General features: G+C 43.5%; 3 protein-coding genes across 7 annotated transcripts in view; 1 reads left to right on the forward strand and 2 right to left on the reverse strand.

Annotated features, from left to right (window-relative positions):
* ZDHHC20 (zinc finger DHHC-type palmitoyltransferase 20) overlaps positions 1-4,373 on the reverse strand; it is a 319,226-nt gene extending 314,853 nt beyond the window's left edge. For 2 of the 3 annotated variants that reach the window (XR_011092861.1, XM_068671343.1), the window contains exon 1: positions 4,234-4,373. The gene's annotated coding sequence lies outside the window, so the exon portion shown is untranslated. The remainder of the gene's footprint in view (positions 1-4,233) is intronic. The other variant, XM_068671299.1, reaches the window with a different exon arrangement.
* Positions 1-4,471, reverse strand: part of MICU2 (mitochondrial calcium uptake 2) — a 150,036-nt gene extending 145,565 nt beyond the window's left edge. Inside the window, exon 1 of the mRNA XM_068671430.1 lies at positions 4,234-4,471. Within this exon, the coding sequence (XP_068527531.1) occupies positions 4,234-4,470 (237 nt within the window). The 5' untranslated portion in view covers position 4,471. The remainder of the gene's footprint in view (positions 1-4,233) is intronic.
* A 23,713-nt stretch (positions 4,472-28,184) lies between these two features.
* Positions 28,185-57,915, forward strand: FGF9 (fibroblast growth factor 9). Of its 3 annotated transcripts, none has more exons than XM_068671510.1 (4): positions 28,185-29,070; positions 29,814-30,077; positions 36,360-36,463; positions 41,460-41,723. In XM_068671510.1, exons 1-4 carry the CDS (start codon positions 28,929-28,931, stop codon positions 41,583-41,585), a joined length of 636 nt encoding a protein of 211 aa, XP_068527611.1. In that variant the 5' UTR covers positions 28,185-28,928; the 3' UTR covers positions 41,586-41,723. The 3 variants fall into 3 exon arrangements, with proteins under 3 accessions (XP_068527611.1, XP_068527601.1, XP_068527620.1); XM_068671500.1 differs by lacking the exon at positions 41,460-41,723 and adding an exon at positions 55,036-57,915 and having other exon boundaries at positions 28,705-29,070; XM_068671519.1 differs by lacking the exon at positions 41,460-41,723 and adding an exon at positions 55,036-57,915 and having other exon boundaries at positions 28,933-30,077.
* The last annotated feature ends 13,377 nt before the right edge of the window (positions 57,916-71,292 follow it).

Here is a 71,292-nt window from a genome sequence, read left to right on the forward strand (position 1 = left end):
CGGTTTTCATGAAATGATCACACAGTCACCACTCCTGTGTGTGCCTATCTTTGGCTCTGTTAAGAATTGCTAACATTAGAAAACTGGAAAAGGGTGAAACACTCCACACAGTTTAACACAGTCCAAAAAGAGATTCCTCAGACTTCTTCCCCACCCTTCCACTTTCAAACACAAAAAGGCTATTTTCTCCTTCAAAAAACAAACAAACAAAACACATTTTAAAATAAAATAAATATTTAATTAATATCAGACACTAAAAAAGCACAAGTGGTTTGTTATCCATTGTGAAAGAGTAGAATTATCTTAACTGAAAATGTTAAGATCAAATGCACGATCAAATACAATTTATGCATTTAAGACCTCTAGAATGGGAACTGAGTTTCTTCTTATCTGGAAGAATCATAGCACATTGCTGATATGACACAAAAAAACAAAAACAAAAAAAAAAAAACAGAAGAAAGGGGAAGATGAAGAGAACTAGGCTATAATCATGTAACAGAGACCAGCAGCAAGAACTGGCATTAAGTTCGCAGAATGGTTGAGGTTGGAAGGGACCTCTGGAGGTCAAGTTGTGTTTTCCACTTAGCGCAGGGAAGCTGGATCAAAAATGTAACTGTCAAGTAATGCTCCCCTGGTCCTTGGAAAAGAATGCTGCAACAATATCACCTTTATCAGTACCAAACAGACAGGACTTCCACATGTTGTTATTATATATATACACACCAGTAACAACTTTGCTCAGTCTCATTTGGAAAGAGCGACTCAGACTCAGCACAAAATGCAACACTCTACAGCGGGTGGATCAAGATCAAATTGTATTCTTCTTTCCGAAACCGGTGACTAAACACATTGGTAAAAAACTCAGCAGGGGTAGGAGACGCTGCCTGTGGCAGCTTGGTGCTTCTCAGAGCTCTCTTATCGTCTGCAACAAGTGTGTGCATGAGGTTGAAGCTACGGTCCCTTGGCAAGTTCCCAGGCTTGATGGTACAGTTTCCTGATGTGTGCTATCCCAAATCCACTTGCATGCCCTGTGGCAATCCTGTACTTGATTCTCGACCCTGATAAGGACAACCTGAGCGACTGCAAACTGACTTGCAATGAACAGTGTGTTTTAAGCAAAGGATTCCAGCAGCTGTAGGACGTGTAATGCCACCTTACTATTGGAAATTGCAAGATTTGGGACGACATTGCAAGTCTGATCAGGGTTCCCAATTACTCATCATTCTGGAATTACTGAAAACCAACTTATGACGTATCACCGCAGTGCACAGTGTAGTGTGCACATTTCTGACCCAGGCATGTTGTTTAGAAGAAACACGTTCGGTGAACTTCAGTATAATCACCATTTTCAGTCACACTGGCAGAATGAAGACACCCTTCATTTGGAAAAGCTGATCTAGATTATCCCAGCACCGGCCGTATCTGTTCTAGGACACGCAATGGAGCTTCACTGGTAAATAACAAGGATAGAGAGAACTAGAGCCTGGTATCTATAAAAACTGGGGGGAGGAGGGAGGAAGAGATTATGTTAATTTTGCTCTAAAATTTTTGTACAGTAGTGATTTACTCTCATTTATAAGGACTTATTCCAATACATTCCCTGTACCTTTCTAAATAACAGATCAACGAACATTGAGAATGAAAATAACTACATGAATCACACATAAAGCTGAAAAACTTCTAAGTAATTTGATGGAAACTAGTTTGATTGACACTAAAGGAAAACCTAAATAGCTATAAATTTCAATTACATAAACTAAACAAATTATTTAGTTTTTACAGTGAAGACTGACTGCAATAAAGCTATTAACGGTTGTTACATCTCACTGTCAGGACAAGAACACAAACTCAAACGGTGGCTCAAATTATGCTGAAATAGTGCCACTTTGTCAACTTCACTCTGTCAGGCATCTTAAATAATTACCACCCATTTTGCAGTGATTTATTCTTATGATTCAACAGTAAAGACTGTATTACTAAGAAAAACAGGGAAGCATCATAGCTTAAAGGACTCAGCAGTCTCAAGAGCAAATGCTACGCCTGGTACTTGAGAGGGAAATACAAACATTTCCACTGCATATACTTTTATTACCACAGTGCTCATGAAAATTGTGCTGCTTAATTTCAAATACTTGCCTTAATCTATAACATTTCCAGTATTTATCCTGCACACAATTCCCCTACATAACCTACAGCAACATTAACAATACATAATTGTCTGCAAGTCTAATCTCAATCAAAGCTTGAGATCTCAAGCCAAGCTGCTTGAGATCCACTACAGTGAAAAGGGATAATATAAAGTCAGGTCATCCACTGGTAGAATGTGAAATGTATCTCAATTTAAGCAAAATATATTACCAGAAACAAAGAGTGCTCCAAGACATAAAAATAAAGGTGACACATGTTTCAACACTTTGCGGTGCTTTTGATTGTTTCTTATTTCTGTCTGTAAGAAGCCACCGGTAGCATCCAAACCCCTTAAAAGAAACGCAGCATGCTGCTTTGGTTCTATTAACCTGTCCTCGCGGATTTTACAGGCCACTTCTGCTTTCAATTTACTGCCCTTAGTGCCATGTGCTGCATGGCCAGTTCTGAAGTACTTTTTGAAGTGTCACTACATTAATTGCAGCAACACAGAGCTCAAGATGTACGGAGAATTTCTGTCTGCAACTACGATGGGATGTCCAACACCCTTTTATCAGGAAACAAAAAAGTTTAAATTGAATAAACTCCTTAACATTTGCAGTGTCCAGCAGCTTATTGTCACCAATAATGAATCGATTCAAGAAGCTGTAGATTTTCAGTGCCCCCACAGAGTTATAAAGTGTACTTGTAGGACTGTCCGTGCATTAGCTGGAAGCTAGTCCAAGAACACATGAGCACCAAAGCTATATCCCTTCAACCCAGCAGTCTTTAAAAGCAATTACTTCCTGCATTAACACATTTTATATATACCCACATACAGTGTGCTTATGCAAGAGTCCCATACATATAGGTAATAGGCCGCAAGGACAGGATTTTTTTTTAAACATAATGCAACGCTGCTAAAAAATGTCATAGTTAATATAAATATAAATAAATATAACATCTTATTCTGCTGGCTGTTTACAGCAGATGATACATTTCCAGTAGGAATTCTAGTGCAATAATGTTTGCCTTTCTTGCTGGGAGCACGTACAGAAAACCAAAGTTTTAAGATGCGCTGTCCAAGAAGTCAGGACTGACACTTAACCTATTTCAGAAGCATTCTTATTTAAAAAGTGGAGTTTCCTCCAGTGCGACACCTAAGACTGCAGTATCAAAAATAATAAAAAAACACACTCCTTGTTCTTGATTTGAGAATAAATAAGATCACTATTTACCTGCCTGCAGTTCAACCTGTTCAATAGTTGCTAAGAGATAGGATCTCAGAGCATACAAACCATGGAATTCTTCCAAAATTTCCTCGGTAGAAGCAGCTGAATGGCAATGCAATCATACACTGACCTCCTAACCCCATCCCATGCTAACCTGCTGGCCCAGATCGCTTCGAGGGCTTCCCATCTTGGAAGCCTCACTAGTTTTAATCGACAGCCATCTGAAGGAAGAATGGGAAAAAGTTCACTCCACAAAATGAGTAACAGCGGGAAGCGTGACTGTGTTTTGGAACTTGTGGTGATTGTTTTGTAAATAACGAGCATCTGTTCTTGACCTTCTGCGCGAGTACTGATGCTCCAAGGCATCATGATGTTCATCGCCCAGATTCTGAACGTACCCACTGGTATCACCCCAACTGCTGTGTGCATTTCAGGTGGAAAACAGAAGTAGTATTTTGGGGAAACGTCCTTTGTTAAGGGGGGGAGCGTGCTAATGCCTCAGAGCACCTGAAGCTCAGGTTGGGCATCGCAGACCCGAAGCCAAGCCCTGGAAGCTGCCACCAGACGGGCAGCTCAGCACGGGCCACATCCCCACGACCCCCACGACCACCACACGAACCCCTCGGGGCTGTCAGCCCCCCCTGCTTGCTTCCACCGCAGAAAACACCCAAATTATTGAGACGCACGCGAAGCAGGAGCACCTCTGCCCAAACACAGCTGCCGGGGGGCCCCTCCTGACCCCTCCACGGCAGCGGCTCCCCCAGCCCCGCCGGCGCTCGGCTCCCGCAGGCCGCTCCCCACACACCCCCCCCGGCCTCCCCTCGTCCCCCGGGGCGAGCGGCGAGGGCTGCCCGCGGCGGGGCTGCCGGCGCCTTACCTGAGCCAGGACGGTGAGGAAGGCGCCCGCCCCCGGCCGCCCCCGCCAGCCGCCGTAACACGCCACCACGGAGCCTCCCCCGAGCAGGACGGCGGCGGTGGCGGCCCCTCTCCAGCCGGCCGGGCGCCGCTGGCTCCGGGCGGGCCGCAGCCCGGCGAGGCGCCCCCGGAGCGGAGCGCGGGCGGCCGCCGCCAGCGCCGCTCTCCACGCCGCCATCTTCCAGCCGGCCGCCGACATGGACGCGGCCGCTCCGCCGCCGCGGGGGCGCATGCGCGGCGGCCGGGCTGAGGCCGAGGGATGGAGGGGGAAGGCTCCGGGCACCCCCCCGGCGCAGCGAGCCCGGCTGGGGGGTGGTGGAGGGGAAACGTGGAGTCACAGGGATGTTATGGTTGGGAAAGACCTCCAAGGTCATCTGCTCCAACCATCCCCTACCACCAATGTCACCACCAAACCATGTCCCCAAGCACCACGTCCAACCTCTCCTTGAACGCCCCCAGGGACGGTGACTCCACCACCTCCCTGGGCAACCCTTCCCAGTGCCTGACTGCTCTTTCTGAGCAGAAATGTCTCCTCATTGCCAACCTGAACCTCCCCTGGCACAGCTTGAGGCCATTCCCTCTGGTCCTATCACTGGTTATCTGTGAGCAGAGGCCGACCCCCAGCTCCCCACCCCTTCCTTTCAGGCAGTTGCAGAGAGCAATGAGGTCTCCCCTGAGCCTCCTCTTCCCCAGACCAAACCCCCCCAGCTCCCTCAGCTGCTCCTCACAGGACTTGTGCTACAGACCCTTCACCAGCTTCGTAGCCCTGCTCTGGGCACGCTCCAGCACCTCCATGTCCTTCTTGTAGTGAGCAACTGAAAACTGAACACAGTTTATTCCAGAACAAGTAACAACAGAAACATGAATAAGTCTAAAACATCCTTTTCAAGGGTAGAGTTTCTTACGAATGAGACGACAAAAGATGTTGCTTACACAAACTGTCATGGCAGAGGTGCTAACTGAAAAGCATGACAGATTGAATTGACCAGCTGTAATCACTTACGTCAGAGACAACTAGTTACCTCAAATGCTTCAAATTTATTTATTTATTTATTTATTTATTTATTTATTTATTTAGGGGGGTGGGGTCCACTACCATTGTTCTACTGAAGCTCTCTAGGCTTTGGTTAGGTTGAGATTGATGAGTCACATTCAAACATTGGGCTGTCTGGGAATTGATGATATATGGTCACATGAAGTAAAGCTGAGAGGAAGTTAACTGCTGTTTTTAGGTTGGCAGTACTGGGATTCGTGTTTTTGCAGAAGTTCACCTGAAGTTCACCTGGTGAATTTGGAAAAAGACTGGAGAGGGAACTGCTTCAGGCAATTCTAGACTTAAGGCATCTGGCAGAGAAAGTGCGATTTCCCGTTGCTTAGGTTAAAGGCCTTCAGAAAGTACTCAGTTCATCTTAGCAAGCTGTACCTTTCACCTCTTTCTGTTACAACAGCAAGTACTGTATTGTCAGCATTACAGGCGCTGTGACATCTGAAACACGGCTCTGAAACATGGAAATGCCTTTTTTCCCCTCTCACCATTAATGTGTGGTGATATACATCTATGCCACTAAAGTACTTTTAGTTCACTGTCCTTTCCTGATCTGGATTCAGAGCCATGAATTTGATTTTGTACGTGTTAATTTCAGTCATTTAACTAATGGCATCTCAGAATTTATCCAGTCTTCCATTAGCATGTGTTGTCCGTTGAATGTCATTCAGTGAAGTGTTTGAGACATCTTCAGGCATGTGTCACCTGAATCCTTAGCCCGATACAAACTCTTCAAAAACACCTCTGGGAAACACAAATGACTGCTCATTGCAAAATCACCCAAGAGTGCAACATGCAGGGTGAGTGGTTTCCATCCTCACAGGCTGTAATGTACATTGCAAAATCTTTCCCTATCCCCAGAGACCTAGAAAGTAAGTCATACAAGAAAATCCTTTCTAATCCTCAGATACAATAAAACATAGCAGCAAAATCCCTCTGTCATGCACAAACGCATACTGAAAAATCCAATTTCTCTTACAGAGATGTAAAACTTACAGTAAATTCCTCTCCCCTATTCCTGCTTTCCGCCAGACAGACAAAGTATTGTCTGTCCCAGCCTTACAGTTTGACACTGAGTATTTGCACAAACACCTTAAGAATACTTCCCTTTCTGTGTAAGCCAATAACAAGCACTTTGTGGATGCTGGCAATGTCCCAGAAGCATTGTAGAGGATGGCTGAGGGATTTGCATTCTGAATGCCAGATCCCACAGTTTTGAACATGTGACTGCAACATAGGTAAGCATGTTTAGTTCAGCACCTTGCTAGGCATTTTCAGTTTTTCTTTGAGTAAGAACAAATAAGTAGGTCATTTGCCTTTCCTTGGATGACATTCCTGACTGAAACAGATATAGCTGCAATGTGAAAGGACAACTACTCTCCTATGACTGCAAGCACGCAATGCTGATGGGGAGGTGAGCTGTCCTTAGCCAACCTCTTTCGCTCTCCCTGCAGTAAATTCACCCCCACGTGTAGTGTCCCAGAGGAGCACAACACTACCACTGTGCAAATGAGGCTCTCTTTCCCATCCTGTACAGTTTGCTCTTCCTTGGCTTTCATAAGCAGAAATCATTACATTTAGCAAGCCGACGTACCTGCTTTTGTAACATGTGCTTTCTACATGTTGACTTCAGACTTCCTTGTAGAGGTGGTTGTGTTGCTGAAAATCTGCAAAAGCAAATTAAAAGCCTGATAAAAGATTTTCTTAAATGTTTAAGGATGTGATTTTCCTGTGAGATTCAATTCTCCACTGAATCATTATATAATAAAACTTAAATGCTGTTACTTCTTGTTAGGCATAATGAGCATAATGTGAAATCACATCCACAAATGAAAACCTACTACCGTGAAACAAAGCCCATGGAACTCCTTTGATATTTAGGAAATGATGTCTGACATAAACTTCATTTTCTTCCATGTTTTTGTTATAAAGTAAAAAGTAAAGGGTAAAAATATCAAGTAAATCTACAGCTTCACATGCCTGAATATCCAATTCTGCATCCCCGTGTCTTTTAAGAGTGTTAGGCCAAGTTCCAGCGCGGATTCAGTCTCTGCTGGGACTCCAATCCCCTCAAGAGCATTAGGCTTAGTGCCAGCATTCATTTACTGTTGTAACGGCTTAAATTAACTCCTGTTACATTCAATCTAAACCCTTTCTTACTATTTTAGACAGAATAAGATTTGAGAGGTGGATTCAGTCATCCAGTGTGAGGGCCACCCATCTTGCTAGTCGGTCTCTGGGGACTTCAAATGCTGCGTAAACAGGGTCAGGGAAGGGAACAACAAGCCGGTAGTGAATTGAGGGAAGGGGTGGCAAGCCCCCTTTTATATATGTGGTCTTATTTCAGGACAAGTAATGTGGGGCTAGTCTGGTTTATTTACTGTGTACTATTTGACAGCTAGCTCCAATTAAACGTAAGATTTTAGTAGGCTAGGCACTGCGCTAACAATATTTGGAGTACTTCTTTCCTGAAGGAGCTGACCAGACAAGCTAATAGAAAGACATCAAATATCAGTGTTTTATTTCATAGGTGAAGAACTGGAGGTTAAATTCTGCCCAAAGTCAGGCAGAAGACTTGAAACAGAAGAAGATCTCACAAGCCCAGGCCTTCTTTGGCTTCTTCAAGATATCATAGGTCCTCTTAAAAATATCACTTGTATTTTGTTTTAACAGAGGTGAGAGCAATCTGCCTGCCTATGATGACAAGGAGAATGCTCCAAAGCCCATAAGGATATAAGCACAACCAAGACAAGCTTTGTTAAAAGTAATATAACTAAATAATCCTTGTACACCTTGAAAACTAGAAAGTGATTGGATAAAACTGGACTATCTTTAAAGTTCGCCAGCTGATATCTTAATATTTACCTAGAGTCTCAAAGTTTTCTTAACAAGGTTGTTTATTGTGAAGGTTGGGAGAATACTTCAGGAATTTCCAAAGCTGCTTTTTTCACTAGAAAGACTTATTCCATAATTCCTAGCAATCCCTTCTCCAAAGAAAAATAAAGAAATTGTGAGATCAGTTTCAAGGAAGCTGAAATATCCTCCTGTGATGAAGCAGCCTTAAAATGACTCTGTGCTGTTAGTTTACAGAAAGTCCAGTTATTTTACAGGACATGCAAATCATGGATATTGACCTCATTACTAGACAGTCGACATTCATCCTCCAGTAAGACCAAAAATAAATGTGCACATTTTGTGGCCAGATAGCACCATTCAGCTCATAAATAGGAGTTCACAGCAATCATTGCTTTAGGAGCTGGGCCATAAATATATCCTATCTTCAAATATTTTCAACTTGCTGAAGTTACTTGAGAAATTACCATGATAGAGTCCATTTGAAAGGGAAAGAATTAAAATATATCTAAGATATGTGTCCCCAAATACCCCTCATAACATTAATTTATATTGACCTTTCTAACACACTGACTGTCTTCCCACACTGTTCTGATGTTGTTCCCTGAAAAACACCTTGTATATAACAAGTCCCTTCAGAATTTTGAACTATTTTTGAAGTCAAGTTAAAAAATCAGAGAAAAGAGTAAAAAAAAATAATTTAATATTAAAAAAATGACATTTGAAGATATTAGTAACATATTTGGAAAGATTTTAAAATATAGTTTCTAAGTTGGCAGTTACCTTTTTGTGATAAATATTTGATTCATAAAAGAAATGGTATGTAGACTATTGAAATAATGCTTTCATGTGGATAAAAAAAGGCAGGTCAAAACTAATACTCTGTTATAAAGGAATGTGCACTTCTTGGAATACGATAAGTATATTCACTATGGCTCTGCAGCTTAGGCTGTAGATCTCGGTTCTGTGAAGAGATATATGCCTAACATTACGTGTTTTGAAAAGTTCTGTGATCTGAAGTAAGACTACTCCTACCGCATAAAATTGTATACATAAATCCTTGAAGATTAGGGACTTTCTCACTGTTAGATGAGAACTGTGGTTTAACTGCTGTTTTATCTTTCAGTGATAAGATCCCATGGCACTTTTGCAACAATAATAGAGGTCCCATGGTCCTCTGAAAACATTTTAAGTAATGGAATTACATTATGTACTTTAGTGGTTAATATTTTCCTCATGGTTCCAGCTGAAGAAGTTATACTTCATTTTTTTTTTCCCTTCTAAACATTTTTCTGTAGTGTTCCCAGCACTGATTAAAAAGATAAATCTGTATCCAATTGAAATTGTCTTATTTGGACATTTTACATGTATCTCTAATTTCATGTTTATATCGATATATATACATATTTGTATATGTATTTTGCGTATAAGATATTAGTAAGAAGATTTCCCAAAATGTTATTACCAGTACTTCCCATGTAAATACACATTTTTGTTTTGGAGATGTTGCTGTATTTCAGGGAGCATTTCTTTTCTCTTCTGTCATTCCCTAAAATCAGTGTGAGCTTTGCCATCAATTTTAATTATACCAGTATTTCACCCTAAGTTTTATATGAAGAGTTGGCAGCAATAACTATAGTTAAGGTTGCTTAACACTTGCCATTGTATAGATTCCATACTTAAAAAGAAAGAGAGATGGCACAATAAAACAAGTCAAGATTAGCAAAGTTAATTTTATCTGTGTTGCTTCATAAACCAGAAAGATTTATTGGGGACTCAGACTCATATTTTTAAGTGCGATGCGACTGATATAATTGTAAATAATTATTGTTATGTAGTTCAAAAAGATGGTAAAGAATATTTCACAGTATTACTAAAAAAACAAATGCAGAATTATCAGTATTTTAACCTGTAAATACTTTAAAAATACATGTTTTCTGAAAATAAAGAAGCATCATAAACCTCCTTCATTGCTTTCTTTCCTAGACCACTGCCTACAGCTACTATTAACAACAGTTTGCACTGCTCCTGTGATTTATTAATGAAAGTTATTTTAAATTATAACATCTTTAATACTGCTGAAGATGGTGAGGTATATATAATTATTTCTTTGAAAAAGAAAGGAGTTATAGAACTTTAAATTACTGTTTTCTGTAATGTATTCCATTATTTTAAGTAGCGTTTACTTCTTTTGCTCAGAATACCATTTATGATCTTTGATTATACCTATTTTTGTATAAGGGGAAGGAATGATTATTTTCCAAGTGTGTGTGTTTGGTAGTGTAGTAACTAAAATTAGTATAGGGTCTGATCTAAGCTAATAGCACTGGTACATGTGTGTGGTAGACACATACCTTCACTATAAAAGGTTCTGCAATCCTTTCATAAAAATTTGAAAGTCCTAATACAAAGTTCCTTGTGGTTGGCAGAGTCTTTCTGTTTCCATTGATGTCTGTGTTTGGCTCTTAGGGAGTTGAAAAGTAGCCATACTATTTGTATAAATATTGTGAGCAGTCTTTGTGTATTTGCTAGTGAAGGTTTCCTTACTCTGTAGCTACATCAAAAGAGACTGCTGGGGCCACTTGTGAAAGCATAATAATCGTGGTTCTGATACAAATCCCTGCAGAAACAATGGATGAAGCTGCTCTTTGGAGAATGGTCCCCACCTGGCTCCATTTAGGCAGGAACTGTTGGCTGTGTCAGGAGTACACCTGAGTACACCCAGTGCGGACTTCTAGTCCACTGTCAGACCCCATCGGGAAAGGGGAAGAGTTTTGAGGGACTTGAGGGAGTCAGTACATGCTGGGATCTGAACTGTGGATGTCCAAGGAGACATAAGCTATACAGATAGGAGGATACCAAGACCCACAGGCTGGCTCATGTTCATAAGTTGGGGTGGTCTCGTGTGCACATGGCATTCACAGTGTTTATGGATCTTACGTTCATATAGCTTAGTCTGTAATAGAGAGATTTTGTTGGAACAGGCCAGAGCACAGGTAGGACACCTGTATGATGCTGGTTCTTCTCCTTGAGCGCAGGCCCTGCCTCATGTTTATGCAACACAAAAGGGGTACCCATACAGCATTGGTGAGGATCCACAACAAATCAGCTGTAATGCATAGGCAGATAATCCAGTGTTGCAGAGACTGCCTGCCTGCTTGCCTGGGGAAGATGAAGATATTTAGGAGGGTACTTACCATGCTGGGCTGCTCCTAAGCTTAGATGAGTAGGGCCCTGTGGGTAGAGAGAAGGGGTCTAATGAAAGCAAACTTGTAGTCCACAGCAGCAAGAGAGACTGCTATTTTGACTCAGAGGACCTGAGGTCATCCTGGAGCATCCCATTTCATAAGCACCAAGAAGCTCCAGGAAGCTGTGCCAGCAGTGGAGGAGCGAGGACCAGCAGAGCCTATAGGCCACCTGCTGGAAACCAGGGAGTGTCCATGGTGTGATATTACCCCACATATCCTCAGGACACCTGTCCATGACACTTGATGACATCCTGGCACCCAAAAGAGCCCACTTCTCTTACCAGACCTGGATGGAGGAAGTAGAAGGCCAGTCTGAAGGGTAAGTATTGCATTATTGTATTGAACAAACTGTGGGTTAACTGTTGTTACATATGAACTAGCAGTTAATTACTTCATGCCCATGCAATCTATGTCTGTTTTCCTTTCCTCCTCTTGGTTCCTCTGCTCCTTAATCTCTTTTTATATAGTCTCTGTTTTGCTGTAAGTCATGTTAAATGCATTCAGGCTGGGTATCAGGAAGAGGTTCTTCACTGAGAGGATCGTTGCGCACTGGAACAGGCTCCCAGGGATATAGTCACAGCACCAAGTCTGTTGGAGTTTAAGAAGCATTTGGACTGTGCACTTAGTCATGTGGTCTGAATTTCTGGGTAGACCTGTGTGGTGCCAGGAGCTGGACTTGATGATCCTCATGGGTCCCTTATACTCAGGATATTCTATGATTCTATGATTCTATGTATTCAGAAACTAGATTGCTGATGACCAGACGCTCAACTACCACCGGTAGTTGGGGATGTACCAGACTTCCTGCAGAGAGAGCAACAGGGGACTCCACTACTCTGAAGGACTGGGGTACCTCAACAAGTATGAAGTATTATAGCATCTGTGGAGGGTTGCTAGGGGCTGATTGCATTATTGTGGGAGTATGAAGCACAGTAGGCTGAAGTGACTTGTCTATGATATTGAAGCAAGGCAGAGATAGAACTGGAAATAATCTTCAAAGACAAAAGCTATTTGTAAATCTTTTTGCAAATATTATCACATTACTGGAATATTTTCTAGTTGATTATTAAGGACTTAAAAAAAAAATAAAATTTCAGCACTTTGGATCTCTTGGAGTCTACATCTGATTTTAAATCCAAGGATGTCTGTGTCTGTCTTATGCTCCTGCTCATCTATTAGCTGATCTTCAACTTACCTTCTGTTTTTAAATTTTCCTAGCTATAACTATTTTAAATTGTTGTAGCTTACATTCTGAAGAGAGAGAAGAGTCTATAGCCTTTTAAGAAAGAGACAGAAGATAGTTAGGTAAAAGATACAGTCACACTTTCTGCATCTGCCTCCTGAAGTGATTCAGGAACTAGCCCACGTAAGCTCTGAACCATTTCCAGATGTTTCTGATATCTTTGAAAACTCATGGAGAATTGAAACGACACGGGAAACCTAACAACTCTTTTAGAGGAAAAAAAAAAAAAAAAAGAGAGAGAGATTGAAGAGAAACCAAATAAATTATAATTAAGTAGCCTAAATAACTTCCTGCATTCTAGAAGAAAAAAAAAAAAAAAAAGCAGTTTCTGAATGCCTAGAACATGATAAGGTGATAAAAACTTGCTGACATGACTTTGTCAGGAACAGGTCATGTTAAACCGATGTCCTTCTTCTATCTATTGCCTACTAGATACAGATGAAGCAGTAAATGGAAAATAGAGGAGGGAAGTACTGGCATCTTTTAGCACACAAAACACACGCAAAAACCCATCCATTTATAAGGATAGTGATCAATTGTTCTTCACTGTCCACTTAGGAAAATGCAAGTGGAATCAGTTTAATTTCTAGGTTTGAAAAATCCTTTTCACTATGAGTATAGGGAAGCAGTGGAAAAAGCTATGTAGAAGGGCTGCAAAATACCCCTCACAGGAATATTTTTTCTGGACAAATCTATTGAGACTGTTTTATACATACTTCATTTGCCCCAGTGAAGTGGTTTGAGAAAGTGATCTCTTGAGATCCCTTCAGCCCTGAATTTCTGTGATTCTATGCAATCTGTAGATAGGTATACAAATGATACAAAATAAATCTGTAAAGATTCCTTCCCCTATGAAAATGGAGTGGGAAGATTCTGGGTCAGTAGCCCATAGTTTGATTTTTTTTTAATTAAATCTTGGAGTAGGAAGATTATAATACAAATTTTTTGGTTGCAAGATGCAGCTGATTTTTTTTTTTTTAATCTCAAGCTTTCTATCTAAATGGCATAAATAAAATGTTGCTTCCCCTAGATGTGCTGTAATTCTAGGTCATCTATAAACAGAAGTGACGCAGTTTGGTTCAGGTGATTAAGTCCTGGGTCAAAGGACAAGAGTGCCACTATTTGTACTTCAGGTTCCCACTCATTTCTCTCTGAGTCCTTTACCTTTACCATCAAAGTCCTCTGCCCTGCCTTCACCTATGAATCTTGGAGTTGTAACATTGACCCTGTAAAATATAAAACCCTATTTTCTGACTGGTAATAGTACTATGTGTTAGGCCTATGAATACAAAGTGTTTATTTTAAACTACATCCTTCAGTCTAGCAAATGGCAAAAATTGCAAGATGTTTACTCACAAAAGTTGTTTTGCCTAGTTTCTCCATGTTTGATATTAATCTGCCCTTGACAACTATTAAAGTAGAAATTACTGCCATTGTTTTACACAAAAACAGATTCTGCAAGTGTAAATTGAATGTAGTTTGGAACACTTTATAGTCTTCAGAGTCATCCCCATTTTCCATACCACCCAAATTATTTTAAACTGTAAGTTAAGTTTTGCAAAGCTGTAAGCATTATTTTCTCAGCTCACCCAAGCTGTTTTTACAAGACATGCTATCTATGATGAGTCACAACACCTTTTATTAAAATAGTTATAAGCACATTAGAACTGTCAGGTATAATTTGCAGCTTTTTCTCTTTTAGATTCAGCACTCTCTCTGAAAAAAAAAAAAAAAAAAACACCAAAAAAAAACACAGAACTACCCCACACCCTAGTAGCTAGGGAATCTAAGTTACAATCAAATTTATTATATTTACCAGACTTGAATTTCAGATAGGATACCATTATGATGTATTTGAAGAAGAAAGAACAGAACTGTCAGTGGGCGTTGCATGAGCAATGTCTAATGTCTAATGAAAAAGGTCTAATAATGCTGTGATCGAGAGTTTTATAGTGATGAGAGAAAGAGGATCTTTTTTTGTCTTTAACTTCTACATGTTGTACAAGCTGAAATGAAGGCTAGAACCTCATTCCAAAGCTCCAGTTGAGGGGAAAGTGTCTTCTTTTTAGACTTGTCTCTAACATATACCATTGTAACTTAGCACTGCAGTTCTGCCTAGAATTATAAATTACTTCTAGAGAAGCAGATGCTGCTGTGTGTATGTATGCTGCAAGTATGCTGTGCACCTGTAACCACACAAGTTCTGCATCCACAGGATTTCTGCAGAATTCCAGCTGAGGTCTGTGCCTGGAAGGCTTCCTGGTCAAGGTTCTCACATCAGAAAAACCTCAATAAAAGTTCTGTTCAAAACTAACCAACCAGGCAACTAACAACAACAAAACAAAACAAATAGCACTCTTTTCTTGTTGCTGACATTAGTCTTCTCTGAGTCTTGGTCTGTGAAACGTCTCTCCTATTACTTAGCCAAGTCTGTGGCACAGATCATATTTAATTTACAGATGCTAATGTGGCTGTAGCTTTGTGTTCACCTTAATTGCATTTGTGCTGTGGAAATTTTTTAATTCCAAAAGTTGCTGCCAGTTTTTGTGTACACAATTTAAGCTTATGCAGAATTTTTGCTCTTCTTGGAGACCTCTGCTGACTTTCACATATTTAAAATCTGTAGTCGTGGATCCCTTTGATTCATCTTCTGTTAAAGAATGTTGGCTCTACTAAAACTGGCAAAGGAGTTAAGCAAGATGAAAAAAGTGGTATTCCAGAGAACCGGAATATGGCACACTCCTTCTTTCCTGAAGGTACGTTGCCACCTAGCAAACGCTGAGAATAATGTTCACACAAAGACAAAAAAAAGAGAACCCCAGAGATCTATGAAGTGTTGCTTGATTTTGAAAAGCTTAATTGAAGAAAGAGCTTGAGGTGTGAGCATTCCTACTGAGCTCGTTGCACAAAGGGCTTGTCTCTGAGTGGATGTGGTGGACCATCTGCAGGACAGAGTAAGTCAACCATCCATTCACCTGGCTCTGTTTGCTCTAGTTCTGCAGAGCTTGCAATATTCACACCAGGAAGGGGAGGAGGAGGAGGAGAAAGAGGATGGTATATTAACTCTCTCTGACATTTCAGAAGATGTGTGTGCTAAAATGCAAAGCCCTTGGTGCTGAAGGTATCTCTGAGAGAGTTATGGCATGGGCTGTAGTTGGAATGATGATACAGGGTCTCACTCTGTTCTTTTAGTCTCTGTTTTACACACGTGGAGAAATCTCATAGGTTGAGGATGACAAATTTGAGAAGCAAAATGGAAGAGGATCGGATTGTTACATGAGAAGAACTAAGTGAGCTCTTAGTAGAGGAGTAGGAACAAAATTAAACTTTGTAATCACCAGTGCAAGGTCACTTGATATTATTATTAAGAGCAAAAATAGCAGAATTTCTGCTCTAAGTGCTCAGTGATTAACAGCTTGAGGTCTCATGAATGAGTAGTTCTTGCTCCAGTCATGGAGCAGCCACATTAAAGAATAACTAAAATGAAATGCAAGGCTGTGGTGGAGTGTGGAGCTGGTGAGATAGCTCCATAGTAGGAATGGAGTTGGAGGTGAAATCAAAGATAAATGACTTCAGCTGGTTGCACCTTCTTCAGAAGGTAAGGAAGCAGAGAAGGGTAAGAACCTTTCAATGACTAAGAAAACAGAGGGAGAACAAACCAAGACCAAATCCCAAAGACATGACCTGAAAAACAACTCACATGACACTGCAGTCTTATCAGTTATGCTGTCAGCAAAAAGATGGCCTTAGTTTCTGCAGACTCAACAATAACGGCCATGCAGCAGCAGTTAGTACTCCGTGTAATGATGGAAGGGATGGGAACCAACTAGAGCAGTGAGTGGAAGCCGAAGTCCTCAGAAGAGCATCAGCCAGCATTCTGCAATGTGAGGAAAATCCTTTTCCATCCGTCTAAACTGATGGTTTGTTTTGTGGACCGGGAAATATATCTCTCATCATGTAGGATTTCCCCCCCCCCCCTTTTTTTTTTTTTTTTTCAATAAATATCCAGATTGGTCCCCAGAGAAGCTTGAACAGACTTTTTTTTTTTTTTTTTTTTTTTTTTTTTAATATATCCTAATTGATATTCCTTTTCTGCTGTTACTTATATTCTAAATGTCAGTGTTAGGACTAGCAGAAATGCCTGCATGTGTGAATGTCCTTGAGAAAGGGTACAATGTCAGGAGTAATTCCTTTCCAGCTCAGTGTGACTTCGTGTTTTCTTGTGACCTACACATAACTGATGCTGAGTTGAGCTGTTCATATTCCCAATCAGATTAAGACTGGAAATGAGGTAAACTCATGCAGTTCTGTACTGTCAACTGGTTGCAACCAAAGCCACTTGTGTGAAGCTTACCACCAAGAGGTTTGAGTTTGCTGCCCAAAACTTGCCCAGTGCATAGAAGTAGGTTATGAATTTACAGCCTGCCAAAGGTAAAGTACCAAGGGTCAAAGCTCTTGCATTCAGCCCCATCAGAAAGACTCCCCAGGCATGAAATAGCCCAGAGTTATATGCCCATGCTGCCCACCTGAAGTGAGGGAGAAGGAGGTGGACTGCTCTGCATCTGTAAGGGAGAGGGGGAGAAACTGTGATCTTCACGTGCTTAAATGCTGGTCAAAAGATGAAAAATTAAGAACCAACAGCCCCACCTCCCTACCATTTTACAACCTTCTGCTCAGAAGTAGCTTATCTAGGGAGCAGTCTCAAAAGCAGTAGCTTGCCAGGTCAAGCTGGAAGGCCAGGTGCAGGCAGAATTTGGTATGAAACGAATGTTCTTTTTCTTGTGGTGTACGTTGCATACAGGCTTGGTGCTGTCTTGTTGCTTGCACTGGCTGTTCTTCTCAGTTTACTTAAGAAGTAAAATGTGAATAAAAAGGTACTATGAATAAAAAAGTACCATGCTTATCTGCCTTCTTGGCAGCTCATGTCTGTTCTCCATAACCTGGCAGGACTAACCCCAGTGACTACCCCAACTACTCTAATGCAAACATCGTAGCTGTATATCCTATGAAATAGGAAACCTTTAGTGATTTAGACTTGGTTGACATAATTTTCTGAAGTGCTAAGGAGGTATGAAGTGATGTAAAGAGAGTATTTGAAATTTTCACATGTAAAAAAAATGCCACAGATTAATGAAAGAGTAATCTCACTACAGAAGGATGAGGGCAGGAATTTAAAACAACGGGAGCTTAAAATCAGGCACTGCAATCCTCAGCATTACTTAGGGTATAAGTAAGTGAATAATTAAAGATACTGAAGAGATCTTAATGGATCTAATTTTCTATATGCACTTTCTGAAGTTCACTTACATAGCAATCACATGAGGCATCTGCAGAATTTTTAAACTTAATTGCCAAAAAAGAGACACCAAAGAGCTGCTTTGAACATCTTAGCCTTTCAGACTTAATTTAGACCCTGTCTTTTGAATATTTGTCCTTGGCCTTATAAAACACAAAATTTCAAATCATTTCAGTAATGGAAACTATTTGATTCTGTGTTCCTGAACAGAGACACTCTACTTGTAAAATATCCTTATAAATGAGCAACTCTTTTCAAGCACATTACCAGAATGCTGTTATTTCTCAAGCATGGCATTTGTGTGTGCCTTATAGATTTATTTGTACCTTTCAAAAATGCTGAGAAATAAGCTTAATTCCCACTGTTAGATTAATAGACATCTCTAATAAAAGCTTCAACTTTCTAATAGCTTTGGAATGCAATAACTTTGAAGTATTAGATAGACTGCATTATATAGACATTGCTAACACCCAAGGGAAATTGCAAATATAATAATAGCTACAAGATTCGCCATTGTTGTCTGAGTACTATACAGAGATGTTTAAAATGACTAGACAAAAAATTATGGAAGCAGCATGTGACTCAAATTATAAATAAAATATGGGCACTACTGGACCAAAGTCTATATGTGGGAAAAACTTAGTGACAATGAAATCTTCAGAAAGGAATAAATATTCAGGAACATTTACAAAGGACTCAGTCCTCACACTTCTACAGCTGAGCACTGTTTTCTGTAATTATGGACACTGTGGCCAAGAATGATTCTGAGATTCTGAGGGTTTACAATGATGAACTGTAAGAGGGTTTTTTACTTAGGGAAATAAAGGACCCAAATGTGCTTCTATTCTTTTCATATCATTTGTAAGAGCTCCAGCAATGTCATGGTGCTCTGGCAATTTATCACAGCAGAGAATCTGCTCCAGAGTTTTTTGGAGGAATGGGGTTTGCAGCGCGACCATTAACCCACTGGGAGACACAACCAGAAAAGACGCACTCTGAGCAAGGGAGCAAGCTTACAAGCTCTGTGTTTCTGAGTAGCTCAGCCCTCGGCAGAGCAGCAGCACCACGTTCCCAGATACAGAGCTGGAACAATCAGATGATTACAAGAATATGAGGTATGAATTCCAGAAAGTTCAAGCAAATTCCTTTTGCTTGTTCATATCAAGATTTATATGAATAGCATAACTTGAGGCTTGGCAAGATAATTTTCCTTCAGTTTTGCCATGTGTTTCTTTAGAAGCCTGGCCCACACTAAAAAAAGTAGGATACCTAATACTAGAGGTCTGTCTGATGTCTCAACATTTACATGTGTAGTTCTGTTGGCTGCAGCGCTACTGCAGTAAGGGCAAGGTAGTCTGAGCCAATTTGTCCATATCTGCAAAAGTGAGCTCTCAGTGCTTTGGTGTGCTATAAATTCAGTCCCTGAGAATCCTTAATGGTCATTGTAATCCTCTTCCTCAAACCTAGATCAATGTTTAAAGCGGAGGGAGCACAGGAACCTCCTGAATGGTTTCTTCCTCAATTGCCTGTCAGGGTTTTCACTGCAATGCCTAGAGAAAGCAAAGCTGTTCAGACGGCATCTATTTCTGGTGTGAATTTCCAGTGCTGCTATGTTTTTCAGACCCTCTGATGAATTTCTAAGCTCTCTTAGAATAACAGCTGCAGGGAGAGGACTGGAATCCCAATGGTGGATTTCAGGTTCGCAGACTGACAAACTCTCTAAACAACAACAGGGTGGGAAAGCTGTTTTTTATCAAGGGCAGCTATGAAGGCAGAGAAGCAAACTCTTGTGAGCTAAGAGCTTTTCATCTCCTTGTCCCATTTTTCAGAGCAATGGACAGGATGTGGAAATGTAGTTCGAATGTTGAGGTCTGGGGGCAGAGGTGCAGAGACTTTTTCTGTTCAGCTCCTCCATAGGGAGGTACAACCTCTGGGGAGAAACAGCCAGTCTAACATGCAGACGTGTCTTGGTGACCCTGATAAAACGTGTGTTGACAGCCAGAGAGAGGGAGGGGAAAATCACATTTAGGCTTTCAGAACATTCAGTTCTTTTCCTGAAAGCCCATTTTGCACACATTTTAAACCTAGAAGAGACCATTATTACCATTGGTTAACTCCCTGAGTAACATCAGACATGGGTTGCAGCTGTGCATGCTAAAGGTCTAGAGGAGAAAAGCTCTGTATCTGAATCACTGGGGTAGTCACTGTTGTTTCCAACTCTTCACCAGCACCTGGAATAATACATAAAGTACTTCTGGTGGCACACAGTGGCATGTGAATAGCTTACATGGATGGCAATTTGCACAGTTCTCTCTCCCTTTACCTTGTCTGTGTATACCATCAATATAACACCATAATACAGTGAATACCATCAAACATAAAAAGTCTACCCAATGTCATTTAATTGCCTCTGATGTTGCTGTTGTCTGAGGATCAGCACTCCCCCCTGTTAATGTCTTTCTGCCAGGGTCAAACTTAAAAATTTGTACTTGCACACAGCATTAGCATAGTTAGCCAAGCAATCAACACTTGAGGTAATCTTTTATATGGTTTCCATGGTTAAAACTGTGTTCACCAGAGCTATATAACGGTCAACACCTGGGTACTTCTTTAGTACTCTACAAGATACATGATGTGAAAAGTCCACTGCTTTCTCTGTGATGATAGTCACATTGCATGAATTGTTAAGGAATTTAGCATTGATTGGTTCCACAAAACATTTGACATACTATATACATGACCAGTGCTTGGCAAACTTACCTGACAGTGAGCAAACAAAAGCATGTCCCTGGGATTCTCGTGGTTGAAATAATTTTGATAATTTGCCTTGTAAGCTGCACCTAACATGTCATATGAACCTGCTTATTGTCCTATCTTCTATCATCCCTTAGTTTTGCTTGACATTACCTAAGTTTCCAGTAATCTTTATAATGTTTATTGTCTCCTCAAGGGAAAGTAAGACCCTTGAGCCTCCTGGGTGCCTGATGAGAGGCTCCGTAGAGTGTGACTCTTCAGTTTGGAGAGGAGAAGTCTAAGGGCAAAGAGTAAGGTTTACAAAATCATGAAGGGAATGGGGGGGCATAACTGTTACTCTGCTGTTGTAACACAAGGATTAGGAGTCATTCAATTAAACTAGTAAGAGATTGGTTTGAAATCAATACAAGAAAGTTCTTTTTTTACAAAGACGATAGTGAAATTCTGGATTTTATTGTCATAAGAGACGACGTATGGAGGCAGGATCAAACTGGGATTGTGCAAATTCAGGAACAGCCTGTCTATAAGCAAATACTAGAGAGAGTGTGCAGGGATGTACCTTCTGATGTCCCTAACCCAGTGGTAATGGTTGCTGGTGGAGAACAAGGAGAACAAACTGTACAAGGTGGCCAAGAACACATGTACTCAACTGGTGTTTCCTACTGCCACTGTCACAAAGAAGGCAGTGGCATAGATGTACCTCAGACTCTTATAACTATGTTATTTCTTGAATTGGGCTATCAAATATGTCAGATGTTCTCTCAAACCCAAAATATGGAATGCATTTTCCATGACCTCCCACCCTCTCCAAAATGTAAAGCATTTATTCTCATACTTTTGCCCAGTTCCTTTATAAACTTCTTCAGATTGGGCAAACAGAAATAACTCAAACAGAAGATGGCAGTCCTCCATGGGGAATGGTTTAGTAATCATACAGTCCCTCAGCTACCCAGGGCTGCTGCCTTTACTTGAGCAGCCTCTTCCCTTCCTGTAAAGGGAAGGGTCTCTTGTCTTGCTGTAAAAGCAGAAGTTCAGGAGTACCAAGTTGAGGTAACACCAAGCCCAGATAGTAGTCAGAGATGTTTTTGCCTTGGCCAGTCAAAAGGAAAACATTAGTACATATCCACAGTAACTATTTGAAGAAAATAGTTATATTATTTTCTGTCTCTTCCCATCACCAAATCAGAGTGCAGTTTGCATACTGCTGAGTGAAATAGTGGCAGAATGATTAAGGAAATCAACAGGCAAAAACATGCAAAATATGTTAGTTATCAACAAAGTAATTGGATAGTGTTTAAGCAAATGAAACAGACACAGGCATGCAAAATATTACAAAGGATTATAATACTGTAGCAGAGAGTGGAGGTTTCTAAGTGATTACATTCCAAGTGACCTGACTACGCTCACTACCAGCAAACAGAGGGCTTTCTCGTCAGTGCTCAGCTTCAAGGAGCCATGACGAGAGGGGAAAGGCATCCCACAGGTATCAGGGTTTCCCAAAGAGTGAGAAATTCAAAAAAAAAAAAAAAGGGGGGGGGGATAAAAACTATCTATTTCATAAAAAAGGGTAACTTTTTCTGATAGCCTATAGTAGTTCAGTGATTACAACAGCAGAGCAAAAATGCAATATATAATATTGATAATTTGAAAAATGGGGAGAGTGCAAAAATAAAGTGATCTACCAAACGGGGAAAACAGGGATATAAAATAAAGCTGAAGGCTATAGGAAGAAAATCAATCACAAGCATTTTTAAAAAGAAAAGCAAATTTTTGAAAGCATACTTGCAATGGAAGAATTCTTAGAGAAGCTAGAAGATCTTCTGTTAGATGCACGTAGTACATATAAAATAATGTAGGAAAAGCCAAAGTTTTCACTAATTTGTATCTGTGAAGGAAGAAAACAATGGGGATGATGATACCGAAATATTTTGTAATTCATCAACAAAAAAAAGGACTTTTTTTTTTTTTTTTTTTGTATAAAAAGGCTAAACTACTTGAAGAACCTGCCTTCCATGGTACACCAGTAGGTCCCACACGACTGTGGACATTCTCCCTTTCCCAAGCGCAGCCCATCTTGAGTCCCACTCAGCCATGAGCTCACTGCAGAGTTGCCCCCATCTCCTCCAGGGGCAGGACCATGCCTGGAACACCCTTGTCCCCAGCTTCTGCTCTTTTCTTCAGTGGCAGCAGCGGGCACCTGATGTCTGCCCAGCAGTGGGGGCACTGAGCCCCGTGCTTCCCTTGGGGCTCATCCATCACTTGGCCCAAGCAATAGGGAGGTGGTTGGCAACCACGACCAGTTGGAGGGACCACCACAGATGGATGGAGCCTCTGCTACCCAGACACATAGCCACTGATGCCACAGACTCGTTCATTTGCTCTCTGGGGCCATAGCACTTGGTCCCTGTCCCTGTTGACCCCAGGAGCCCACACACGGGGTGCTGAGGGGGGGACCCCACAGCTTGTCCCTGGTACGGGGCGGGGGCGGGGGGGGTGCTGAGGTGGGCCCCACACTCCGATGTCCCACAGGGAGCCCTGCCCAGGGAAGGGAGGAGGAAGCCGAGGAAGAGGAGGAGGCCGCAGGGGGCACTGCGGGGCCGCCCCGCTGGCTTTGCCCGCTAGAGGGCAAGAGAGGCCCGCACAAGCGCGGCGGGGCGGCTGCCCCTGCCCGGCAGCCCTGGCGCCCTCCCCCGGCCCTCGCTGCCCTCCTGCTCTGGCTGGACATGCCTGGGGGACGTGGGGGGCTGCTGGGGCGAGCAGCCGCCTGCAGCCCGTCGGGGAGGCGTCCTCCTGCCTCGGGGAGGTGTCCTCAGGAGGAGGGAGGGCTATGGGATGTGCAGGATGCATGCCCTGGGTGGCCACCTTACCACCCATGGAGGTGCAGTCCTGCCCGTCGAGGTGTTCGGCCATCCCAGAAGGTGGGCATGGGTTCGGCGTAGTCCATGTCCTCCACAGGGATGAAGGGGTGCCAGGCTGCTGTCCTGGCCGTGGTGGTGAGCTGGGGCACTCATCCAGCCCCCAAGGGCTGGCATCCTCTCTCCTGGCCCCAAGGGCGGTGGCGATGAGCTGCTCAAGGCAGGTTGCCGGCGGCGTGGTCGGTCCAGCACTGGGAGGTATGGTTCAGCGGGTGGTTTTGATCGGTGCTTTGGCTGGTGTACGAATGCCACCCCATCGCTCAGACAGCAAACGGGCTGAGCACGAAGCACAGCTGGCTAAGAAAGAACTTCAGGGACACCCTAGAGGCTGCTCCGACTGACTGCAGCCTGCTGCCAAACTCTTCCGAGCTCGCAAATGAGCAGCAACAACACGTGAGCATGAAGAAGGCAGAAATCTCCGTACACAAACAAGAGTGAACCTGGGCAGGAGATAAGCAAACCGGGACGGGTGATAGCAGACCAGTTCTGACACTGAGCTGTGCCACAAGCACTGCTTGCCATGAGAAGGCCTCTCCGGGCAGATGCATGAGCAGCAAATGTGATTTCTTCCTCTTTTCTCCTTGCAGTCAATGCCACTTTCACTCTTGAGCTGGAGGGACTTACAACATCAGTTAATTCTGTGTTAAAAGCAGCAGGTATGAGCCCTGTACAAGTACATACATCAGAGAAGTTTTAAACATATTTGGTGGTTTTAACACTTTCATCACTTAACTGCTTTCAAGTATTGCCTACAAATACATTCCAGGAGGCTGCATTAGTATCTGTGTCAATGCACTGGACTGAATCTGACTAATAATGACATTATTTTTTTTTTTTACTTAAATCAAAATACCTTTAAATATGTAATCTTATAGCTTACTTCCTAGGACAGCCCCAAAGATCATATTCTGCCATGCTTATTTAATGTAGGCTCACTGATTCCCATATGCAGCAAAATACCATAATGGCATAAGAAGTCCGTGTCATATACCCTGCTGAGGCTGTGTGCATGCTGTCACTGATGCTGATGTTTTAAACTGCATTATATTCTAAACTGCATTATGTTTTACGGTCCTCTGATATGAAAATTTGGTGAACTGAGTGTACCCCATATGAAATAGACCTTTCCATGTTTCTTTCTGGGATTCCAAGATTCCAAATTCTTTTTTTTTTTTTTTTAATGTGTACTCTTACTTTTTTCCTACCAATTCTGAAGTGAAAAAGCAAGAACATTCTTCTACATCATTGTTCCTAAGCCTATGGGCACTTGTTATGTTAATCCAATCAACCTGAATTGCATGGCTAATAGGTTTTCACGAATATTTTATTTATTTCCAGGTAACCCAATGTTTTGTAATTATGTGTTTCAGTAACTTTTCCTTGCTGGGATGACAAGAGTTTTCCTTGGAGAATTAATCTGTGCAGCTGTATTAATAGTTTAATGCCCTCACCATCCTTTCTGGGGAAATGCTGAATCACATGTATAGCACAGCAGGTGGGATCCATCCAGTCCTATCTAGACCTCTGTCATGGAGAAGTCTCTATCTAATATAGGTTCCCTTCATACACTGGAAAGAATTAAGCATCTCTAGTGCATGAGTCATGTCATCCTAAAGTAGACGCCTAGAATAGGTCAGATGATTTGTGCCCTAAAATTGCTCCTATTTCTCTGCATTAAAGAACAAGTAATCTAGATCTAGTTGTCTCCACTGTAGCAGCCTGATGTGAGGTGAGATAAATTACACTCTTGTCATCTTCGGGTTTATATCATGCTCCCGAAGTATCCTGAGAATTCCTGTTTGTAAAAAAAAAAAAAATGAAAGTAATGTTACATTCTGTACTATTTTCTATATATCAAAAGGCAGCTTTTTAAAGTTTGCTGACTCAAGGCTTTTTAGTAAAATTGGCAAATGCCATGTGTTTCACTGGAAAGTTGTAGAACCTCTTTTTTAATAGTATAAATCTTCCAAGTCTTCATCTGCAGGGCTTGGAAATAAACAAATTAGTTATATTGTAGGTCTAAAAAAAGGATTCTGTACTTTGGGTGAAATTATGCAATCTGAAGGAAAGAAAAAACAAACAAACGTTTTACAGCAGGCTGATTTTTTTAAAAATGACACTCAACATTTGATATATGAAGAGCTCTTGTTAAGTTCAATGGGTTGGCAGAGTACAGGTAAGACAGTAAAAAAAAAAAAAATCATGACTGTAAAGCTTGCCAGAGGTGTCGCATCAGTGTGGTGCATGTGAGGAGAATGTGTGCCAGGAACTACTTAAGAAATGCAGGGTTCTTCTGACCAGCTCTGCTAGCAGGAGTTAAAATCCTGCATAAAGCTGATGAGTAAGCTCTTGATGACTCACTGTGGCAGATGCAGTCTTTAATTCCAGGAGGGTATAAGGGAAGTGGGTGTGAATCTCTAGTTGAGGGGAGCTAGGGATGTTCCTGCCTCCGTGTCTTGGGGATAAAAGTGTAGGTTTTTAATACAGCCTGAGCTATCAGTAAAGCCATACTTCTGTAAGGGGTAAGCTTGACATTACACATCACACATAGATTTTATGTGAAGCAGGGTTGGAACACCACCTACTCACAGATGGGTATAATTTTGGGGATGTCCTGCATAATTCATGTGTGGCTTTGATACTTATGAGTAATTCAGACATCAAAGCCTCAACTTAGATAACACTTTTATAACACTAAACTTCCTAGAGCCAATAATATGTGGGCTTTCGTTTGAGTTCCTTAAAAAAAAAAAAGCAAACAACAACAAATAAAACCAACTCTACCAATACTTCCTCCTTACCTTCAGATATTTCTCATAAGGTATGCTGATCTGAAGTGCAAGACAGAAAATTATGAATCTTGGGCTACAGAGGCTACAGAAAAAAAAAATCCTTATTGTACTTTTCACTGGGACTACAACTGTAAATTTTAAGGCACTGAGAAGGAGCGAGGCTGTTTCCAGAATGAGCAGCACCAGACAGCAGATAGCAGGCCCCTTGGTTGCTCTGCGGTAAGCTCCTTTTGCTTTGCCAGTGGCGCAAGCCTTCACTTCTCAGCAGCCCAATTTCCTAACAAGCAATTTTATGTTCCCTTCCAAGTTACACATTATGCATGGAAAAAGCTTCCCATTAATAACCATAAAGCTCCTTTATTGTTCTCCTTCAAATCTCCTTAAAACTTCCTTCTGCCACAAAACACTTGTCATTGGCCAGGCCTGTTGCTTTTTATTCTCAACGCTGCTTTCCCCTTATCCTTCCCCCATGTGTCTGGGGTATACACCTGTTGTCTTTCATCATGGGTTAAGATCATAAGCTCTTTGGGCATAGACCATCTCTCTGATTACATGTGTCTACAGTATCCAGCACAATGGGACTGTGATCCCCGAGCGGGGGCCTCTGGGTACTGCCGTGATCAAGTTGATAAAGAATAATGATTTTTGACATGGCGAGTTCTGCAGTTTTTCCCAAGTCATTCTGCAGTTGTTCACACTGATACATCCATTGTGTGTGTGAGAGCAGTGTCCTTAAACCTGATATATAGGGAACATGACTGGGGAGCGCTGAGTCCCTCCTGACGTCCTGGGTCTGGGGGTGGGGGTGCTGGCCTGGTCTTACACGTCAAAATGCATGGACTGACGTGCAGCAACTGTTTCTTCTGTGGGTTTGTGTGGGGCTAGCGGGATGGGACCCTGCTCTGATGCTGCTGAAACCCATCTTTCAAATAGTAATAGTGACCGATGGAGGGGAATGAAGGGCAGGTGGCTCGTGTGCCACTGGCGTGGGGTTTGCCTGTTCCTTGCACACCCCTGGGGATTGAGGACACAGCCTGTCCCTGCTGCGGTTCCCCCATGGACATGGCAACTGGAAGTCTCCATCCCTCCTCTTAAGTGTTAAGTCACGGTGAGGAGTGGAGGGCTTCCGAAAGGCTGGGAGCTGGGCTGCTGGCTTTTGTGGTGGGGAAGGCCAGGAGAGCCTCTCCCTCTGCCGCATGCCCATCCCGCAGGAAGACATGTGGAGAGTCGAGTATTTTTAATTAACCTCCTTGCAAAGCCCTCCTTTTCCCGAGCTGCGTTTCCAGCCTCCACCGGGTGACCTTCCTGGGCCCCGCCACCTCCGAGACGTGCAGCATCATTCCCACCGTGCAGTCTCTCCCCCCAGCTCCCATGATATTATGTTTCTTCCCTTTCTCTCCCTCTCTCCCCCTGCAAAAAAAAAAAAAAAAAAAAAAAAAGAAAAAAGCCTGACTTCAGGTTTTGCATTGAATTCCGGGGGGCTGCGGGAGCCGTCCTCTCCCTCGGTGCAGCCCCTGCATTGTGCCCAGTCCTTGAGCTCTGCTCGAGCAATCCTTCTGGAAAGGCAGGAGACCCTTCTGTCGCTTTGCTAATGAATGCAGCTATATTGGAGAGCGGCAAAACAACAATAACATCAATCATCGGCATCACGAGAAGAAACATAAATCCTCTTCTCTCCCTCCCCCCCCCTCTAATGCCCCCCACCGGCTCTCTCCTGGCGGTTTTAAATAACTTCTGCTTGCGGGAGGAGAACACTTTACTTACGTCTCGGCGCCGTGGGGATGATTTTTCCTCCCTGCCTCCCCCCGATCCTCTTCTCCTTCCCCTTCACCCTGCTCGGAAGGACTTGTGCCCGCAGCGCTTGGGGTTCCCCGCGGCCACAAGGGGCATCCCCCAAAAACTCCCCCCCGAGCCCCGGTGCGGGGGCACAGCGGGGCTGCAGGACCAGGGGGGCTTCAGGATCCCGGGGGAAAGGGGCTTTAGGATCCCGGGGACAGGGGCTTTAGGATCTGGGGGAGAGGGGTTTCAGGATCCCGGGGACAGGGGCTTTAGGATTGCGGGGACAAGGGGAGCAGGAGGGGAGAGGAAAACCGCGCAGCGTGATCCATGACCATGCTTCCCCCCTAAAGAAAAAAATTAAAAATTAAGAAAACCCCCCTCCCAAACTTCCCGGTGACCACGCCGGTTTGACTTCGCACCCCTCTTGGTGCAGGGGCTCAACGGGGGGCTGCAGCCCCCAGGGGATGGATGGAGGGGAGGGGGGCCGGGGGCGGGCGCTGCCGAGGGCACCCCCGGGAGCTGATCCCGCAGCGGGGTGACCCCGGGGCACGTAGCATCCCCCCTCCCCTTCCTCCCCCCAGCTTTCATGATTTCTTCCCGAGCCCCTGCGCTGCCGCAGAGCAGTAAGTGCCCGGCGCCGGGAGCGCGTCTGTATTGCAGCAGGTAGGGCTGAGCGCTAGGACCTCGGAGAATCCTTCCAGCAGCAATCAGGACTACCTTAAACCCAGCCCAATGCCTCTTCCTGCGCCACTCTGCGTGCTGGATGGAGATCCACAGTCAAGAGCTGCAGCTCAGTGCTGGAGTACAACATTTCACAGGGAGCCCTGCAGAAGCAACACCTGTTTCGAGCCAGCCAAGAAAGGCACAAGCACTTGTATGTTGCTGCTTTGCTTGTGGATCGGCAATAACCCTAAACCAGTGGACATCTGCTGAGCCTCCTGAGAATTCTGGATAATAGATTTGGACGTCAAAAGTTTTATATTTTTAATTTTTTTGTGCCTTTTGCCTTTTTTTCCTTTCCATTTTTTTTTTTTTTCGGATTTATCTCAGCCAACAACGTGAGATTTCCCCCCTCCCCCTTTGCAGGATTCATGCTGATGTATGCAGTCTGTTATAGAGTAAAAACAGCGCATGCCTTTCTGGAGTCAGAATCCATAAATCCTGACGTAGCCTGTGCATCTTAAAAAAAAAAAATCCCTATAACGCCTAGGTATTTAAGTTGCTATGGTCATTCTTATCTTAAACCAAATGGAGAAACTACGGATTTTTTTCTTTATTACAGTTGGATGGGCTGAAGACCTTATTGCTTGCTAAGAGCTGGGGATATATGCATTTATATAGATATACACATCTATATGTTTATAAATATGTCAGTGTGTGAGTATAAAGTGGTGGTTTCTTAGACTAACTGGTTTGACCTTGAACCTGTACCAGTCAAAACAGAATATTACTTTTATTTATGCATTTAATGGATTGAAGAAAGAACATTTTCTCTGTAACTGCGCTAGGGAGGGGAGAGGAGTGGAATATACCTAATCTTATATCTCCTGGGTTTGGCACCATCATTATTGTTTATTCTTATTCTCTAAAAGCAGAATCTTCTGATGGCTCCCTTAGGTGAAGTTGGGAACTATTTCGGTGTGCAGGATGCAGTACCCTTTGGGAGTGTGCCCGTTTTGCCGGTGGATAGTCCGGTTTTGTTAAGTGACCACCTGGGTCAGTCTGAGGCAGGTGGGCTACCCAGGGGGCCTGCGGTCACGGACTTGGACCATTTAAAGGGGATCCTCAGGCGGAGGCAGCTATACTGCAGGACTGGATTTCATTTAGAAATCTTCCCCAATGGTACTATCCAGGGAACCAGGCAAGACCACAGCAGATTTGGTAGGTATTATCCTTAACCCTTTAGGGGTCATGCGATGAAATTATGTGCTCCAACTCCGGGCGGGGGGACGGCGGGGGGGAAAGGGGGTGTCAAGCGGGAAGAGAGGGGGTTTGCGACGGGGTCTGAGCAGCCGAGGGGGAAAAAATGGATGGGGCCGGGGCCGGGGCCGTAGCCAGGCGGCACCGCCGCAGCGGAGCAGGAGCCCTCGCCAAAGTCGCCGGGCGCTCGGTAGCGGTGGTCGGGGGGCTCCGGGGTTCGCTTCGGGGCCGGGAGGGGGGGGTGGTGGCGGTGGTGGTGGTGTGGGGGGATTTTTTTTTTTTTTTTTTTTTTTGCTCAGGAAGCAGCAGAAATTTTCTACGGAACGCTTGCATTTGGCGAGTTTAAAGGGGTTTTTAATCATTAACCACGCCGATTTCAAACGCCCCGAGTTTCCTGAAGGGAGTGGCTGTCGCCCTGTACGCAAATGAACGAGGGCTTTCCTTTCGGTTTCTCTCCCCATCACCACCTGCCCCGGTGGCAGATCCGGCCCCTGCCCGGGCTCCCTGCGAGCAGCCCCCGGCGGCGGGCGGCCACCGGCCGGCCTCGGGGCTCGCAGCCCCGCCGCAAAACGCTCCCTGCCCGCTGCGAGCCGCCGGGGGACCGGGCAGGGTGGCTTTTTCTATTTCTGTGACTCAGCAGCCGGGGTTGGAGGGCTCCCGGCTCCGCGCCGCTTCATTCCCGCAGCCTGGCTGCTCGGGAGCGCACGGGCACGCACCCACGGGCACGCACCCGCGAGTCCGGGGGGGGACTCCCCCACCCAGCCCCGGCAGCTTGCAAGTTCCCTAAAGCAGCCCGCAGGAGCCGATTCTTTTTTTGGGGTTTTAAGGAGGGGTGAGGCGAATGCACCAGGTTAGCTAAGCCGCGCTCCCAGCTGTTGGAAGGAGTTAACTTGGGAGCGAAGCAACCTGACAGCGCTTACACTCGGTCGTAAAAACAAAGTCCCGTGGTGCTTTTTATTTTTATTTATTTATTTCCCCCCCCCCCCCCCTCCTTCGCCTTTTAATGCCAGATGTTGAACCCTATCTAAACCGTGTTTTATTGCTCGGTGAAGCTGTTTAGATAATGCCGGTGTTGCAGGGGGATGATCGCGAAAGGGCGCAGAAAGGAAGAGGCGTGGGGGGGGGGGGGGGGGGGAAGGGAAAGACAGGGAAGGGGAGAGGAGAGGAGAGGGCTGGGGCTCGCATGGTGGCAGGTTCGTCCTCCATCCCCCGCTCCCTGCCACCCTCAGGTCGGCTCCAGGCTCTGCCTCCCTCCCCCGGGCGTGCTGGGGGGAGCGGAGGGCACAGAAAGTGCGGAAAGTGCCGGGCGGAAGGGAAAAGGCGGTGGCGTAGCGTGGGGACCGGAGCGATTCGGCATCAAGGCTTATTATTTTATTTATTTTATTATTATTGTATTTTTTTTTTCCGAGACGCTGCGAATAGCCGCAGGCACAGGTTTCCCCCTGCTCGCTGCGGGCTCGGAGCAGGCTCTGGGGAAGGGGGGGTCCGGGGGCTGCTGCGGGGGGGTCCGGGGGTGTGGGGGGGCCGCCGGCAGCAGGTGTAGGGCGGCGAGCACCGGCAGCGGGGGCTGCTTGGGGCCGGCACCCCCGGGGCCCCGCCGCCGTCCCCTGTCCCCCCCCCTCGGGAGGAGGCCGCCAGCTGCTGCCCCCCTCCGCAGTGACCGCGTTATTCGAGGCGTCCGTGGTTAAAAATGGCTCGCCAGCCGCAGTTGTAGGGAGCTGAGGATGCCGAGGGGCAGCTCCCTCAGCCCTGCAGCGCTTGGGCTTTAAATAGATTTCTTTTTCCCCAATCCTTTTACCCCCCACCCCCAAATCCCCTCATATGGGAGCACCCCGGCGCTAACTCCTCGCCCAGGGGGATGCTCGCCGAAGCCGTGGGATGCGACGGGGCTCCGGAGCTTCTTCGGGAGCGGGGAGGGCTTTTTGTAGCGTTGTGTTTGTCGGGAGGTCACCGGTTAGCAGCTGCTATTTGGGTTTCGGTGATGGCAAAGCCTCGCGATTCCCCTGGGAAGCTCCCGCATCCATCCCAACGCCGGAGCTGCCCGGGGGAGAGGGAGACAACTTGGTCGCCTCCGAGCTTGCGAGGGGAAACCTGCGGGGGGGGGGAAGAGGCTAGAGGGAAGTTTTCCTCCGGGAAAATAAGGAGGACAAAGAGAAGCCCGGGGGGGCTGCAAGGAAACTCTGCTCGGGGCTCTGCCCGGTGGGAATCCCCCTCCCCGCACACACACGCACACACCTCTGGAGAGACATCAGATAAGAGTAATTCTTTTGTGATGCTATGTTGGATGCGTGCCGATTGCATACAATAAACCGAGCCATATTGTGTGTCTATACTCGCCCGGCTCTGGGAGCCCTGGCATTTCGCAATTCCTGCAGCAGCAGCAAGATGTCCATCTCGGAGGGAAAAGCTCCCCGGGGGAGCGCAGCCTGGTGTCCCCCCCCCCCCGCCCCTCCATGGAAAGCGGTCGTAGGTGATCAAAGCCTTATCTCTGCTAGGTGACAAAAGAAAATTCTATTTATTTATTTATTTATTTATTTGATGCAGTCTCCTTTCGTCTAAGGGCATTTGCCACACAGTGGAGTCATTGTAAATTCAGGAACTCTGTAACAGCGGAGAGGCGTGCCTCTGTGCGTCAGCACAAGTACTGCATGCACAGCATTAAAAAAAAAAATAGGAGCATGCAGGGAGGAGAAAAAAAAAAAAAAAGAGCTTGTCAGCAGGTGACCTCCGCTCCCCGGGACCTGCTGCTGCAAGGACCCGATGCGTTCATCAGCTGCAGGAGCCGAGCAGCCGCCCGTCCTCCTGCCTCCCCCATTGCCCTGCATGGCTCTGGGGGGGCTTCAGCCCCCCTTCTGCCCCCCAGTCCACTGCTGGATATGGGAGGAGGGGCTGCTTCTGCCCCCCAACACCCCCAAGCTTTTAGGCTGTTGGGAGATACGAGGGGCAGGTTGTAGGGAGGCAGTTTTTTGGGGTGGGAGAGAAGTGCCCTTCACTCAGCCTCTGGTGGGGGTGCAGTGGCAGCAGTAAGCAGAGGCTGTGGTGCCCCCTAAAAAGGGGTGCGCTGGGGTTGGGGGCTCACTGTGACAGCCTAAATGTGAAACAGGGCCCTGCTGCCCCTGGGGGAGCTGTGACCCTCTGTGTGCAGCCTGGCCTCCCCATGGACATCCCGTGTGGCAGTGGTGACAGCAGTGATAGGCAGGAGGAATCACAGCTGGGGGCTCTGCTCCAGCTGAGCACCCAAATTGGGATCTGGGGGGGCCAGGGAAACCCCAACTCTGCTCCCAGCTTCACTCGGTATCACCCTGGCCCCATTTGTATTTTGCTGGACTGAGGGCAGCACGGCCCTGCCTCTGCGGCCTCCCTTCCCTGCGCTGGGCACCTTGCTGCTGCCTCTGAGAACCCTGCAGAGGCTGGCAGAGGTCCTTGCTTGCCGTACTCCTTGTCATAACTGGGGCTTGGGATGCTGAGTGGAAGCTACGCTGCTTCAATCCGGCAGCACAAAAAGGGCCTATATATAGCAAGAGACAAAAATGTGCAAAGGGCGGAACAAACCACAAAGGTCCATCGTTGGGAAGATGCTCATTGCTTAGAGCTGAGGCAAATGTGTCCTGTAGCTCTGTGTGATGCCAGAGCTCAGTGGGACAAAAGTGACAATTTCATGTGCTGTAAGTGACCCGTGGCAGGACTGGCCCTACATGGTCAGAGGGTGGTGTCCCGCTGGTGTCCAGCCAGGTCCTGAGCTGGGGCATGCAGCAGAAGAGGCTGATGGGGATATGCAAGGAATAATTTTCCCTCAAACTTTCTTCCTAACCTCTTTGTGGAGCAGCGGGTCTTTGCCTTTAAGTGGTTTCATTAAAGAAATTGTCCAGTGCCTGACAAGACAGTACTCAGGATCCATGTACTGAGATGCATTTCCTCCCTCTTTCTCTTTTCTCCCACATTTTTAGCTATAAATAGGGACCTAGCTTTTAAAGTTTGGGGCTGTCCTGATTTTCATCTGGTCCAGCCTCATTTTGAAAGGTATATCTATTTTAATATCTGGTTCAGATCCCATGCACTGTCACTGTATTACAGAAATGATAAAGCGAAAAAATTCACAGGAGTGCTGGGCCAAATCATGCAATCCTTAAACTGTCAAAACTTTTGCATGACTGCATGGTTGTCCTCAGATATTCTCATGAAGACTTAGCAGCACGGCATGTAAAACTTGCTGTGAATAGTCTGACGAATGTTTTAAATGAACAAGTCCCTATTCTGATCTCAAATGTGTGGATGCTCTTTGCCAAGGACCTTAAATTTGTCTTGTGCACTTACAATGGGATGTGACAGTGCTTTTTTTGTTCTTTTGACACACTAAGCAGCATGCACACAAATATTTGAAACAAGGACAGCAATTAAAGTCTACATTGATATTGATGTGAAAGATGCCAGACTCACTGACTTAGCTGCAGTGTGGTATAATACACACTTCACATAAGACTTAACTTCAGTTAAAATTGCTTGGTAATATGTATCAAGTAATATGATAGTTTGGTAAAAGCTTTACAGAAAAGGCCTTAGTAAGAAATCTGGATGTATTGCATGTCCGGATATAATGGGAATGATTAAATTGTTTCAATGGATCGATTGTATCTGAGATACTACACATACCAGATAAACAGCACACTGCCACTTTTTATTACTTCAAAAAAAAATCCATAATTACTAGATATTTCCTCCCTGTATTTTAGGATTAGTGCATATGTAGAGAATAATTTAAGATGCCCAGGCCTTAAAACAGGGTTATCAAAACAATAAGACTATGGTGTTTGTAGTACTGAATAATATATAAGGTAATGATCAATAGTCCCTTACAGGGAATACATTTCATCTTTACATTAGCTTGGCTATAAATTTTCCCTATTGGCTTCAACTTGTGCTTTGTTAGATTTATGTGATCCATGCCTGTTATTGATTACTGCCCAACTATTTTGTGGGAGATGCCAAATTAATTGTTCAAAAAATCCATGAAAGTGCTTTTTTATTGGCCATGTGAGGCTCAACACATACTATACTGTTATTTTATTGTTTCATGCAAATACAATTCCCAATAAGCTTTTAAAATAGCTACGTGGTGTGGTTAGACATGAACATTCACAAAATATATGGAAAATGCTACTCTGTGCCTTATTTTGTGGCACAGAAAGTAGCATTGTGCAGTAGTGTGCTTCTGAATATTGCTGGATAACTCCTGCGAGATCTCTACATGAAAACTCCAGAATAGGAAGCAATTTCCACATGTTCCACAAGAAATCTAGCTTTTTGTGAGGTTTGGCTGGTAGCATCCTCACCGAGAAGGCAAGCAGCTTTCAGGGAAGGCTGCCAACAAAACCCCAGACCTCAGAAGCAGAGGAGCTGGTGTTTGAGTTGGTGCTCACTCCACTGTGCACAGGGATGCTCAACCTGGGAGCTTTGCAGGAGTGCTTCCCTGCAAAATATTCTAACCTGCAGAAAGCTTGCTATTGAGTGTAAAGGAAGATGTAATCAATTGTGTGCTATCAATTAGCTCTAGAATATTTTAAGTTTCAATTTAGAGATAAGTAAAAAAGTAATATAGTGGATGTTTAATATCTAGACAAATCAGTGTGAGCCTCTGAACTGTATTACAGATTTCCATTTCTCAAGCCTCTGGAAGATGACAATGTGAGTAAATCTTTCCATGTATTCCTGATTCATTGATGCCCAGAAAGTAGATATTTTGGTTCCATGTGTAACTTTATTTTCATCTCACAATACTGGTTCAAGCGTGTTCTTTTTTTTTTTTTTCTTCCTTTTTTTTTTCTAAGTTACTTTGCAAGACAGATTTCATAGGTTCTTTAATAATAGTAATTTTGGTTATCTGAAAACGTGACTTTTTTCTCTTTGAATGCATGAGTGTTGTACAAATTGGAATACTGACAAGTGCAATATGGCTGAGCTTCAGGTTTGTTTAGAAACGGTGAGAAAAATTGAGAATAATCTTTAATTTGATACCTTAATGCTGTCTGCAGTGCATCACTCTAGCAGAGACTTAAAGGACCTAACCATTCAAAGATCGTGTTTTAAGGTGTGTTCATTTGTTCCTCATCTTCCTCCAAACAACTCTGAAAATGGAAAGCACACCTCTGACACCAGCTGTTTGCCACTCAGGGATCAGTCACATCTGGGAAAGATCTTCCAGTGCAAACAACATCTACACTGTTTGCTTTTTCCTGTATTTTCTAGGTATACTGGAGTTTATCAGTATAGCAGTGGGCCTGGTCAGCATTCGAGGAGTAGACAGTGGACTCTACCTTGGAATGAATGAGAAAGGGGAGCTCTACGGCTCGGTAAGTCCTTGGTTGTGCTGGGCAGTTTAAATGCTTATGTTTCTTGGTAAAAATACTTGGTAGCTCCTGCAAGGCTCTGTTGTGTACAAGCACAGCTTCTGCTTGAGATATCTTGCAGTTTAATGAGAAACAAGACTCTGCAGGTGGTGTGCAAGTGAGGGAGAGGAAAAGGTGACAAAATCTGGAAGGCGTGATAATGTGGGCAGATGACAACGTAGGTATGAACAGTGGAGACTGCTGGCCACTGCAGACTGAAGGATGTACTATAGGATTTGCAAAACTGTTGTTTCAGTCAAGGCTTAAATGAGACAAAGTTGTTGCTTTTTGTGTGTAGGCAGAGATCGTGCTAGGAATTGACAAAAGCAAGTCGAGGGGGAGGCACAGGGTGGCATGTGTGGATGAGAAAATGAGAAATAAGAGTGGGTAAAAGTTATAAAGAGTAAAGGAATGAGGGCAAGAGGCTTGGTGGTCTTGTTCTGAAAGTTCAGCTGGTGTTCCCTGCAGGGTGGTAGCAGGAATGAGTATCTGGCTTGGGAAGGAGTAAAACTTGGTGTTTCTTGGAGTTAGAATGGCCACTGAGCCTACCTGGAGCTATTGGGTGATAATCCTTGGCAGCATGGGCTGTTTTGCTGCAGAGGAGTTTGTGTGTGTTTGTGTACACATGTGCATGTGTGTGAAATGTCTGTTCCTTGGAGCGATTCAGACATCTGGCATACACAGGGGCTCACATGTGGGGTAGATCACAGGCAGGAGGCAGCTGAAGTTGAGTAGGTAACTCCTCAAAGAGTAGAAAGCAACCATTTCTAGAAGTCAAGTGTCAAGCTCCACAACTGATGAGGAGTAGAGGAGCAGTTGTATCAGGGGAAGAGGGTGTCAGGTCTGGAGGGAAGGCGAATGTGTGAAGCAGAAGGAGGCTGTGTATGCACAGGGGTTCTTCAGATCCATCAAGGAGAGGATGGTCAAACGGCCATTGGGCAAGGCCTGATGGCATAAACATTGCATGGAGAGACACTCAGAAAGGAGTTAAATAATAGTGTGGCCTTGGGTGTAGCTGAAGACCCCTGTGCCACAGGAGGGTAATGGTAACTGGGAAAAGGGCGAACTGAATGGGACAATGGTGAGAGTGGGAGGAACATGAGATGAGGAGATGGTGATGAGCAGATGGATGGAAACAGGAATGAGAGTGCAGCTTCCCGATATACAATGCACAGAGGAGTGTGAGGAAGAAAGACCATGAAGGTCCAGCAGAAGTGTTTTCACAAGAGTATCCAGGTTGATTGATCCCTTTCTGGTAATACCTTGTGTGAGAGATGGGAGGTGACTATCTTCTGAGCAAAGAGTAAGTCAGAGGAGGAAGCCACTCCATATCACGACAATGTATGTGGGAGGCAGAAAAAGAGGTGGTAGAATGAGGGGCAAGTTTGGGATGGAGAGCATGTGGACAAGGAGGAAAAGGAGACATGCAGACATGGTGGGAACCAGCGAGTGGAAAAGGCAAAAGGAAAAGGATTTGTAATAAATGGCAGTATGGGAGAGGAAAAGGTTGCAAGCACTGAAGGGAGGAGAGAAAAGGAATGGATGAAAAGACAGATGTAAACACATTGCTGGGGAAGAGTGAATAAGTTGGTATAAATCACAGGTCCTGTGCAGCTCATCCATGGCATAAAGGAGTAGGCAAGTCGTGAGTGCTTGCATGGTTCAGGTAGGCAGCAGAAAGGCGGAAGAGCAACAGTAATATGAACCAGTAAATGTTGAAAATCAATGATAAGAGTAATTATTTAAGCAGATAAACTTAGTCAGTGAATCATGTAAGTTACTCTACACTTCAGATATCCAGAAAAAGAAGGAAATTTGGAAATGACTCAGGTTATTGATAGAGTTTAAATGCATAGACTTTGGAAAGCAAACATTACATTGCTTTTCAGTGTAATTCATGTTTCGTGTTTGCAGTATGTTTGACTGCTGGAGTGAATTACTCAAAACTTTTTTTTTTCTTTTCTCCTTAAGGACTATGCACAAGAAATTCTTTGTAAATTACTAAGCTCATTGTGTTAATGAAATAGTTGTTCCATGAACAGCAGTGTTCATGGAGCCTGCTTTCCGCAGTGTTTGGGTCTCACAGTCCCAAACATGAGTCTCCTTTATCTTTTCTCCCTGCACTAACACAAATTCTCAAGCCTTTTGTGTGTCTTGCACTTAGAAAGAGATGGTGTCAGCTGTCCATGCTCACTGGATGGTCGGTTTGAAAAGATTGCATAGCTCACCACTCCCAGGTGGGACGTGCAAATGATTTCTCTTCTTTACCCAGTCCCTGATTAGTTGCAAAACTGATAGGGACTTAATTTTCTTGGAGATCTTTGCCTCTTAATTGAAACTGGTTGAAAAAGCTGAGGAAGGACTGACAGGCAGGCAGACGGATGGACAGTGTAATTGGATAACCTCTTTTCCCTAATAAATGAGGCTAAAAATATGAAGCCATTTATAAAGGAGAACTGGCAATCTATAGGGCCAGAATGCAAAGTTCAGGTTAAAATCTGATGGATGATATGGCTCATTGTCAGCCTCCAGAGATGGCACATGCTGAAGAGTGATGGTAATTGAATTACATTACTTCCAATGAAATATAACCTCTAATGGCTACTCAGTGTGATGATGCTTTAAAGCCTTGTCAACACTAGCAATCCTAGTGCCTATATTTCAGCAACTGTCAGCTCTGGTAGAAACACTGAGATAAGCAGGCCTCTGAGCAGTTTTTCGTGTAGAAATGGCTGGACATTTTTAAGTGACAGCATTTTGCTTTTGGTTTTGGTCAAAAAAAAAAGGTTGGGGGGGGCAATTAACTGAAAATGAAGTTCTCTGGCGGGAATTAAATGCCGCAGTTTGAGCCAGAAGCAAGTAACGTCCAAGACAGGACTTGCTTTCCTGTGGTAGAGAAGATCAGTTCTGCTGATATGAGCCTCTGATATGTGAGACTGTGGTTCAAAGTTTTCACCCAGATTATTCCGGGGGGTCACCCAAGCTGGACTGCTCTGTAGTACCAGCAAGTTCTCCATGTGCTGCCTGTGCCGGGTGGTGGGTGCTTTTCTCTTGTTTTTTTTTTTTCACCAAAGGCCACGAATAGCATCAGGTTTGTCATGGAGCAGGCACAGCTGTGAGGCTGTGAACGTGTTTTGTAAGGTGGGAAAACTGTTTCCCTCATACAACTGAATAGCAAGATAAGAAATTCCTGGTCTTGCTCTACATCAGCATTGTGGATCTACACAGGTGTGTTTCTGCAGGGATTCAGCACCACTGAACTTGGTAGTGCTGGAATAGGTGCCCTGTGTCTGTGGCAGTATTGAATTTATATTCAGATTTCCTTTTTAAAAAGAATGTATATATATATATCAGGTGTGAATCAAATTAGCTCCCTGAAAGACATGTCCTTCTATATATGTGTTTGAAACATTTGGCACAGGAGGATTTTTCCCAGCATATTTGTGGTGCCGCTAGAGATGGGACATATGGTGAAGCAGAGCAGCCAGGATGGGTGATTGCTGCCAATTTTCATGAAAGGCAACAGTAAAGGCAGCTTCAGCATATCTTGATCCAGACATGATGCTCTTGTCTTTCTGAAAGTGCTGCTTTCCCCGTAAATCTGAATTAGCTACGCAACGAATGCTCTTCCCAACTTGCCACCTTTACAGGGGGCACTTCTCTTGCATCTTCTGTTTCAAAAAAGTTCACTGACTGTTGTGCTGCTCTCAGGACCATGCACACAGGGTGCCTGTTCCCAAGGTCCTCCCCACCCCACGGACTGAGCTAGGCAAAGCTGAAGGTACATGTGTGTGGTACAATGAGGAAGCTGGTGGTGGCTATGTAGTGATGACTTGGAACTGGTTAGTGACAGCAGCTTTCCCTTCTCTGTCTAGCTCTTTTCCTGCTCTCCATTTACCTTGCCTTCCCCTTGCAGCCTGCAGTCATGACTCATCATGTTTCACAACAGCTTCCATGTTCCTCATTGGAGAGCAGGAAAAATCCAAACTTCAGATAGGATCCAGAGGGTGTTAAGATGAGACATGAAGACCTTTTTCCTTCCTGAGCATCAAAAAGGTCTTGCCAAGGTCTCTGGCAAGAGTGTCAACAAATGTGTTGTAGTTGTGCTCCTTGGTGCCGTGTGGTGAGGATCTTCCTGCTCAGACCCATGATGTTTGTGTCTTCATGGGCTGTCCCCAAGCTCACACTGCCTCACACCTCTTCCCCTGCGAGTTGGTGCCCCCATGACAGGCAGTGATGAGCACCCATGGCATGGGGTGCCCATCATTCCCACACCAGACTGTCCTCTCCTGGCAGGACCATGGGACACCCTCACCCCCAATGTCTTCTTCTCTCTCCTGGGCTCTCCTGCAGTAGAAAACCGTGCTGCATCTCACTGCTGGCATCCATGCCCCATCCGTCCCCTGTGGTCACAGAGCTGCCCCTCTCCTTTTCTCCACAAATACTGGTGTCTCCATTGCTCCACGTGTCCTTGGAAAGTGGCAAGAGGCAGCGCAGGCTGGATGGTCCAGAGAAGTGGGAATGGGAAGATCTGGAGCAGCTAGTTACATGTAGGGCAGCTGTGCAATGGGGAGGAGGAAGAAAGAAAGAAGGAAGTGAGATTGTTAGAGAGGGCTGGGAGCATTTGGGAGGAGAGGGAAGGGTAGAGAGAGACTTCAAGCAACTGGGACAGAGCTGAGGAGCCCACATTTGGGGCTGGGGAGTGAGGTCTCAGATTCAGCCTTACAGGTTGCATGTGGCACAGTGAGACTTAGGACTGCTTATACCAGGGTAACGCATTGCTGTCCTTCAGAACTGAAATCTTGTTTGTCCTGATGTTTTCAGGACACTGAACCTGCCTTTTGCTCCTAAAACTATTAGGAAGAAGGTGGAGGAGGGGAGAGAGAGTGCTGTCCTTGAAGAAACATGTTTTCCTAGTAAGTGTGCAGGGAGGTGACGATACGCCTCTTTATTGTCCCAGCAGCTGCACCTGCAGGGCTTTGTGCCCTTGTTTGGGTCCCTACAGAGCTGGAAGGACTCTGCAGCTACAGAGATGGGCGAGCAGAAGCTTTTGAGGAAAAAGGGACACATTTTTGTAGTTTACTGAAAATGACTTGGTGTAGGTGTTGCTGCACTCTAAAAATACCTTTTATGTTCCCATGCAAACAAGGGAAGGGAATTGTTCAGCCCTTCAAATGACAGGGCAAGGTGCACGGAAACAACACGAAGAAATAAACAAGTTGCAGGTGCATGTTGGGAGCAGCTGTACGTGGTCAGTGCAGGTATCTAAGAATAAGATAGATAATAAAATTACTTTGCAGAGTCGTTCACACTTTCCTGTTAATGTTAAACACCTCTCACCTAAAGGGATTCCATAGACTTCCGATTTATTTATTTATTCTTTTTATAACCTGGATTATCTGCCCATCAGAGTGCATGCAGGCACCTGGGCCTGAAGTGAGCCTGGGAGGGAGAATAAAATGCAGGTTCCCTGAGTGAAGGCGCAGACTTCCAGGTTAAGAGTGGACAAAGCCCAGCAGGGATAATTGCTCCGACAATCTCTTGAACACCCTTCTGTCTGTGTGTAAAATAAAGTGCCTTCTGCTGTGTGATACAGATATTGGAGGCAAAGGGCAGCTCCTGGGACAGCAGAACTGAGCAGAATTGCTCAGGGAGACATAGCAGCCCGTGATGAGATACCTGGTGGTGTTGGTTAGCAGCAACAGTGACTTGCGTTTTCCTGAGTACATCTGCTTTAAGCAGGAGAGTTGTTAGAAGAAGGTCTATACATGATCTGAAAGGGGAGACTTTGAGATTTGAAGAGGATGGGTTCGTAAAGGTGTTTATGGGCCTGGATGGGAAGGAAACTCTAAACTTGCCAAAAATTCTGCAGAAACAGTGTCCCAGCAAGGATAAAGCCGCAGGGAGGGATCTGTGGTCTAATAGGGCTTGAGCAGAGGGTCTGCAAGGAATAGAAGAAAGGTGAGCTGCAGAAAAACTTGGAGAAAGGCTTGGAGAGAGGCTCAGGGACAGAAACTGCTGCGATGAAGCTGAGTGAAGTTGAAATAGTGTTAGGCAAAAAGTTTTTAAGCTATATAAATGAAATGGGAACAGGAGCCTTTACGAACCCTGTATATAACACATATATATGTATATAATACATAATGTATAACATATAGAGTATCTAATATAACAATAATACGCAGCCTGTGTGCTCAGGGTGAAGTGCAGAAGCAATCTAGGCTGGCTGCTGCCATGCAATGCAGTGCTTGGGCTAGCAAATGTCTCTGATAGATGCCTTGGGTTGGTAACACAGGGCTGGAGGATTCACTGTTGCTTGATGATCCAACAAAGTGGGGGCAGCAGACACCACTGCTGAAAGAAGAGACTTTTTCCCCCTGAACTACTCCTTCCCTCCCTTTTGCTGGAGTGAACCTTTCTGTTGCCACGTGGTGAATTGAAGCAGGGAATTGGAAATCAGGCTGGCCATGCAGGAGGGTTGTGTTCAGCCTCAGTGGCTCCCCGTCCCATTCACTGTATGGCCATATGACCTGGTACAAAGGTGGGAGCAAAGCTGGCCAAGGGAAGGGTTGCTTCTTCCAGGGGCAATGCAGGTAACTACCAGCCTTGAGTGTATGTGCACCTCTGCCTGGTTTATATTTGGCAAGGGCAGGACCTAGGAAGCTGCAGGGCTCTTAATTTGGCCCAGGTTGTGTGCAGGATATGGGAGGACACAGCTGAATGAAAGAAGAGAGGAGGGCCTGTGAGATGGGTCTACTGAAGCTGGATACATAGCTTCAGGCAAGTTACCTTTATTTTTTTATTTTGATTTTTATTTTTTTCATGGGAATTTTTTCTTCTAGAAATAGGAAATACAGTTGCTCTAATCTGCAAGGCTGTGTTAAGTTATGACCCAGCAGAAGAGAGAATTTGCTACAGTGGGTTAAATGGGGGTTGTTCGAAGACTTGTGTGATAGATGACGAAAGAACTGAAAGGAAGACAGCAGTGGGGAGTGTTGAAAGGTATTAGGCTGGAGTGAAGCTATTACTGGAGTTTTTATGGGTTGGTCCTTGGGCTGGTTTTATGCCCTGTTTTTATTAGGGACATTAAACATCTCGTCATAAAAAAGTAGTTGTGTGTTATTGAAATTTGCAGATGTTGCAAAGTTGGGCTGTATTTTCAGCCCAGAAATCTGGCTCATGGAAGGGACTCTGTGACCTGAAGTGCACAAAATGTGAGCTCACACACTTGGGGCTCAGGGAGAGCTGTCAGTGCTTCTGGTAACAACTGGTCTAAATGCAAAGTGGGGTTTTGGTCACTTGTGTTAAGGAAGATGAATTGAAACTGGAACAGGTGCAAAAGGGGGATGAAAATGCTATTAAGTGGTAGAGTCTAAAGATCTTGGCTTATTTAGCCTGCAGAATGAAAACTGAGAGGATACACTCTTGGTCTCTGTAAATATGTTGAGGTTTCATGCCAAAGAGAGAAAAAAAGTCCTTGAAATAAAGGACAAGGATGAATTGGTTTGAATGGGTCATAATAAAAGCCTAGGCTGGATAATGAGGGAGTTTCAGTTCAGGAGGAAGTGAGAGTTTGAGCTAGCAAAGAACGTTTGCAGGGAGGTGGGAGGGGAAGCCTCAGCTTGCTCCATACACTGTATGGTAGGGAACAGGCTTGTTTCTGTGGATTCATTGGAGTTGTAGGTCTGAGGAAAGCCCTGAAAATTGAGTTACTTAGGAAAAATTTGTCTACAACCTCCTCTCCTTCACCTTTGCAGATAGCATCCCTGAATTTGGATGGGCAGGCTTGCTGAAAACTGGGTACTGTTAAATGGTGACCCTCAGAGGTACCAGCATTAGGGATGAAAGCAGAAACTGCAACCCAGCCAGTAAAACGATAGCAAGGTGTGAAGGACCCCATGGGAAGAAAGGTCTTTTGAAATGTGAGTACTGGTGTAGGAAAACCCAATAGGTGAATCCATACACCTAACACAGGGAATCTGGGAAAGCTGTGTGTGAAACTGCAGCTACTGTGGTTTTATTAGAGTAAGACTGGAGTCTGTTTTTTAAATCAGACTTTTACAGATTCTAACACCTGTCACCAGAGAGGGACACCTGCTAATAGTGCCCTGTGGGATAGGTGCTAGACTTTTCCTCTGGTCTTTGATTTTCCTCAGAGGACTTCATAGCAGGTGCTTGCCAGGTCTGAGGTTAGTTTTGTGAGAGAGAAAACCCTCAGTGATCTCCTTACCTTGATCTCTGTAGTTCCATGCTGGACTTGGATTATTGCTACATGCCTGGGGCAGGAGAGTGTTAGAATATCTCCGGCGTATTTATATATAAATAAATAGAATTTGTTGGACACTATTTGTATGTATAGTTAAGCTTTGATAAAGCAAGATCTTACCTGAACCTTAATTTAATGATTTTATTTCCCCTAATTAAAGTTGTATAGAATTTTGTATTCTTAAGAAATGGGAGATTAGAGGTGCTGCTTGAGGAGACAGCCAAGGTGATCCACCACCAGGCTGCAGAAAGATGCTTCCAGGAAGGACAGCCCAGGTTCCCAGCCTCTGCTGCACACTTCTGTGTTCCTCCTTGCTCAACACCAGTGCTAGCCAGACTTGTCAGGAGAATAATTCAGGGACCTACAGCCACAGAGGAAGGCTTGCCTTTTTTCGCAGGGTTGTTTCTCTGCTGTTTTAGCTCCCTGAACTGGCTTGTTGCCTGTTTGGGCAGGTCGCTGGGGGGGAATTGCTGCAGAGCTGGGTTGAAGAGGGTTTGGGTGCCATGCTGTCAGCACTGGACAGTCTTAGAGTGGAAGAACAACACCATAAACCTGAACACCATAAACCTGAATCCTACCCAGCCAGCAAGCACTGGGCTTGTTCAGCTTGTATTTCTTCAGATTTGCTTCTCTGCAGTTGTATAGCACCACAGTCGCCCTGAACGTTTTTGGAGCCAGCCTTGTTAGCGATACGGGAGTGTGAAAAGGTTCTGTGCATTGAGTTGATCTGAGAATAGCATGTTGAAGTGACACACTAAAAGAGCATCATCAGCAGTGACATACTGAGATGTGCTTGGGGATTATTCGCTGCATCAGATAAAGATCTGATGTGCTCTGTTTCTGACTCAGGAGCCAGTGGGATGTGAACGTGGCACTCTTTTCCACTTCACCATTCATCATTTTCAAAGGCAGAGTAGAAAATGTTTGCCCTGCGGGGACTTCATTAGGGATTTTGTCTAGGTTGGGATTGGCTTTGCAGTTTGAATGTGCTTGGGCTGATCTGCCGATGTGCAGCAATGAAGTTCATTTGTGTCACGTTCAGAAAGGCTAAGAAATAAAGCTCGTTACAGTGCAAATCCATTTTTTTTTCCCTTTTATAAAGTACTTTGGCTTCTTTTTCATTCCTTTTGTAATGGCAGACTTCTGCTGTTACTTTTGATCTGAAGATGAGGTTTTAAATCCGTGCTCCATGACCGCTGCTGAGGAAAAACTTGGCTTCTGTTGTGGATGCCACATGCTTCTGAGGTCTGGCCCAGGCTGGGCATCTTTCATCTGCTCAACTTTACACTTCAACACAATTACGAAGGCACTGTAATTGTGACTCAGGAGAAATTTTGACTTGATTCTATTACAGTTGAAATGACACTGACTTTAATGGGAGCAGGATTGGACTGGTTCCTGTAAAACCACCTATTAATTTTATGGTTATGTCAGCAGACCCCAATCAAGATAAGAGCCCTACTGTATTCATCATTTTAAAAACCTAGATCTAGACAGGGTTCCTACCAGTAACTCTGCAATCTAAAGATAGACTTTTAACATATAAACATTTATAGCCCTTGAATACCTAGGCAGATTTTTGGCCTGCTGATGCCTTCATTAGGACAGCATCTAATGTATAATCTGGACTCAGAACAGGCAGCTTAGTTGGGGAAATTTGAGGAAAGCCCTTTGGGTTGCTTTAGAATATACAGACATGGGAAAACAATATTCTGAGCTTTAAACAAAATCATATATATTTTTTTTATTTATTTTTTTCCCATCTCACTTTACAAACTAAATTCTTTGGAAGCTCCATGTACTGGAACCCTGTAGACCAACTGTGTGGTCTTTGACCTCTTTATTCACCAATTCTCCTGAAGTTGGTACTATATATCTATTTTGTTTTCGGGCAGATTGACAACTTCTTTCATCAAAGCTGAAATTAACTGCATGGCTTAAGTCTGACCTATTAGAAGACAGGTTTCACTGACGTGTGTGTGTGGGGGGAACAGGGCAGGTGGCTGAAGAGCCACTTGACTTGCCTAAGCATTTGCTGAAGTCCAGGTCAGCTGTGTCACTGGCAACCTAAATCAGGGCATAACAGCACCAAAGATATGTGGAAATACCTGGCAATGTTTTTTTTTGTCCTACTCAGAAAGTGAAACACTAAAACTTGTGTATCTGGACGCTTGACTTTATTGCCTCTGAGAAAGGGAATGGGAGAAGTGTCCAAAGAGGCATCTTTGGAGAGGGAGCTTATGAGAACTGCTGTCTAAAGGGGCAAATATGACATGCTTTCTTCAGCAGCTGCTCTTTGAAATGCTGGCCTTCCCTTGTGTCCAAAAAAGGTGGGATATTAAAAGGCCTCATTTTAAAACAACTTCAACTGAATATGCAATTAAATCCACTGGGTGAAGTCTCAGAGTAGCAGCCCTCTGCAGTGCTGCCCACTGAAGAACTGCAGCTTTTAAAGCCTAATTGGCAAATTTATTGTTTTCCAAGACCCCAGTGATGCATGGCACTTCAGAGAGGAGGACTGGATCTTTCCAAAATGCAGTAGCCTGAGATGCTTTGTTGGTTTGATGACATTTAAAGTGTATCCAGATTAACCCCCTTCCAGAATGACACTGTGGTCAGTGATGTCTCTGTCCTCTGAACTAGCACCTAGCTGAGAGCTTTATATAAAAGCAGTAACAAAATCTGGAGACAGGCTTTTGTTCATCAGCCCTTGACCAAATTGTCTTTCTAAAAGAATAAAACATGAAGTACTTTAATGGGATGAATTTTTATCACGGCATATGCATTATAATTATTTGGTCCTCCAGGCAAAGTGTTTTTTGAAGGGCCTTGAGTGTTCTGCTTTTATGATGATACCTTTGAGCTGATGGATCAGGTGCTTCTCTAACAATGGGTAAATCAGGTTTTGGGGGGTTCTCCCTGAGTGTAAAGGCTCAGGCAGATCAAGCACTTCTATCACCCATGTTGTAATGTCTCGCAGGATGTGAGTTCAGCTGCTCCTGCAGAAGTCATGCCCTTTCTGCTCAAGGAGGGCTTTCTCTCCTTAACCTGGTGTTCCGTGCTTCCATAACCGCAAAGCAAAATAAAATATACTGATGATACCCTTTGATGTTATGCTTCATCTTAGTTCTACAAAGCATGATTTATTTAAAATCTCTACCCAGTGAAAAGCTTGACTAGTATTTCAGTTGCACAGGCTAAAGAGTGTGCATCTAGCTGCAGGAGATCAGACCTGGGCTGACATACATGTTGTCTTATGATAGAAGAGAATTTGTGGAGCGGGGAGCTGGGCTGGGTCAGGTTACAGCTTTCAGTAAATCTGAGCGTGCCTGAAATGGCTCTTTTAGTGTCTTAAAATATTTGCTGTCTTTTTATCATTGCAAGCGTGATCCAAGTTCCATTTAAGCTGATGGGAACTTTTCTGCTGTCGTCTTTAAAAATTGGCTCAGGCCCTGTATCAGATTGCATACCACCTTGCTTTCTGATTCTTGGAAGGGTTCAGCCAAGCGTGATGAATTAGATGCTTAGATAACATTGATGACTGCAGTTCTTGATTGTGCCAGGGGAACCAAAAATAAAATAGAGGTCAGAAGTGTGAATAGTAAATGGCACGGTATGGGTCCAGTCCTGCTGGCGGGGAGGGAGGGGAACACACCTGCTTGTTTGCTGGGTTGTGAGAAGTTGACTTCTTCCTGACGTTGTGCTGTTGTAGCACAGAGCGGGAAACTCTCCAGCTCTTGGAGCAGAGGCACTATGACAGTGTGCGGGGCCCCAGGCCCTTCCCTGGCATTTTGTCCTGACCTCCAGCAGAAGGGGGAGCAGACCCCAGGTGTTGAGGTGGCACCGAGGCTTCCTCCAGTTTGCTTGGCTGGGCAGATTTAAAGCAAATCTTTGCAGACAGGAGTGTGGCTGCTGGTAGGCAGCCTGTGCAGGCAGATGCAAGCTCTGGCACTGTGGGGCTGCTCTTCCTCTAATGGCTCCATTGTCCGGGGAGGGCATGCATGAAGCCTGACAGCTGCAGCAGACTTCAAACCTCCAAGGAGTGGCTACCCCTAAAACCAAGAGCTGCGGATTTGGCAGTGGTGAAAATGGATGGAGGCCTAATTGGCGTCTCTGGCTTCTGCAGCTCATGGCAAAAGAGCTCCCTGCTGTGCTGGGATAACATAGTGCTAGATCCCTGTCTGCTCCATCCAGGGGAGGTCTGGGGTGGTGCGGAGGGCATGGGAGCAGGAGAAAAGGGGCAATGGGGCAAAAGGGAGAAGTGATGAAGTCCCTGCTGCACTGACATCTCCTGAGATTTCATTATTGATGCTGAAATCTGCTTTGTTCAGGAAGCTCTTCTTTTTTGTTGCCTTCATCAGGATATGGAGGCACCACATTTTCTGTGTCTGTGTAGCTGCCTGTTATAATACAACTTCTAAGGGGACAAGGTTCTGCCAGGTCTTACAAACTTTCTGTATGAAAGATATTCTTCTTTAGGCACTCTCACAACTGCTTCATGGTAGCAGTATAAAACATTTTTTTTTTTTTTAGTGGGGGTGTATGTATAGTAAAAACCTTATACGAATGAATTAAAAATTTGGGAGGAGAAGCTGAGGAACACTCCATCTATGCCAAAGTACAAGGTGACCTCAGGAAGGGAAAATGCAATTGCCCAACTGTGGTTTTGCCATGACCGCCTTGCCTAACTTCTCTTGTCTTATAAAAAGTGCTGTGGAATACGAAATGCATGAGAATGGCAGCATGGATGCCTGGCTGTTTGCTAGGTCTCTCTTCTGGCCCTACAGGGCTTCCACTCATGTCTGTGAGGGATCATGGAGAAGCACTGATGCAAACACCCAAAAAAGCCAACCAGTCCTTTTTGCAGACTTTTTTTTTTTTTTTTCATGTTCTGTCAAAATATTAAATAAACAGCATTCTGAAAAACACTGCTAAAAGAAACCATTCAGAGAAAGCTCTGTGACAGTCTCTAGGTCAGGTGTTCACTACGCAGTGCTTGCCTTGCACTGCTCTCTGCTAAATTTGAAGGAAAAGCAGTGCTGCCTGGGCACTGGGATTTGGCTTCTGATCGTGGTGGGAAATAGTCCTTGCAGCCAGAGACTTCTCAGCTTAGCACGGGAGATCAGACAAAGCATTGGCCAAATGCTAAACTGCACCTTTATTTATGACCACTCTGGATGAATGTTAATTATTAGCTGAAGATAGCGTGTTCTAGAGGTTGTTTGCATTATGGCGTGGGAAGGGCCAACCATATGTAAAATGCATGTGTTTGTAGGCAGAGGAGCAAAGAAAACCACTTCAGAGGCAACAGGGGATTTTTTGCTTGCTTCTTCTCACCACATATGCAGTTTTTATTAATGTCATATAGCCATAATAAGGGATTTGCATGAACTTATTTAGGAGACAATATGTTTAAACGTGATTTTATTAAGACAGGGTGGTTTAACACAGTGATAACATGCAGCAGATACGTCGGAAGTGCTGACTGCATCAGATACACTTCTCTTTAATAGTTGTTTGGAATTCTGGACTAGGCATTTTCTTGTGAGGTGTCTATATTGAATCAGTGTAGTCATTTACATAAAGTAAAACTATATGTGGTATAGAGTACTTGGCTAAACATGAAACCTCTTTGCTGTGGTAAAAGGCTTGATGGTCAGAAGAGGTTTCCTTTTGTCAAGTTACAAAATACATGTAGTTTTAGCTCTGCTAGGTTATTTTTTAAAGAAAATAAGATTGAGTTTTATACAGGGCCCTGTTCTGTGCTTTCATTTTACGAAGCAGCACTAATGTCTTACCACCCTTTAAAGTCATGAAACCATCCTCTGGGCAGTGTTTTTCCCATTTCCACTTATTTCCAGTTAGCTGCTTCACAGGGATATCTATTTTAAAGACATTGGCAAAGCCTTCATTGCAATGGCTGCAACTCTCTATTCATTTGCTATCTTGCTCTTTAAGGGTCTACTTGCAACTAGATAATATAATTATTTTGCCCCATAGTTAGCTGCTGGAGAATAAAGGAAGGGAAAGGGTTTCTGGGCTTACCTGCCCTGATCAAATGTTATCAGACTTCTGAATTAAATCCACCTTAGTTTCTTTGTCCTTCTGATTTGTGCATCTTTGAACAGTTCAATTATTCAAGCATTTTGAGTTAAATAAAAGCTTAAAAACACAGGTGAAGTGTGTAAATGTAGTAAAATAGGGATCGATCGCTTTATAGTGGAATACTCTTTAAAGAGTCCTCACTGAAAACATGTGCTATGTGGTGCAACATCTGATTTATATAATTTTCAGGTCACCTCCTTATTTGGTCCCTGGATTGAACAATTTGCTCAGGGCAGGCAGCCTCCCCTTCCACAGGAATGCAGGTTGCTTTCCACTACTGTTCCACTTGGGTATGTTTGGTATTTGTGTCAGCCTTCAACACAAACGTCTGGTGGCATCAAGCGTGGTGCAACGAAATATTGGCACTGGAAAAATGATAGAGAATCAGTTGATTCTAGAAGTATGGAAAACTGTTAAATTCAAGGTCTAAATCTTGCTTTTTGACAGTGTGTGTAGGGACTTTGTAAAAGGCTTGCAGCAGGTTTCCCATCCTGAGCTGGTGAGGCAGGAATGTGTGTGTTGGTGGGATGGACAAGCCTCACCCCAGTATTATCCTCATTTTTGGCCTGAGTAAAACGCACGTGTCTTCAACGCATGAGTGTAAATGGGTGTTAAGTCATGTTGTGTTAGTACAGGTGAGTGTGCTAGTGCCTTTCAGATCCTGCCTGTCTTGCTACTAGTTAAACCATCATCGTTTGGTTTCCAGGGCTTGGGAACAAAGGATATGCTGGGATTTTATTCCCTGGGGCCTGATCCAAAGTCACTGGCATAGATTTGTTCAGTGGTCTCTTGTTACAACCAGCATTTCTAGGTGTACCAAAAGGGAACAGTTTAATGAATTTCCAAAGAAATTATTTCACATCTCTGAAAGTGTGGTTGTTAGTGTACCTACAAATCTGAGCCTGCATCCTGATCGTTCTCTGAGGTTCATATTGAAGTATTTCCCTACTGTCTGTACCTGAATTTCTTAGAATTTTAATAAAGGCCCAAAGAGATGTAGCTGTAAGAGGATGAAAAGTAAAAACAGGATGAAATTGTAAAATACAGATGCAGCTTGTGAGCTTGAAATCCATTGAACTCAGCCAGCATGCGGCACAGTGTAAGCCCTTATTCAAGGTCTGCCAGCTAGGTGCACCACAGCACTGTCATAATTGATCAAACCTGCCAGATAAAGAGAGGCTATTTTAAAATTTCTCCTTCAGGGCACGGGGAAGTACTGTGTGTGCAAAGATAGAAATTTATGATGATGCTAAAAAAAATGCAGATGAAGTGAATAATTAATGAATTCAAGACAGGACTGAAATATCCTCCTAAAATGTTGCTATTTTTAGTAGGGAGTGCTTCTGCAGTGCTTGTCATGTGATCCTATTGCCTTCTGAGAGCAGGAAAACAATTTGAATTAGTTTCTCTTTCCCCGGTGGACCTATAGACCCAGCATATAACATCTCTTAGCATCTGCTTTTGCATTAAAGCAAACAAAGTGATTTTAAACATCATGCAAAATAAAATATTAATGGGAGCTGTACTTAAAGATGATCTTTATAGCAGCTGAATATTTTTTTTAATACTTTGAGGCTGTGCAAGGAGCTACTGCAATGTGCCTAACTTTCAGCTGCTGCAGATGTCTGGTAGTATTCATTACTGCTGCTGTTTCTAGCTGTCAAAGCATACAGAGGCAATTATCAATAGCTAATTGCAGGATTTGGCCCACAGATGAGGAATTAATATAAACAGATATGTTTCTCTTTTCCTTCTATAAACAGCATGGGGTGTTACTGGGTTTGAGCTACTTTACAGTATCACAGAGGGGCTGAGGTGGGAAGGCACCTCTGGAGTCCATCTGGTCCAACCCTTGCTCAAGCAGGGACACCTAAAGCAGCTTCTCCAGAACCACGGCTGAAAATCTCCAAGGACGGAGACTCCACAACCTCCCTACCTCACGCAGTAAAAGTGTCATGGTCAGAATGTGACATAAATGATTGTATGCAGCAGCTCTGCGGACCTGCTCACATTTTGGTGCACTCTGCTCGGCTGAGCCTGCAGGGAGGGACATCTGCTGGTGGAACAGCTGGAGATGCTGGGAGGAATGGGGCTGCCATCTTCTCTTCCGCCACAGCCACCTGTATCCATGCAGAGCCCCCGCCGTAGTGAATATGCAAGTGTTCAACGTCCCCACACCCAGCCCTGGAGGAGATTTCTCCTTCCTGAGGAGTGACGAGATTCCCAACACCCATCAGATAGAGTCAGGAGCTGCTTGCTTGCTGCCTTTCTAGCCTATCAGAGTTGTCACAGCTTAAGTTTAAGAAAAGAAAAGAAAACAAACCTCAATCCCAAATATTTAGGCACTGAGAAGGGCCCTGACTTTGCAACCCGGTCCTTGGTTAGTAGGGGGAGCTCCAGCTGTTTGCTCTCCCCATCTGGGACAGTTCCTGGGTGACTCCTATGAGGTCTATAGGGGCCCAAAAAGGACCCCAGCCCCGGTGGGGTGCAGAACCCTGCCGGGGAGCATCATGCTTGCCATGCAGCCAGCAAGGTGGTTTATCACCCCAAGGATGTGGCACTGTGGTACCAGGGGCTCTCATGGTCAGTGGGTGTTCCTCCCACTGGACCCGTTTCACGCCAGTGGAGCAAACCCACTGGGCATGCGGTGCAAGCCAAGGTGTCTTGGCACTGTCAAGGAGAAAGCATTTCTGATCATGTCTTGAAACAGCAGAAAATCTCTGTGCCAAAGCAGGTTGCTTTGGGAAAAAGTTGAGAACTGTGAGTCCTGAGCTGCAGAGGTGATCCCCCAAATACTTTCAGCTCCAGGTTGAGTTGCAAGATTAGGCGACGGTAAGTTTTGTGAAGCTCCTGGTGTAAACCATGGATGGTGGTTTCCTCAGAGGAACTGGAGTTTGAGCTGTGGCTCCTTGGTTGTGCTCAGGTTGTGGGTGTAGGTGCCATAAAAGCTTTGTTGCACCTGGGCCTTGATCTCTGTTTTCCTTTCTCTGTGTATCTACCTAGAAGGACTGTTTTAATTTCTGTTAAGACACATGCACAGAATTCTGTGTGGTGTGGAGTTTTGTTTTAATAAGGAGATGATCTTCAACTGGAAGCTGGATTTAGTAGATATGAGTGCTATTTGAGTGACAATGCTAGTTACATAAAAATATTAAATTATCAGCATATAGTTTATATATATATGTGTATATATATATATATATATATATTAATATATATATTATGCAAGCTGATAAGACTATTTGCAGGCGTATTCTTCCCATCTTTCCATCAGCTTTTCCATGCTAGAGGCTAACACTTTTTTTTCCCCAGTCTTCCTGCTCAGTCACTTGTGTGAGCATTGCCCAATTCATTCAAAATGAATCAGGTTATCAGGTGACTGCTTTTTAAGACAACCCTGTTCATTTAGACCAAAAGGCTGGATGTGCAGGCTCAGTGAGGGGGTAAACTGGAAAGAGTGGGAGTCTATGGCACGGGAGCCAATGAAATGGTTGATGCCTTCAGTAGGTGTCTTCTGTAGGAGAGGACACACACAAGGACAACCCTTGTAAACCCTGGAGGGCTTTTCCTCACTTAACTTGATCATCTCAGCACCTGGGGCTTGTGCTCCTGTTTGAGGCTCCTGTGGGTTGTGGTTCTGCAGCACAAATAATAAACCAAATCATGGGTATTAAAATCTATCCTTTGTAATGAATGAGATGCATTAAGTATTCCTTGTAATGAAAGGATATAGAGATTTTAAGACCCTAAAGATGTTACCACCCTGCAAAAAAGTGATGGTTCCCTTTTGTAGTGCCTGTTTGTTCAAGTACTTGCACTCATGATTCAAGAAATTGCTTTGACAAGTCCAGTAATGTCTCATGAGCTGCTTGGAAATGATCAGAAGTTAAAATACCTGCTTTCATGTTTGTTAGCGCTGTCTTGATTTTGACAACAAAGCTTTTGGAGAATCATTTTTGCTTCACGTATGGTTATCCACCCTTGTGAATGCTTTATGAAATACCCAGCAATATGGCTTTATTTATTTAAAATTGGGAATATTGCAAGGGTTCATTCTGTGAGTTGAGCATTGAGGTGCTGATTTTGAGCAGTGAAATTATCAATTCTTTTAAAAAAGATTATTTTTGTGGCTAGCTCCTTACCACTTTTTCTTTTCTTTTCATAGGAAAAATTAACCCAGGAGTGTGTATTCAGAGAGCAGTTTGAAGAAAACTGGTATAACACATATTCATCAAATCTATATAAACACGTGGACACTGGAAGACGATACTACGTTGCGTTAAATAAAGATGGGACTCCAAGAGAAGGGACTAGGACTAAACGGCATCAAAAATTTACACATTTTTTACCTAGACCAGTGGACCCTGAGAAAGTACCTGAACTATATAAGGATATTTTAAGCCAAAGTTGACAAAGACAATTCCTTCACTTGAGCCCTTAAAAAGTAACCACTATAAAGGTTTCATGCGGTGGGTTCTTATTGATTAGCTGTGTCATCACATCAGCTCCACTGTTGCCAAACTTTGTCGCATGCATAATGTATGATGGAGGCTTGGATGGAACATGCTGATTTTGTTCTGCACTTAAAGGTTTGTCCTCCTGGAGGAGAGCCTATGCCCACTCGCTTGATTTAGTACGAGAGGGGGAGCGCGAGAGAGTGAGTGAGAGCGAGCGCGAGAGGACGCGAGAGCGTGAATGGGAGTGAGAGAGAGGGGAGCCGAGGGAGGAGGAGAACGGCCTGATGCATGCTGGGGAATGGACACGCTTTTAAATTTTTGATCAGTTGTACTTCGTCATATATCAGCATAGCTGCCATACTTTGATTCATCGGGATTTTTGGCTGGTGGCCTGCTCAAGTGTACGCTGCATTTACAAAAGGCATGGAGGGTGCAGTCTTACTTAGACAAGAGACTTTTCAGTTAATCGCTCGCTGGGTCTCACCCTGCTGAGTTTAAAGCAAAGACCTCTTAGTAAAAAAAAAATAAAAAATAAAAAGTTAAATTTATTTATAGAAATTCCAAAGGCAACATTTTATTTATTTTATATATTTATTTATTATATAGAGTTTATTTTTAATGAAATATGTACAGGCCAGATAGGCATTTTGGAAGCTTTAGGCTCTGTAAGCATTAAAACGGCAAAGGCCACTATGAACCTGTGGTAAATTCATGCAAGTAAATATAAAGGTGCATGGATAAAAAGAAAAAAAACAACAATAAAAAGGTAATAATAATAAATTCTAGTGACCCTCATGTACTAAAGGCGACAATCTCTTTTGTGCCCGTATTATTGTAAAAGTATGCACACCACTCATGACACTGAGTACTCACTCTTCTGACTGCTTGTTTCATAGCTTACCCCCAGAGGATTAAAAAGAAAACTGGGTCTTCAACTTTTTTTCTGTGTCTGTAATATTTCCTCTCTGATAAAGTGACTTATTACATCATTGTAAACTTCACGGCTGTGGAAAATATAGGGGTTGGAATATATTCTACTTGTTAAAACCTATTGCAGATTATACCAAAGCTAAACGATAAATATGCTTTTTTTTTTTTTCTTCCTAAAGCAAAACAACATAAGTAATATCAACAATTGTACTAATTTTAAGATTCCACAAATAGCACGTAAAGGTTTCAGAGGGCAAGAACCAGGCTAACAGGATCACTCTTGTAAACATGTTTATTTGTGCACTTGACTATCTACTATGAAATTATACAAGTTCCATAGGGGTCATTGTAACATCTTTTATGGAAAATTGCTTTCAGTGTGACTGTCATAATACATGATATTAGCACCCTTCCTAAAGTAAACTTGCAAAATGAAACTAATAAATCTCTATCAATAATGACTATGGGGGGAAAGTATTAGACTTGTTTTTATTTTTTCCCTTCTTCCTAAAGTATGTTCAAATATTCATGACCTGTAAGTGAAATGACAGTATGTAATATTTAAGGAATTGTAGCATTTTATGTTAAGCACACAAAAACGTCGATGAGCAATTACCATTTGGGAATTAACACATAGAAGTCATTTTTTTCCCCCAGTATCCTGAAGGATTAAAAAAAAAGAGAGAAAAATCATGTAAACCCCACATAATAAATGCATTTTGTAGCTGTTGCATCCCTTAGGGTTTGAACTTGTTGCCATTAAAATGAGCATAGCTTTTGCCATGGAGCCTGCAGGGCTCGCGATGCTGCCATCAGAGGCATCGAGGCTGGGTGGAAATGTACTTTGGCATAGCCGGAATTGTAGCCTATTCGTACTTATATAATCCTGATTTGTTTTTGCTCTAATGCACACCTGTCTGTGTGATATAAACAGATATTATTTGAAACGTGAATCTGTTCTGGAATAACCCATGGCTTGGTGTCCTGAATGAGTGGGACCTTCCTGTGCTTTACGGGAGGAGAAGCCACACCTCGACCAGGAGACACCTGCAACCTGCGATAAAACATGGCATTTTGTTATAACTGGTTTTGAATGATAAAGGAATGATAAAGACGTGTAAATTCAGTTAGCAGATTTGTAAGATGCAGTCAGACACTGACTTGCCTAGGGACTGCTATTGCCAAGGAATCTGAGCCCAACCTGCGGCCCGGGGGTTGGTTTGTAACCCTTCATAACCTGCATGTAGATGTGCCGCAGGTTAACCAGGTGCTGAATCGCTGGACGATGAGGCACAAAGACTTGCTGGACCTAGAACAGGTGAGCAAGCTCCTGGGAAGTGCTGGGCTCAGTGTTAAACAGAACAATTGTACTGCGAGGAGGGAGGGAAGGAAAGCTGCAACTCTGTTTTTCCAGAAAATCTTGCATGTGCTGGGAAATGAATAGCAAAGGTTAAAAATACTAGGAGTCGAGGCCAGGATACTAGGCCATGGTTTGAGTCTTAATGTTAAATTGATTTGGATTTTTAGACATAGGCAAATCATTACTACTCGTTAACATGTTTTATTTATTTTTTTTTGTACTTTTCTAAAGAAAGGATTAAAACCAAGAAAAATGTTATGAGTTTATGGCAGTCCATATAAATAAACTGTAACCAATTTACTCTAATAACCCATAATGGTGTGTAAATAGTGACTTTCTGTAAATATAGAAACATGTAATTTAACATAGGCGTTATTGCGAGACTGGATGGTCCAGGAGCTGGCAGTTCACCACTCACTGGAGCCTCACTGGGCCAAATCCAGCCTGGCTCAAATAGCGAACAACAGATTTTGTTCGGTCACTTGTATAAAATGTGTTATTTATTATTTATTTGGTGGAGGATGGGCACAACCTACACACCCTGGGTGCTGCTTGGCTACTGTGCCAAGGGCTGGAGGGGTACAGATACCCTCTGGCTCCTTGAGTGGCCCTGAAGCAGGGCTGAAGACAGCTGAGCTGGCAAAGCCAGGCTTGCACTGCCACTGCCCCTTGGCCGTGCACATACAGGAGCCTTCATTTCCTTGTGCTGTTGATTTGGCATCTATTCTGAGCACTATAATTCACTTGAAGAGAAATCGAAGGGGTGAAAAAGAACAATTGGTGTTATTTACCTGATACTCTGTAATGGAGTGTAAAATGCATACAGAATTCTGTAATTTCTATAAATACATTGCTATAGAATTTTGAAAATTGGTATTATTTGCTTGATGTGCCTTCAGAGCATTTTCTTACAACTGTGCACATGTGTAAGAATGGGATTGCAAAAAGACATCCTCTTTGTATTCCTAGAAAGGGTGTGAGAAAATTCCAGGATGACCAAGACCATGAAAACGTTATTTCAGTTTTTTGCTAAGTTGGAAGGAAGAGGGGAAAGATTTTTGGCAAGAATTGGATTATAGCATCTCACCTGAAATGGATGTGTCAACTACTGTGCAAGCAGCATGGGCAAAAAGGTGTTGGAGATCCGGAGCAAGGTTACTGTATCGTCTGGTTTTGGGCTGCAAGCATGCTGTGGCAGGCAACGCTCCCCAGCTGAGTGGGGTGGGTGAAACCTCAGCAGTGCAGAGAGCAGGAAGAGAAAAATCAGAGGAAAATTGTCTCAAACTGTCACCAATCTGTGCACAACTGAAGCTGCCTGCCAACTAGAAGGAAAAAAAAAAGCCTTTCCTGAATGACTGGGTGTAATGTGTGGAGGCTGGAGATGGGACTCTGGGCTTTGAAAAAGTCGAGCGCTGCTACTGTCCTCATGGAAAAAAGATAACAGTGTGTTTAATAAACACATAAAGAGAAGGGAACTGAAGAGACGACTTCCAACGCAGTCTTAAGTTTCTCTGGAAATGAAATGGCAGGAGGTAAGAGAAGATTCACCTGGACCTTCTGTGTCTTCACTGTATGTCTTTCAGAGTCACTTGCACCATCTTCTTAGTTTATGCTCTGGTCTGTTTACTCTTGTATCAAGCAAAGAAGGAAATACAAGCTCTGGCTCTGCTACCCATGGTTATGGGAGCAGAAATAAGTGGTATGTCACCCATGCAGGGTACCTCTGTGCAAATTCATGTCCTGGCTCCTGGCTTCTCGTGAGGTCCTTGCGAGGTCCCTTAGACATTTTCATTGCTTTGGAGATGTGGAGATTTGGCAACCTACAACCACAGCTTGTTTTGCAGAAGAGGGAAGTTGTAGATTTTCTGAAATTTTGATGAAATCTTGGAAACTTGGCTCCTGCTCATGCAGCTGTGTAGATGTAGGCAGCTGAATTTGGAGGCAGGGAACCTGGATGAAGAAGTATCAAACAACATTGCCCTCAATACGTTTTCCACGCAGCACATAATTTACGGATCGGCCAATAGAAACCAGAAGACTTCTGTTTTCCTTTTATCTCTGTTCTTAAACAGCTAGAGCCCTCCATGGGTTGCTCACAGCTCGGTTCTATTCTGCCTTGATGTGAGTTTTCACCTTCAGTACGGTTTTGTCACCTGACCCTGGACTCAGTACTAGGGGTATAACCTGACCTCTTGCTATCAGGAAGCTGGACAGGCCTGCTCAGGAGCTTGCAGCTGAACAGTTTGTTGTTCTGAAGTGAGGAGATAATGGCTAATTAGTGTCTGAAGTTTACGATTTATAAAATTTATCTATCAAGGACCAAAAAAGACAATTAGTGATTGAAAACAGATAAATGCTATTGTACAAGGTATCTTGATGGTTCAGTGTGTTTGACATGGAGACTGAAAACAGAAAACATTTTTTAAATGATCAGGAAATTTAAAATCAAGTCCCAACTGCAGTGGAGTATATAAAACAGTCCTGTTACCTTTTCTTCCCAATGATTATACACTTTTAATAGGTTGTGTACTTTTTGTCCTACCTAATGGTATCAGAAAAGGCACTTCAATTTTGTTTTCTATTTTTTCTATGTATGATTTTTCAGTTATTCTGGTCTGAACCCTGAGGCATGAAAGTCAGGCTGTGCTTCTTGGTTAGGACAGAGGATCAAGCGTATTACAAAGCTGTTGCTGTGGTGCTCAGACCAGGTGGTGTAGTCCAAAGATGACCTTGTCCTGTTGTAGCTATTAACAGAGGGCTACAACATTATTTTTTCCTTAATGCATTGTATGTTCTTGTTATCACAGGAGAGATCTTTTCAAATTATCCCCTGGTCATGTAGGCTTTATTAAATCAGTATCTGTCTCTCAAAAACACAATCACAAATGTCCTATCATGGACAACAGTGAGTGTATAAATTCAAATTTAGCTGCATATTGCTTAGTGATGCAGAGGGGTTTCGTTGCAGAGCAAAAAAAAAAAATAAATCTCTTTTTCTTTAGGTCAGGGAAATTTATTTTTACTTGTAATACTCACAAGTAGCAACTGTGACATAGTCAGAAGAATTCTGGAATTAGACTGAACTGTCAACATGTTTCTCACATTTCTGTTTTCTTGAGAAATCACAGACCATCAAATTATGGTGATATGCAAAATATGTCCTGTAGATTTTTTTCCATGGCCAGAGGGCTTGGATGTATATCTTACCATTGCATGCAGTAAGTCTAGGTGAAAAGAGCATTTCTGCAGTGTTGTAATTCATTCATTTTATTGAGATCCTCCTACATAAAGTATAGCTTTAATTAAAACTATTATTATTCCAAACATTTTAGAGAGGGTAGGTATAAACATTGAAACAGTGTCTCAAAATATTCTCTATCAGATGTGCTCTTGAAAAATATTTCTTTATTTTATGCTTTTTACATAATATAATTTCTATTGCTTTTTAGAAACTGTGCTTGGTATAAATGTCCTACATGCATTGACTTAGTCACAGCCAAATTATGTACCACAGTCTTCTTCAGATAAGCTAATTCTCCCTTTCTGATCCTCCTATGTTTTGGCAGGCAAAGCATAATATTATGTAACTCTTCTCAGCTAGGACCTTTATTTATTTATTTATTTATTTATTTTCTTTTCTTCCTTATACAATCAGTCTTCCTTACTTGGGGACTGAAGTTAATTTCATAGACCTTCACAAAGAGCCTGTGTGCCCAGTCACGTTTTTATTTCAGGGAAGTAGAAGACTTGCTGGTAATTATCCTCAGTGCTTTTTTATCCTTGAGACATTGTTTAATTTGACTCCAGATGAAATCAGTGCTCATATCTTCCTCTTCATGATGGTTTGGGTCTTCCTCCTTGCTTCCCAACAGGCTCATTAGAAGGTTGTCCTATACATAATGTCAGTTTATTCAGATGTGGTGGACCCATTTTCAGTTCTCCTTCCACAAAGATTTTTCTTTGTTCTGCATAAGCACTTTTTTATTGTCTATTAAGATCAGTTATTATCTAAAAATCCAGTGTAGATATCACCATATTAAATTGAAGTCTTCGTCAGCTGCTTTGTATTACTTCATGTTTGCAACTCACTTAATCATAATGATTTGACACGTGTTAAAGATGTAAAGTTTGGTTGTCAATCACATTTGTTGTAAGACATGAACAGTTTTCTGAAGAACAAAAGTCACGTGCATGTCCCCACTTCCAGTAAGGATATTTTCCTCACAGATGCCAGCCCACCCCACCATCCTTCAGAGGAAACTGTTTCTTTGGCCTTCTCAGTGTGCATGGAAATCACTACCATAGGACCTGCTGTGTCACCTGCCCTCATGTATTAACTCTTCCGTTTTACCCTCTTCCAACCAACATTTCCAGCTACTTCTTCCAATCTTAGTCTTAATATAATTTTGTGGTATGTGGGTGTTGAAGCAGATACCGTCTATGAAACCTGTATTTTGTAATTGTGGTCGGATCCAATGTAATCTTATTTCTAATCAAGCCAGTCTTTATCCAGTAAAATAAATTAATTAATAAAGGAAGGAAAGAAAGGAGGAAGAAACAGTGGAGTAAAAGAAGACTACATGATATTACCCCTCTCGCAAGTGGGTTTGAAGGAGTGCTAATGTGAACTTGCCTGTGTTAAGTTTCTGTACTCTTAACTGTTTTTCTAGAGGGGGTCCATAACACCCCATTATTTAGCAAGTGACATTCTTTGTTGTCCTATCAAAAGCTTTTTCCAGTGTCTATAAAATTCTGTTACAATGCTGAATGCACTGCTAAGAGAGTGTTCTCATATAATGCCATGGCCACAGACAATTTCTGTCTCTTAAGATCAGCCTGCTCTTTTCCAAGCCAAATGTCTCCTGCTTGTTTCAACCTCTGTAACAGCGTTTGTGCCAGGCTTTTCTTGGTATAGAACAGAAGATGCTGTCTCTCGATTTCTTGTACTATAAAGGAGTTTCCTTGGGAAGAGAACAAATTTCTCTTTCTGGAACTATGTGAAGGACTTCATACGTGGCCTCAGTAGAGTTTGCACCTCTTATCTTCACCACCTCACCCATGTTCCGTGCACATAATTAATGTTTCCATTTTTATGGTCTCATTATCAGTCTGAAAACTGCACTGCTGGTGTATGCCAGAAGGCTCTTGTTTGCCCGGACTAAGGTAGCGTACTCCATCCTGGGACTCCTTTTCTCCTGGAATGTGTCATGGAAAACAGGCAAACAGACATGGAAAACAGTTCTTTTCTCAGTCATCTGTAATTTTTTTTTGCTACACATACTTGATGGTTGTGGCATGTTAAAAAACTTGCCCTAGATTGACAGCAGGCTTGAGAGTACATTGCCAGTTCTGCCCTTTTATTAGTAAAATAATCATTTAAGAATCAGTCAAGCTACTCCTGAGCTGAAGCTTTAAATTCAAAGCTGTGTTCCTTATATTCATAGCTGCAGTTGTGATAATAATCAGGGAATGGCTCCATGGCCTATGAAGCAGTGTGCAGATGAACATTGCTTTCTCTCTTAATGGAAAATGTGATTTGTTCAGAGAAATGTAGTCCTGGAGACTGTGTTCAGGTGCTATGTGGCTATGCTGGGCCTTCAATGCACAGCAGGAGCACTTGCTGGCCACCTGCTGCAGATGCCCCTTAAACCTTCCCCTCAGCTGCCCGGCTGTGAGACTGAACTTCCACCGGAGCAAAGTGCTCTCCTGGGCTGAGACAATTGTCCCTCTCAAACATGTGAGGCCTTGGCCCTGCAGAGAGCTGGAGAAATAGGGGTTCATCTCAGAAGGTATGCAAGGAAGGTTTTGTGTTTGCCTGGGGAATACCAGCGCAGCGTGGAAACAGGGAAAGAGAAATACAGTGGATTTTTTTCTTCTTAGCAGCTTTAGATCATGGATTGCACACCTTTAACGAGTGACCTCTGTCCTCTTGGGCTAGTTCAATGATTGAAATGACACTGAAAGCACTCAGACCAAAGAGGAGAGTTGGCTGGCAAGCAGTCTGGCCCTGCTGGGACTAGGGCCCTCTCTCCATGTCCAGAGGGCTGTAATGGGCTTGCAGTTGGCATAAGCAGGTGCTGTGCCTAGGTGTGATGGTGAAAGGAAGGCGACTGCAGAGTGCAGAGGGTTCCTGGTGTCAGGAGAGGCCCGTGTTCCTTCCTTGTGGCATCCCCAGATTGTCACAGGCAGTTACTGAAGGTGTGAGCAACCTGTTCTTAATTTATCTTTGTGCAAACAGGTTTGTAACTAAGCCCTGGCCTGGAGTATGATCAGAATAATGGTGCAAGTAATGAATAAGGCTAAATGGTGAGAGAGTAACCTTGAAGAAGTTTTCCTTCCTTCTGTAATGCTGTTCTTCACAGACATGAATCAATGTTTTTGTTAGAAGTGTTCCTCTTGCTGGGTTCATGCTTGTTGACATCTTGGTCCCCAGTGGCCAGTCAGGACGTGTTACTGGAGCCTGCTATGGAAATAAATACATAGGCTGAATATAACCAGAAATAAAACTGTTAGTTCTAGATCATACTGAACCAAAAATCAAGTGTCTGTAGCAGGACCTTTGGGCTACTTCAGGCTCATCTCTGTGGGCCCCAGCAGACAGCAGGAGGGCTGCATGCTGCCCTGTGAGGCACTGCCTGCCCTTGGCTGTGCCCTCCTGATGGGCTGGGGGCCAGGACTGGGCACAGGGGATGCCATTGTCCCCTGCTCAGAAAAAAACACAAAACAGCTCACTGAACATCCATGCACACAAGCAGTGGCACTGGTGGGCACGACCAAAGCCATTTTAATGCCAGCATCAATGTCCCCAGGCACTCGCAGCCAAAATTCCCTGGGTTTCAAAATTAATGCCAGTTTAAAAATGGGTGTTTCTCCTAGAGTTAAAAGTTGATTAAAGTAAAAAGGAAAATTTATGTCCCACACACTTATTTTTTTTCAAGCTCTCTGAATCAGCTAGCTTTTTTTTTTTTTCCTTCTTTCTTTGTATTTTACTCTTCCTAGTAAAAAAAAAAAAAAAATAAAAAAAATCTGAGCAGCTTTCCTTGAGCTTTCTCTGCCTCCTTTCCTTCCCACGCTCAAACTTAAAATTTGTGTCTACGGGTAAATAGGGTAGGCAGGGCTTAATCATATCTCTAATTGTAGTGCCTAAATTAGTCTTTAAAGACTAACAGAAATCCACTGCAGCAGGGGTTTTCTAGGAACAAACCAGGAGATGTGAGATTAGGGTAAGAAGCTGGCATTTTGACTTGCATCTGCTTCCCAGAAGAACACAATGATCCTCCTTATGATCTCTCCAAAGACTGACTGTCAGCAATAGCCGTGTTTGATAACCTGAGGTGGTAAGTGGCTATTGAGCAGAAAGCAGAAGGCTTCTACCTGCACCTGTTCCATATCAGAGGTGTTTGTTATGATGCTGGGAAATACCAGAAGCACACAGCTTATTACTATTTCTATTTTACTGAAGATCCAGACAATGAATTCACTCTTCTTAAATCGATCCTCCTTCCCAAAGCAGACAAAGAAACTACCTGTAGGCCTTTGCTGAAAGCTTACACTTTCTGGTATTGTTTCCTCATCAGGAGCTACAGCTTACATTGATCTTGTAGCACTCTCTACCCTTTCACCTCCTACAGCAGTAGGCAATACTTCATTTCTTGAACCTTATGTTGTTCGTGCTGTGACCATGAAGCTTTGCTGATGTTCCTACCCTGGCTGGAAGCCATGCACACTCTGTGACACAGGTGGAGACATCGGTCATCTAGACAGAACAGCTCCTGTTGAATGGCTCATCTTGCTGGAATAGGCTATGGCTCTTAGTGTAGCACCAGAGCTAAAGGGGCCCTGATGTGCAATAGGCAACACTTGTTTTGACAGCAATCTTAAATATATCAGATTATGAAATTCTGAGCAGATCTTGTCTCTGAAAGGCTTTGAAAATCACAGGGAAAAAAAAATGCAGTTGCCTACACCTTTTTATTTTGAGGTAGAAGGACTGGGAGTTTTGTACCAGTCACTCCTGTTCTGGGAAGAGGTGGCTAAGGACATCTCCAAAAAATGTGAAAACACACTGTTATAATTTGTGCCTAATAAGTTTTGGAAATGACCTGCACAAAGTGAATAATTGTAAGAGGAATGGAACAGGAACTGATGAACCAGTTATCTGAACACATTTTGTAATTCTGAGAGGCAGCTGTTTACAACCTCAGCCAAACAGCCTATGTTTGCCTATATGCTAAATGAAAACATACGAGAATATTGTATTTCTGAGTCTAAATAAAATCAATCAAAAAATATGGCCAAAAGTGCAACATTGAAATAATGAAGCATTGGAAAGAGCTGTTGTGTTTTCTGACTGTCATTTCATTGCCCTTTCTGATGGCAGTTTTGGCTTTAAAGTTTTTCCTAATCTTTTTGAGACTGAGCATTCAGCACCAAAACTCCATAAAAAAAAGAGCTCAGTTTCTAACCAAAATATGGATAGCTATTTTACTTAGTGAGCTGAAATGGCCCAAATGGCTTGTTTGCACAGCCTTGTCTTCTCCTTGTATTCCCGTTGGTTTATTCTTTGCTCCAGTCTTGACTCAGGTCTTGTTGCCCCTGTCCTCTGGGTAGCTGTAGGATGCTCAACTGTCCTTGCAGCTCATTTGCTGTAACTATCTCAATAACTCTGCAGTGTAGACCCTCTCTAGTTTCCTGCTGTCCTTTCTGACCTTTGTGTGTCTGGTGCAAAACTAGACACAGCATTCCTGTATGCCCTAGTCCTACGCACTGCAGATTTGCTCCATCTCCTTTATTAAAAACAATCCCCAGGGACTCCGATGAGCCAAGTCCCTTTCATAGCATGAGATGCAATTATTGAACCCTAATCCTCTTCCTTGTCCCTGCTCTCAAGCATTGCATTAGCGCATCATGTCCTTATTTATGTATATCAAGACGTGGAGATCTGCTGGAAGTGCTTGGTTCACAAGGCTAAATCTCTGCACTCTCTGCAGAGTGTGGTGCAGCAGTGTGCATTTTTCCCATCTCCTTCAGAGCAAAGTGACCTTCAGCAGCTTGGTCCTTTCTCTGAAAACAAAAAACATTAATCTGGAATGTTAATTAATCTGCAGTTAGCAGGCTATCAGGCTTGGGTTTAATTTGTGTTAATGACAACACATATTTGAGGAGAAGAAGTTGTCTGTACTGACCGTGAAAACTGGACCAGAGGAATTTTAGGGGAATTTTCCCCCTTTTGCTACACATGAGTTGCTTTTACTGGAGCTTTTGAACAGTCATTTTTTGGACTGAGCTGTCTGAATTGCATTAGAAAGTAGCTGAAAAGCAAAGGAGAGAGATGAACACATAATTGCCCTGCATGTGATATTTATTGCTGTAGTGCTCCAGAAACTCACTGGCTCTGCACTGCAGCTAGCGGGAATGGCAGCAGCTGAGAGCCCTGGTGCACGGCACCGCTTTCCTGAGCCCCCAGCTCTCCAGCTCTGTGGTGAGGGGGGCAAAGTGGCTGCTCTCAGAGCCTGTCTGTGTCCGATGGGCCCATCTGTTTGTAGGGAGACTGGAGGATGGTGTGTGGTGGTCTTCAATACCCAGGGCCAGTACAGAGGCCAAGGTGGCAACTCCCAGGATTGGGACATGGCTGGGGCATTGGAGGGGCACCAGGGAGGTTCTCACAGGCTTGGAGATGGGCTTTGCCTCACCTCCTGCTCAGGAAACTCTTTCTTGCCCTTCTTTTTGCTGCTAAAAAATACCTGCTGAAGCTGATGATCCTGAAAAGTCAAACACAGTCCTAGCTGCCAGGCACAACACTCTGGCAGAGACGGGATCTTGTCTCATGCGCCAGGCTTGATTTTCTTTGCTGCTGCAGTGAGTAAGCAAAAGCAGAGCTCCTGACCCCAGGGAAGACCAGCAGCATGAGTCAGGGCTCAGCAAGCACGGTCCCTGCTGTTAGGTTGTTTTCCTTCTGTAAATTCAGCTTCCTCTCCTGCTGGGACAAGAAAAAAAAAAAAAAGAGGCAAATTAAGCAAGCGGTACAGTTCTGCTGCTGTGGGTACTGTGCATTTTCAGCATTTCTCACATCCTTCCCGAAGAGGTTTTTCTCCTCTCCGACTCCTGATGTTCCAGCCAAGGCAGAACAAGAGGGATACTCAGCGGACGGCACTGCTCTTGGCTGGGCACAGCTTGTCGAGCAGCCTGAGTGAGCTCCGCGCTGTTTGGTTTGCAGATTAGGCCAGGGGCTTTCATAATTTTACATCTCAGACAGCAGTGACCACCCGGCCAGGCTTTAGCAAATAAAATACCACAAATACATTCTGAAAAATGTGAACATAATACTCATGAAGGACTATTAATGCGTGCAGAAAGTATGCAGGCTGCAAATACACCTTCATCCTGACCTACAGCATTCCTGTCACTTTATTCCTAATGGAGACGGCCAGTTATGGTTTTATGATATAGATTATGTGTGAGCTGCTTATGCCAATCAGAGTTTTGCTCTTGACTTCAGCAGGGTCTCAGTTTTTCTTTCTATAACTAAAAAGAGAGAAGCTACACAAGTCACTCTACAAATTCATTTAATTATAAATATACCCAAAGGCCACCCTGTTATTGAGAACTGGTGCAGATTATTTATTTATTTATTTTTTGGGGAACATGACAGAATTTATCTGAAAACATATATCACAAATACCAAACAACTTTTTAGGACATCACGCAAGAACAACAATTATTTCTTATTGTATCTATTTATTTATCTATTTTCTACATTTTAAACCCTCAAATGTGAAAAGTTTCCATCTCAGAAGCTTTGGAGTCCTCATTTGCTAGTGGTGGAAAGGAAAAACGACAGCATTCTAAGTCTTCAATGAGAAAACTTGAGCTGAACTAGACAGTTCAAGAGAAGACTCCTGTGTGGAATATATATTTTGGATGTGCAACGTTTGAGCAATATTTAAGTTGGCCAATTTGAGTAAGACTGGAGTCTAAGCTCATGGAAGGCCACACATACTACTGTCATTGCACGCCTTTTTCTTCCCCAGTGGACAGAACAAAACTCAGCAATTCAGAGGGTGATTTTGGGAGTTCCTGCAACTCACAAGGAGGTCTGAAGGACAGTGTCACAAAATGATGAATTATTTGGTCATTCTTATTATGATCAAAATTCATAATTTGCCCAGAGTGAATTTGCCAGTTCCTGGCTGATGATTTTCCTTGCTGCTGAGTGATGTTTTTTAAAACCAGAGGAAGCAGGAGGTGGCATTTCTCACAAGCTGGACATTATCGTAAGGTGAAAATCACCTGAATGCAGCATCAGTGTATCTACCTCATGTGTCCCACTTTGATGCCATTTCAGTTGCAGAATAGGAAATGCTGTGATGTGGTACCTGCACGTCTGTAGTCAAAGTTACACAAAGGGCTCAGTGCTGCAAACTGTTTATTCCTCCCAGCTCTATACTGAGCTTGATTTCTCTTATATTTTTTTTTTTCTGTTTGACACTGTGCTTCTATTTTTGGAGAACTGCTAGCATAGATATGGTATTTCCTATACGGTATCATCAAGTTTTACCTTGTCAGCTACAGCCTCCAGCTAGATGGAACAAAGAAGGGACATCTGGGGGGAGATATCCCCCACCTCATCCTGATATGAATCAGGAAATCTTTCCTGCACCCACTGCTTGCAACATCATTAGCTATCCCCGAGGGGAAGAATAGCACTGTGTGTGACTTTCTTGAAGCTCTTCACCCTTTACTCGTTTGACCTTTTTAATGCAAATGTTCCTTATAGAGTCTGTACCCCCATCCCACCAGTAAAGTTAATGCTTTAAGGAGCAGTGGCTGCAGGTCACTGTTTCTAAGAACACCACACTTGCAAATTCCTAGAACACTTTTGCTCTGTGTAAGTAAGCAGGGAACGTTGTTTTGCTAGACAGAGTATGTGAATGACAACCTGGTGCCCATCGACTCAAGTCCTCTGGAATGCAAATAGATTTCCAGCACGAGGCTGAATACTTCTGTTTGTTAACTTAGTGGAAACCACTTGGCATAGGAAAAAGTTCGAATCATGATGCAGACATTTTAAATTAATACAAAGCACTCCTGCTGGCTGGCAATCCAGCTGGTGAAAGTAGCCGTGAAACCAAACTCGTCCTTTTCAGGTTTGTTCACCAGAAAGGTTCTAGAAAGCCAGTGGTGCAGATTTTTCACTTTTTCTCTGTCAAAACTGATGCTGAAAATTATCTGTCCTCATCTACCAAAATATTTCTAGCCCAGACAGGTTATGCAATGCTGAGCCTCAAAATGCAGGAGCTGTCTAATTAATCAAAATAATTTTTCAACATTTTTGCAATGCTAAATTTTGTCAAGTATCAACAGTTTCCTGGAATTTAGAGAGGTCTCAGAAGCTCCTGAGAGGAATTCAGAAGATGCTGAGTTTCCTGTCTCTACAAATCTAAGTGGCTTCACTAAGACCCTGCCACACGCAGACCCTACCTCTGTGCAAATAGCCACCAAAGTGCAGGCTTGAAAACAGCTTTCATTTTCAGCTTTCTTCAGGTTCACAGTAATCTGTGTTTGTGTGCTTTGCACAGGGATGTGTCAAAATGACCCGCCCTAACTTAGGTTTTGTGAACTAGTAATTTTTACAATGCTAAAATTCAGCAGCAAGTGAAAATATATCTTAATTTATTACCTTACCTTGTTAAAAATGTACATTTTAAAGTAGGGCTGCTCCCTTACTGCTCTCATTTCCAGTTTTCAGTTTAACCTGGCTGTAGCTGCCGCATCAGAAACTGAAGCTTGCACCTAATGATGATGCTTCTGGTTCTCAGAGTCTGAGAGTGCAGTATTGAAAATTTGCTGAGATGTGAAGCTTGGAGGAGAAAGTATGACGGTGCTGGAGCAGCAGGAGGGTAAAATCTGGCAGTTCCTGAGCTGCTAGCCAAAGTGAATTCATTTTTTCCTTTAAGGAGAATGATTTCACTTTGCATTGACATACCTATAAGCTAACCAGAGACCTTCAAGATCTCCCAAGATCTGAGATTTTGCTTTAAATTTCAAACAAAAAAGGATATAATTCCATAAGTTTTTATGTTGTCAATTGGATTTTATATGTGAGGTTCAGTATTATGAATCATGGACTCCAAGAAAGCTGTTTTTTAAATATAATTCAACTACAGGGAAATGTTGCAGATGAATTTTTAATTCTGTAAAAGAGTATCTAAAAATAACTTCATACACAAGTGAATTGATTTTATTATAACTCAAGAAGGAATGAGAAGCCCACTGTAGGAATGGCATTCTGGTGGGGCTGGCCAGATTGGAAATTGAGGTTACAGAAGAGTAAGGAAATTATCTGCTCCTTTCTTCTCCTCACTGTTTTACTCTGGCTGAATGAGACTAGGGAATTGGAATAAAATGAGAAACCTGTCAATCTGCAGGGTGTCCTATACTTGACATTGGTGGAGACTGAGGAAGGTTATCTGTTATCTGCAGCGCTGAATGAGCTGAGTGGGACAGCGAAGGGTACGAACATCTGAGGGTATGAGCATTTTATATCCTGCTTGTCTCCACAAATGGGATTTAGGGTAACTGTGGGGAGAGCCCAGTGTTGTCTTTGTGGTCAGGCAAGCCAGAAGCTACTGCTGTGGCTTATATACATTATTTTTTGGAGTGCTTTTAAGCAGTT

The sequence above is a fragment of the Anas acuta genome, chromosome 1, assembly GCF_963932015.1.
Source record: "Anas acuta chromosome 1, bAnaAcu1.1, whole genome shotgun sequence".
Taxonomy (NCBI): domain Eukaryota; kingdom Metazoa; phylum Chordata; class Aves; order Anseriformes; family Anatidae; genus Anas; species Anas acuta.

Bases quoted from the DNA above. Each gene is read 5' to 3' on its own strand.
- FGF9 (XM_068671500.1), top strand. From the start codon at position 28,929: ATGCCTCTTCCTGCGCCACTCTGCGTGCTGGATGGAGATCCACAGTCA. The intron at 30,078-36,359 runs GTAGGTATTATC...TGTATTTTCTAG, and splicing joins GCAAGACCACAGCAGATTTG to GTATACTGGAGTTTATCAGT. The intron at 36,464-55,035 runs GTAAGTCCTTGG...TTCTTTTCATAG, and splicing joins AAGGGGAGCTCTACGGCTCG to GAAAAATTAACCCAGGAGTG.